This window comes from Nicotiana tabacum, chromosome 1 (genome assembly GCF_000715075.1).
Source record: "Nicotiana tabacum cultivar K326 chromosome 1, ASM71507v2, whole genome shotgun sequence".
NCBI lineage: Eukaryota > Viridiplantae > Streptophyta > Magnoliopsida > Solanales > Solanaceae > Nicotiana > Nicotiana tabacum.
The window spans coordinates 10,998,984-11,071,072 of record NC_134080.1 but is presented as its reverse complement, the minus strand read 5'-3'; the positions used below and the strand labels follow the sequence as shown (position 1 = coordinate 11,071,072).

Genomic DNA, 72,089 nt, shown 5'->3' with positions numbered 1-72,089 from the left:
AAGAGGTGATGTTGAACAAGTAAGTCCTATAGACATGGTTTCTAAATGTAACGTGAATATGCAGAATTGGAGCAATCTTATAGGCATGTTTTCTAAATGCAATTTGAACAAGTAGGGAATGCAGTCCTACAGGCATGTTTCTACCCTTGAGCATGCATAATTTCCCAATCCTTTATTTTTCACTAGCCAACCCCAAATGTTCATTACAAATTATTATAAAACAGGAATAATAAATTACATGAAAAAGAGTACAAAGAAAAGTTACAACCAGAGGAAGCCTAATTCTTGACTTCCTCTCTGAGTTATGAGATAAACCAACTCAAAATACCATTGATCCAAAGCCTTTCTCAGCCTTGAGTGTGTCAGAGTTCCCTAAGGGCCTCAATAGGACCCCGGACAGAATAGGGACAAGTACAATGTGGAAATACCAGCCCTCATATGTCCAAGTTCAGAGGGAGCTCATAGGCCCAAGGCAAGGCTCACATGAGGGGGGCAGAACTTAAGTCTAAGAAGAGAGTGAAAGGTGCAGAAACTGAGTTATAAGAACTAAGGGAATGAAGGAAAGGGAAAGGGTGAGGGGAGTCAGCCATTAACACTTCAAAGAATTGATAACTTCACACAAAGGGGCAGGGGATTAGGAATCCTTTGCAAGGGGGCCTATATACTTAGGCATGGGTTAATTTTGGGCATGCACAGCAATAGGGAGTGATGTCAATGCTTGTAAATCAACACGAACACATAACATATAAGGGTAACATGCAGGTTATGATACATTGATTCAGAACAGGAGAAAGGAAATTACATCATGCTAAATAATGGCATTGAATTAAATACAAGTAGTAGGCAGACAAGAATGCAAAATCAGTAAGTAAGCATGTTGTTGTTGGTGCTGAAAAACTTAATTAGAACATACCAGTCAAACAAGCAAAGTGCAGTAAAGAAAAGTAGCGGGACTTCGAAACATAGCCTTGGCTTTCAGCCGGCTAAACAGGCAGTAGCACAAGTAATAGTAAAGCAAGAGAGAGTGTTTGAATGTAAGTGCGAGTTCAGAACTAAAAGTGTTTGTGTTTTTGAAAGAGAAGAAGTAACGGGTATTTATATTTTTTTGAAAACGAGTAAGAAAGAGGTAATAAGCTACAAATATGGAAACAATCATGATTCAGAATCAATTATACAAGTGATTGCCCTTAATTAAGGGGTCACTTTCTTAACGGGCAGTGACAGGTTCGGAATAAGGAAAGGAATCAATTACAAAGCAGGCTGAAAGTTGCCATAAAAGAAGTAGTAAAATACAAGTAAGCAATTCAAGTCTAGGTACAGAGATACTCTAATTTTGGAAAGGATTCAGTTAGGCAAAACAGGAAAGAAATCAATTAACCTTAATAGGCTAGTGAAATCAGAATCTCACAAAGGAAAAGTTTAAACTTAGTCACGAGTTTGAAAATTAGTCATAGAAGGAGACTCAGCATATAAATAGGGTGCATAAACATAATACATGCGAGGCTAGGCATGTTGGCAAGAAGAAATAGCACACAACATTAGCACAAAGATTCAGTAGATAGCAACGTTCGAAGCCTGACAGTCTAGTAGGTCAAGTAGTGAAGAAAACCTAGAATATAAAAAGTATGCGAAGGTCTCACAGTAGCAGGTGAGGAAAACCCCTTTAGAAAAATTAGGGTTTCGAGCATATTTGAGTTTTAGAGACGATAGAAACCAAACAATCAGAAGAATCACACAATGGGAGCAAAAGATTTCGAAATAAAGAACCTCAAATCGAGTCATGCACTTAAACGAACAGTCTCAGACCCAAAACCCTGGGATTTTCAACAATAGGAGAGTTTTAAAAGAGAATAAGCAAACAAATCGGACAAAACTCAGGCAAACAAGCATTTCTTTAGTAAACAGTTAAAAGACTTTAGGGGTTTTAACATGCAAACTTAGGTAGAAGAACGATATAAGCAAACATAGCCAAACATGTCAAATAATCATAGAAACATTTTGAAATAACTTAACAGAAAGCCTAATCGAAAAGATAAGGGGTTTTGAAAGCAGAGTTTTAAAAGAAAATATGAGAAAAACACTTAGAGGTTCAGAGCACACATAGATCTGAAAAAGATCTAAAAAAGAAATCGAAGGAACCTTAAAGGCTAAGGTTTCAGAAGAACCCCAAATGGTGAGAAAGACTTTGAAAACCAACGATCTAAGCAGGAGAGTCAAGAGTCTGACTCGAATAGCCATGGCTGGCCGGAGAAAAAGTCAGAGACGACCGGAGAATAGCCATGAACTGCAATCGAACAAGCCTGGACCAAGCTCTTTTGAGATCTAGCCTTGAGACCATAATAATAGAGCACGTAGAAGCCATAGAAGGTGGATATAGGTCTCCGATGACTTTGGGAACCATAAATTTTGGGAGGTATTAGGGTTGTAGTTGATGGTGGCGGCTAGGGTTTGAGAGGATTTGAGAGAGAGTTAAGAGAGAAGGGGATTCAGAGGTGGCGGAATTTAGAAATGAGGCTAGGGTTAGGGGTCGTTTGAAGTAAAAAAGGCAAGGATGGTTGTTGCCGTTGATCTGAATGATCAACGGCCTGGATCAAAACGGGCGAGTGGGCGGGTTATGAAGATGGGTTTGGGTCGGATTAAATTGGAATTGGGTCATGGGTTCAAATGGTTTAATTTGAGTTCAATTGGGGTCAGAATAGGGCTATAATCGATATGAAATTGGGCTAACATTTAAATAGCCAATTTTCCCTATTTAATTTATAAAAAATAATAAATTAATTTCTGGAAATAAATTAAAGGTACCAAAATGATTTATATCACATAATTAACTATTTAAAAATATCAGACCTAATTTTTATGAATATAAACGTAATTAATCTTAAAAGAGGTTAATATTATAATTATGTACAATTTAACTTTAAAAATACTAAATGACTTTGTAAAAATATGCAAAAATTATATTACCTATATTTTAGCACAAATATAAGAATCCAATAAATGAATCACCAAAATGATAATTTTGGGAATAATTATTGGGTTTTTATGGATAAAATAGGGCAATAAATCGATTTAAAAATTAAGAAAAAATAATAAAACATTTGGACATACTTATATATGCATACATATGCTATTTTTAAAGTATTTTGCATATTAAAATATACAGGAAAAAATTGGATATCAACAGCTGTCCCTCTTTACCCGGGAAGGATGAAAGAGTTATCGGGTAAAAATATGATGGCCAATTTTCACCGAACGAAATGGTTCGAGGAGGTTTAGGTCGTGCCCTAGCTTTCGAGTTGCCTACATATCCCTGGTCTTATAGGAATCAGGCCATATGTAGTTTCGTATTCGTCGGCGGAGTATGCCGATAGAGACTTTTCAAGAACGGACGCAATATCTAGGGTCGGGTGTGTGGTAGGTTTGTGGAAATGATTAGGTTTGATATGGCTGCAGGAACTAGAGTGGAACCGCTCCTGCCGAGATGGTCGTTGCTTTCCGGTTTACCTGCGAATAAGCAATACAAACATATATTGTGCATAAATTTAAACATGATGCAATTTCCCGTCGGACCGTGAGGATTGTCTTTGGACGGTTAGAATGACGTCCTTAGACCATGATGTCCTGGGCCATGAAGCGTGTAATAAAGAATTCGCAGGCCATGAAATGATGCTCTCGGGCTATGAGGATGATGCCTCCGAACCATGATGCCTTTGAATAATGATATACAAAAGATTAAAAGGGGTCCTCAGGCCATGACATGGCGTTCTCGGGCTATGAAAATGGTGCCTCCGAACAATGACGCCTTTGGATAATTTGGCGATCTTTCATCCCATGAGATGCAGTATGTGGCAATCTTTCAGCCATGCAAATGTAGAGGTCGCGATCTTTCAGCCATGCAAATGTAGAGGTGGCGATCTTTCAGCCATGTAAATGTAGAGGTGGTGATCTTTCAACCATGCAAATGTAGAGGTGGTGATCTTTCAACCATGCGAATGTAGAGGTGACGATCTTTCAGCCATGCAAATGTAGAGGTGGCGATTTTTCAGCCATGCAAATGTAGAGGTGGCGATCTTTCAGCCATGCAAATGTAGAGGTGGCAATCTTTCAGCCATGCAAAATAAAGATAAGGAGGCGATCATTCAGCCATGCAAATGTAGATGGAGACAGTGTTTAGTCTCGGAAGGTAGAATGGTAGCCTTATGCAATGCAGAAAATGCAAATGGAGACGGCGTTTAGTCTCGAAAGGCAGAATGGTAACCTTATGTACGAAATAATGTAGCAAATGGTAACAGAGCTTTCTTAGCTGATAGAAGGTTGCGATATTGTGACTGCTGGGGACATTGTGCCACATGGAATATCACCAGCGCGCGTGGATAGCAAATGTTGTTAAGTTTAATAATTCTGAGAATTGTATTCCTAAACAGTGTTTGTCTCGTGAGTGTATAGCATGTCTGATGCTTTCGTAATCTAAGTGCCTGCATCCAAAGAAAAATCGTGAGTTTTGAAAGGGGGAGGTTAGTTTGTATCCTTGCTGGCTCTGCTTGATCTGCTTGGCTTTGATCTGGTGATACTATATGTATCATTGGGGGAGCATTGCTAAACAGGGCAATTTCAGTATAAACATGCATGATTTTATAAAATATGACATAAGTACATAAATAAGAAACAACTTTTAGATGAACCGATGACTGTGACGTGGTTTAAGACATTACAACCTCTCTTGCTACGGAATTTGGAGGGTCCTTCTCAAAATTCTACCCCAGTTTAATGGGTTGATGTTTCTGACTGTTGCTTGCGATGATTGGCTAAAATCACTTTGAAATTTTGAGGATCCTCCTCAAAATTCTGCCCCAGTTTCCAATTGCGGGGGGAAATGAAAATTTTATTGAATTGTGATCGAACCCATAGGGCTGCCTACGTATCCCCTCTTAAATGGGAATTAGGTCAGGCGTAGTTCAATTTACATCATATAGGAAAGCATAAAGATTACACATAGTAACGTTTGACTGCATCTGAGTTGATAGGCTTTGGCCAGACTTCTCCATCCATTTCTACGAGTATGAGGGCTCCTCCTATCAGAATCCGGTGAACCATGTATAGACCCTGCCAGTTAGGAAAGAACTTCCCTTTTGCTTTATCTTGATGAGTAAAAATTTTCTTTAATACCAGCTGCCCTAGTGTGAACTGTCTCGGCTTGACTCTTTTGCTGAAGGCTTTGGAGATTCTGTTCTGATAGAGTTGACCATGGAAAACTGCATTCATTCTCTTTCCATCTATAATGGCTAGTTGCTCATAACGTGTTTTTACCTATTCTGCGTCGTCGAGCTCAGCTTCTTGTATGATCCTTAGGGAAGGAATTTCACTTCGAAGGGAATGACTACCTCTGTACCATAAACTAGCATATAGGTGGTTGCCCCAGTTGATGTGCGGACTGTGGTGCAATATCCTAATAGAGCGAATGACAACTTCTCGTGCCACTGCTTATGCTTTTCTATCATTTTCCTTAGTATCTTCTTGATATTCTTGTTGGCGGCCTCTACGGCCCCGTTCATCTGAGGGTTGTAGACTGTAGAATTCTTGTGTCGGATCTTGAAGGTTTCACACATAGCTTTCATCAAGTCACTGTTGAGGTTGGAGCCATTATCAGTAATGATTGACTCTGGAATCTCGAATCGGCAAACGATGCGGTTGCGGACAAAATCTGCCATGACTTTCTTGGTTACTGCTCTGAAAGATGCTGCTTCGACCCATTTGGTGAAATAATCGATTGCTACCAAGATAAATCTATGCCCATTGGAAGTGACGGGCTCGATTGGTCTAATAACATCCATCCCCCAAGTGGCAAACGCCATGGTGAGCTTGTTGCATTAAGCTCATTTGGAGGTACCTTTATCATGTCTACATGTATCTGGCAATGATGGCATTTCTGAACATACTGGATGTAGTCCGTCTCCATAGTCATCCAAAAGTAACCAGCTCGGAGTATCTTCTTTGCTAAGATAAAATCGTTCATATGCAGACCACAGGTCCCGGCGTGAATTTCTTCTAGTAGCCCGGATGCTTCCTTTACGTCGACACACCTTAATAGTCCCAAATCAGGAGTCCTCCTATACAGGATTCCTCCACTGTGAAAGAAATTATTGGACAACCTCTGAAGTGTGTGTTTTTGAGTAGGATTTGTAAGTTCTGGGTATTCGCCTTTTGCCAAATATTCTTTGATATCATGAAACCAAGGTTTTCCATCTGCTTCTTCTTCAACATGGGCGTAATAAGCTGGCTGATCATGGAGCTTTACTGGAATGTGATCAATGAAGTTTTTTTCTAGATGTTATATCATGGATGATAGGATAGCCAATGCATCGGCGAACTCATTCTGGACTCTGGGAACATGTTGGAACTCCGTCTTTGCGAACCTCTTTCTTTATTCATGTACATGATGCAGATACGGGAGTATGTTGGAGTTCTTGGTTGCCTATTCTTCTCGTACCTGGTGTATAAGCAAGTCTGAATCTCCAATCACTAGCAACTCTTGAATGTTCATGTCAATAGTCATCTTGAGCCCTAGGATGCAGGCTTCATACTTGGTCATGTTGTTGGTGCACGGGAATCTGAGTTTGGCGGACACCTGATAATGCTGATCGGTTTCCGATACGATGACTGCTCCTATGCCAACTCCCTTGAAGTTTGCTGCTCCATCGAAAAACATTCTCCAACTGTCATAGGATTCTGCAATATCTTCTCCTATGAATGATACCTCTTCGTCAGGAAAATACGTTTTCAGGGGTTCGTATTCTCCATCCACGGGGTTCTCAGCAAGGTGATCTACTAGTGTCTGTCCCTTGATTGCCTTCTGAGTTACGTAGACAATGTCAAATTCACTCAACAAAATTTGCCACTTGGCTAGCTTTCCAGTGGGCATGGGCTTCTGAAAGATGTACTTCAGAGGATCCATCCTTGATATGAGATATGTAGTATAGGCACAGAAGTAGTGCCTCAGCTTCTGAGGTACCCAAGTCAAAGCACAATATGTGCGTTCTAATAGAGATTACCGGGCCTCGTACGGGGTGAACTTCTTGCTGAGATAATAGATGGCCTGCTCCTTCCTCCCCGTTTCATCATGCTTCCCCAAAACGCAACTGAAAGCTCCATCCAATACTGCAAGGTAGAGTAATAAGGGTCTACCTGGCTTAGGCAGGACTAAGACTAGTGGTGTTCACAGGTATTTCTTGATTCTGTCGAAGGCTTTTTGGTAGTCATCAGTCCATTTGGTAGTGGCGTCCTTCTTTAACATCTTAAAGATTGGCTCACAGATAACTGTAGACTATGTTATGAATCGGCTGATATAGTTAAGTCTCCCCAAGAAACTCATTACGTCCTTCTTGTTCTTTGGTGGTGGCAACTCTTGAATAGCTTTGACCTTTAATGGATCCAGTTCTATTCCTCGGTGACTCACAATAAACCCAAGTAGTTTTCCGGCAGGAACCCTAAATGCACACTTTGCGGGATTCAGTTTCAGGTTGTACCTTTGCAATCTATTGAAAAACTTTCTCAAATCTTCCATGTGATCAGTAGCCTTCTTGTACTTGATGATAACATCATCTACGTACACCTCAATCATCTTGTGTATCATATCGTGGAAAATGGTGGTCATGGCCCTCATGTAGGTAGCCCCTGCATTCTTTAACCCAAATGGTATCATCTTGTAACAATACATTCCCCACGGCGTAATGAAAGCCGTTTTCTCAGCATCTTCTTCATCCATCTAGATCTGATAATACCCAGCGAAACAATCTACATATGACTACAACTCATGCTTAGCACAATTGTCGATCAGGATGTGTATATTTGGCAAAGGGAAGTCATCTTTCGGACTAGCCCGGTTGAGATCCCGGTAGTCGACACAGACTCGAACCTTCCCGACCTTCTTTGGTAGAGGCACGATATTGGCTAACCATGTCTGGGTATTCTCCTACCCTGAGAACCTTAGCTTTGACCTACTTGGTGATTTCTTCTTTGATTTTTAGACTCATATCAAGCTTGAATTTTCTGCGCTTTGCTTTACTGGCGGACATGTCGGATCGGTTGGCAATTTGTGAGCCACAATAGACGTACTCAGGCCAGTCATGTCATCATACGACCAGGCAAATATGTCCTCATATTCTCTTAGAAATTCTGTGTATTCCTTATTTTCTGATGGCGATAAGTGGACACTGATTCGTATTTCTTTGACGTTTTCTGCATCTCCCAGGTTGACAATCTCAGTCTCGTCCAGGTTGGACTTAGGTTTGTTCTCAAAATTCTCAACCTCCTTAACAATCTCTTCTAGTATGTCATCTTCCTCTGAATCTATGTCTGTTTGTTGTGTTGTCTCGTTACATGTCACAATTATTGGTTCATCAAGATAAGTAATAGTAACGCTGTGTAAGTAAAGTAATGAGAGAAAAATAATAATGAGTGTTGACTCATAAAAAAAAGTCAAAATACTTTGATAAATTGCATAATCATTTTAAACATTGGAGATCTTATTGCAGGAATTGAAAACATGCGAGAAATAAAAAACTTTTAGTAAATAAGACAATGCTTATTTTAGCCTTGCTACCCCAAGGCTCGTCGGGCTCTAGTCGTCCTAATGATCCAATTATTGAGGCGTGCCCCTCTGCTTACAGCCTGTATGGAAGGGCCTTCCTCCCCCTCCTCCTCGAGAACAATACAACAGTCCATGCTATTGTCTTCTAGGAACAAGTTCTTCACTGCTGCCAGTGCTTCCTCTTCTTCTGACCCATAGATAACATCGGCCGGTTGGAAAGTCTGCTCTAAATGTGGTATTGTTTCCTCTAGCGGATAGTAAGGACCACACCATGGTGGTGACCAGTTGTTGAATTCTTTCCAAGTGTACTCATATCCCAGACCGAAAGTGGTGTTGTGTTTCTTGAGTTTTATGGGCTTAGCGATTCCTTGGAGATTCTTTCCGAGTCCTTTGTCAGGTTCGTACCCACTCCAATTCAGTATACTCTCGATTTTGTTATCCCACTATTTGTCTTTGTCAACAACATTTACCCGTTCGATGTGATGGTAAGTCTCTACACCTAGCTTCCTTCTTCCCTCGATTGATGGAATGGTCTGGCGACTGTATATAGGGTTGCTACCGTCACCATGAATGATCACCTCCTAGTGATTCCATTCAAATTTTACCACCTGATGCAGTGTTGATTCTACGGCTCCAACAGCATAAATCCATGGCCATCCCAACAGCAGATTGTAAGATGTTGGCACGTCTATCACTTGGAAATCAACATCAAATCAAGTTGGCCCCATTTGTAAACAAATACTAATTTCCCCAATAGTGGACCTCTGAGAACCGTCGAAGGCTTTCACATTTATGGCTTCATCCTTTATCTCGTGCAGTCCCCTACCCAACTTCTGGAGTGTTACCAGTGGATAAATAATGAGACTAGAACCCCCGTCGATCAAGATCCTGGTGATAAAGTAGTCCTTGCATTGCACAGTGATGTGCAGTACTTTGTTGTGACCCAACCCTTCAGGTGGCAACTCATCCTCTTGAAAGTAATTTATGACTTTCCAATACCTGTCCTACCATGTTGGCCATTTCCTTGCCAGTGATGGTGCTTGGCATGTACGCTTCACTCAGCACTCTCAACAGAGCGTTCTTGTGTGCCTCAGAATTTTGTAGCAAAGCAAGGATGGAAATTTGCGCCGGTGTTTTGTTCAATTGGTCGATGACCGAGTATTCCTTGGTATGTACTTTCTCCAAAGATCGTCTGGACCTGTCTCAATGATGGGTGACTAGTTAGAGGCATACTTGCTTGACTCAGCTAGGTGTTCCGTGGTATAGACCCTACCAGTTCTCATTATACCCTGTGCAGCAACAGTTTCCTCGAACCTAACCTTGCCTTTCCTCCTTGCCTCGGCTGTATAGTCCCACGGTATAGCCCTTGTATGGAATGGTATCATGGTCGACATCGCCACTAGGATCGGCGTGGGTATCTTTACTCCGAACGGATCCTGTACTTTGGGCGGTAGAACTGCAACTTCGAATGGTGTAGGTGCATTTGCTGGAGACACGAATTCGACCTCAATTGGTGCTGGTGTCTTTGCAGATGACGTTGTTTCAAACTCAAGTAGCACAGACATATTTAGCTCAGTGTCCCCATAGGGCTGCATCTGAACTACAATCAGATTAAGAGTAACTATTGGCTTCTTTGTGTCATCACCCTCTGCGATCAACCCGATTGATCCCTCGGGATCTCAATCATCCTCTATTTCAATCATGTGAACACCTCCACCCTTGTGGTCTGGTAGAGGATTATTGGGGATATTCGAGCAGGTTCCTTCGCCATAATAATCTTGTTGTCAATCAAAGCCTGGATCTTACGACATTCGTTGATGGTGTGTCCTTTCATGCCAGAATGGTATGCACATGATTTGTTTGGGTTAACCCACTGAGAGTAGTTCTCAGGGGTTGCAGCAAGGATGGGGGTGACATAACCAGCAGCTTTGAGTCTCTCGTACAACTGGTCAATAGGTTCAGCAATGTCTGTGTATTGTTTAGGAGGTCTGCGGTCAAAATTTGGTCGAGGTTTAGGGAAGTTTTGGCATGTAGGAGGTGATTAATAATGGGACAGTTGAGCATTGTAGGCTTGGTAAACATGTGCGGGCTGGGAATATCTGGGTGAAGTAGGTTAATATGTGGGCGGTGGAGGTGATTAATAAATAGGTGGTGGAGTTTGGTAGCAGGGTGAGGGTGCTTGGTAGTTCGGAGTAGGCTGATATGTGAGTGGAGGAGTTGGGTAAATTTGGTATTTGACAGGAGATTTGGTTCTTCGTGTAACCATTACGGCTCATACGTCCCTTTTCTTAGACACACCACCAGACTATAAGGCCTTATTGGTAGCTTGCAAGGCCTCGAAGTTCGTAACTATACCGCTTTTGATGCCTTCTTCGATCCTTTTACCCAGCTTCATAATGTCAGAAAATTTATGGCTCTCAATCAACATTAGCCTTTCATAATACTGCGGGTCCTGAGCCCGGACAAAGAATTTGTTCATCTATTCCTCCTCTAAGGTAGGTCTGACCTTAGCAGCTTCGGACCTCCAACGAGTAGCATACTCACGAAATATTTCTGTGGGCTTCTTCTTTAGATTCTGAAGGTAGAACACATCCGGTGCATTCTCCGTGTTGAACCTGAACATGTCCATAAATTTGAATGTCATGCCTACCCAGCTCGACCATTTATTTGGATCTTGGCTAATATACCAGGACAAATCATCTCCTTTCAGGCTCCTCATGAAAAGTTTCATGCGGATTCACTCGTCTTTCCCTACTCCAACCAGCTTGTCACAGTACGTTCTCAAATGGACCCTTTGATCGCCTGTACCATCAAACATTTCGATCTTTGGAGGTTTGTACCCCTCGGGCTGTATGCAAAGATCTTCATAGTTCAGCCCCTCAATCCCCTTGCTTCCTTCAACGCCTTTAATCCGGCTAGTCAATTTCTTAAGTTCATCAGCCAGGTTCATGATGAGCGAGTCTTTTTCATTAGACTCGGGTGTGTTTGAGATGGGTTGGGTGGAATGTGGCATAGTCTCCACATAGATGGGGGTGTTATGGTGGGTGTCGAAGTGGTCATTTATGGAGTTTTGGGGTTCTAGGATGAGCAACAGGGTGTTGTTTGAGGTATGGCAGGTGTTGCAGTAGTGGTGAGGAGCGGGATGATTTTGTTGCTTTGGGATGTTCTGTGGAGGTGTAGGGTTCTGAGCGTTTGGGAAATTAATATCCGGAGTGGTGAGGGAAAATGACAAATTTTGCCAGATTTCGGACCTGATCAAGTTCTTCTTGAAATTTCAGCAGTTTTTGTTCAAGTTGGGATGCATTTTCCTTAGGGACCAGAGTACCATGACCATGAGTGACCTCTATCCATTTAGTTGAGTTTTCTTTTCTGGCATTGTTCAAATCTTCCATCTTCCCTTTGTTCTTATTTTTGACAAGACTAAGAGGAGGAGTGGGTGGAGGGCTCCTGGATCTCGTGGAATAAGATGATGTTTCCAGAGTGCACGAACTAACCTTCGGGGAGGGGAATAATAAAAACAAAGACAAAAATAAAAACAAAAGGTAACCAAGTTAGTGAGGATTATAATAAGGGTTGCAATATTTAAACACATAGTGCAAGAATGTAAATCGTGTCCTAATTTGGGGACCTCTTTGTGCCCGAGGTGGGCCTAGCGACAAATTGATTTGGAGAACTTAGATGCTAAATACCTCATTTTATTGATAAAAAGTAGATGAACCCCAAATCGACACTAAATAACAGGAAATAAAAGTCACTAATGGCCATTGGCCTTATTACATTTCATAAAAAGAAAAACTCCTATCTACTTGGTCCTAGAAGGACCTTCCCCAGATTCGACATCCTTGGCTCCGTCGAACAGCTTTCCCAACTCGCGAAGTCCCAGCAACATGTAGGCTTTGACTAGATGTTCGCCCTCGTTCCCTTCAGCATTTTGGCAGTCTTCGGCCCTCTTGAGAAACTTTCTTTCCAATTCCACTATGCCTCGCTCCAAGTATCCCAGTCGCTTGTTGGCACTGATAGCCATGTCCTTCCATTCCTTAATCAATTTCTGGTTGGCTTCTTGTAACTCACGGTGCTAGTTTTCGCACTCCCGAATCCTCTTGCGCAGTTGGTTGTATTTGACCTGTGCCTCGGCCCTTTCATCTATGATCCGGTGGCCCCTAGTAAACCCTGGCTGGCCCAGACCATCATGATTATCTTCCAACCAGCCTGAATAGTAGGGAGCACAACCAGTGTGGTATCTCTCTGGCTCGATGGTATCTCTCCCTATGACGATCTTGCAGTGCCACATATGCTAAGCTTGGAACTTATAAGGACTATCATCAGCCTGGACGTCAGCCCAGAAATGACTCATCTTATCGACCCTGGGTATAACTTGCTTCGTATCAGCTTGCCTCATAACCCGGAAAGGGACGTAAGGGTATGTTCCTCTCAGACTGATCAATATCAGAAATGGTGCATCCCTGGATCGGGCGATGAATTCCTCGGTCGGAAACCACTCGAACATCCATTGTACCTGACCCTCGGTTAGATTATCAAACAGCTCTACCTATCCCTTGGCATCTTCCGGTTGAGCGAACATGTTGGGCATGTAATTCATCCGCCTTGGATGATGGAAGGCTATATGCTCATCCCAGTCCCTTCTTTGAATCTCTTGTCGCTATTCACCCCTTTGGAGATGCTCCATGAGCCAGAGCTGAAGTAGCAAATTGCAGCCTTCGAAGTGTTTGGCTCCCTGTTGACACTTCTCTAGGGCTCGGTATATTTCCGCAATGGTCATGGGCATAATGCTGAATGGTTGCCTGCCAATTCTTTCCATTAAGGTCTTAGTTACCATAGCCAGTCTGGTGTGGATTCTAGCTTTCTTCATTAGAGACACGATCAATCCCAGGAAACAAAACATGAATACAAAGACCCTTCGGTGAATATGCCCTAATGATGTGATGGCGAACTCATCAGGATAGGTACGGTAGGTTTTGTTGTGATCGTACCTCTTATACAAATAGTCAAAAGGGATATATGATTCTTTTAGACATATCAGTTCTAGATTCTTCTTCAGACCCATCATTTTGAGGAAACCCCTACCCTTGCGGTTCTCAGGCATTAACAAGCTTGGAGTTTCCCATGCTATACCGGTCAATCCTCTTATCTCTTCTAGCAAAGGTGTCATTTCAATGTCCCCGAAGCGGAATACGGACCTCTCACAATCCCAGAACAGAGTAGCAGCTTCTATGATCTTGTTGTTGGGTTGGATTTCTAGGAGAGAATGTAGGTTTCCCAAATATTTTCGGACAAGAGTTTGATCACTAGAGTGAAGATCCTCCCACCAACGTAGCAATTTTGGGTGGATATTGGTGACCATACCGAATCTGGGGACTTCATGCCTCATATTTCTACAAGACAAATAAGGTTAGGCCCTTACCCCCACCAAACTCGGCTATTTAATATCAACAATTAGCATAAAGCATTTGGTTCTCCAAATAAATGCACAGAACGTGGTGACGTCCATTTGGGTTTAGGGAAATCCAGTGGACTTTGGACAAGGCTATCTTAAAGATTCATTATGCGAACAACATAACTGACTCGGCTAGGTTTGACCATGATGCATGCACAGTTTAAACAGAGTAAAGTTTCTATGGGGTTTTAGACTAGTACCCTTGAGCGGTAAACTCAAGCAGAAAAGGCGCGGAACTGTCGACTACACTGTTGATCGACTAGTTTTACTGCAAATATGTCTTTTCTAGATTTAGGGGTAATAATATGGGAAGAGCGCAACCACTCATGATAAGCGTTGCTATGGGATTCGTTTGGCACGAGTGGAATATAATGTTGAGCATGATTATGCAATAATTAAAAGCATGTTGACACGTATTTTTATGTTAAGAAAGTAGTAAATACAGCAGTTTCATAATTTAAAGCAGTAATGAAAGAACGAAACAAAGAAGATAAGTCAGTTTTGCAATTGAAAAGGGAATTGAATGCTTAAAGAAATTAAACAATTAATTGCACATAAAGAGGTATGAATTCACAACAATAGCCTGAAATGTTAAAAGCCTAAAAATCCCTAGCAAAGTCGTCATGCTGTCGCGCCCCCTTTTTCTCGCGAAATCGGGTTTATGACATTTGGAAGGACAACTCATTCCTTTTGGGAACTGGGTTTTTGCATTTGAAGAGTCGCCACCTAATGATTAAGATGCATTAGGAAACCAATAGAGATTCAATTCTAAGTTTGTTTGGGTAACCAGAGATTGGGTAAGGGCTTGAAATTATCCCAAGGGGAAGGTGTTAGGCACCCCCCAGGATCCACTAGTGTGGTTCCCGGCCAGACAGTTATTGTGAATTTGGGGTGCAATTAACATATAAGCATATAAGGCTCAAATAAGAGGGAATTTCAATGCACAATAGTTTGAAAGTAAACAAAGCTTGAAAGAGCAATTAAAAGAGCTGATTTTAAATAAGGAGTTACAATGCTTAAAAAAAGAAGGGGGAAATAAAGAAAGGGGGTCTTAGGTTTACAAAAAATATGGATCACATCAATGCAATACCTGGTAATCACTCCTCAAAAGAGAAGTTACACGTGGCATTAGCGCACCGGTCATCATATCCATATCTACCCTTCCCACCCTATTAAGGTATTACAGCGCGGATTGGTCTCGATTACTACTGCATGCTATTACCCATCCCATTCCTATCAGTCCTGGAGGCACTTATGACTACTATTCCTAAAGGGAGGGGATATTAGGCTGATTGGTTTCAAAGGATAAAAATCTAAGGCGACATACAAAAACAGATAATATGACATATAAAGGGGAAGCATGTAAATAGACAAAAGGCTCATGTATACCTCCTCAAAACAAAAGCACATAACTAGCATGACTTGCACATACTTTTTAGGTCTGATTTAAAGCACATAAAGATAAGGGAAGTTAATTGTTGAGGCAGATTAGTTTATTACATAACTCAGATAAGAAGTCTGAATCAGGCCTGTCTGCTGGTTGTAACAATTAACAAAGGCGGATTCAATTTTACAGTTATTACTCTAAATCTTGCCTAAGTGTTTAGACGGGGTCCTATAGGCATGATATCGACTTAATTCAGAAGGTGGTGAAACAGTGATAACTCAAAATGTACTGCTTGCAATCCTATAGGCATGCTTGCTAAACCTTGTTGAAAATAAGAGAATTATTAAACAGAGGTTCAGAATAGACGAATTAAAATTAGACTAGTTCCAAATTCTGCAGATGATGGTATCTACTATTATTGACTCTAATCCACATGGGCATGATATCTAACATTGAATGTGAATGGAATGACTCAAATTTATTTAAGAACCCCTATAGGCATGATTTCTATGCGTTACTGATTTCAGCATGCTACTGGGTTATAACCAATTGGGCTCTAAAAAAACATGATATCTAAATGGTGATAAATGTGCAAAATTTTAGATAATCCCTATAGGCAAGTTATCTAGATGTGGTGTTGAACAAGTAAGTCCTATAAACATGGTTTCTAAATGTAATATGAATATGCAGAATTGGAGCAGTCCTGTAGGCATGTTTTCTAAATGCAATTTGAACAAGTAGAGAATGCAGTCTTATAGGCATGTTTTCTACCCTTGAGCATGCATATTTTCCCAACCCTTTTTTTTACTAGCCAGCCCCAAATGTTCATTACAAATTATTACAAACCAGGAATAATAAATTATATCAGAAAGAGTACAAAGAAAAGTTACAACTAGAGGAAGCCTGATTCTTGACTTCCTCTCTGAGTTATGAGATAAACCAACTCAAAATACCATTGATCTAAAGCCTTTTTCAGTCTTGAGTGTGTCAGAGTTCCCTAAGGGCCTCAATAGGACCCCCGGGAAGTGCTCACATCCAAGTTTCATAACCAGAATAGGGACAAGTGCAGTGTGGAAATACCAGCCCTCATGTGTCCAAGTTCAGAGAGAGCTCAAGAGTCCCAAGGCAAGGCTCACATGAGGCGGGCAGAATGTAAGTCTAAGAAGAGAGTGAAAGGTGTAGAAACTGAGTTCTAAGAACTGAGGGGATAAAGGAAAGGGAAAGGGTGAGGGGAGTCGGCCATTAACACTTTAAAGAATTGATAACTTCACACAAAGGGGAAGGGGATTGGAAATCCATTGCAAGGGGGCCTATATACTTAGGAATGGGTTAATTTTGGGCATGCACAGCAGTAGGGAGTAGTGTCATGCTTGTAAATCAACCAGAACACATAACATATAAGGGTAACATGGAGGTTATGATCCTAGGAGGATCGAATTTGGGTCATGCTTGGCAATATTCAATGTTGTCATGCCCCAAACTAACCACAAGTATTAATCACATTGGGGTAGGGGTGTGGGATTCATAATATATTGATTTAGAATAGGAGAAAGGAAATTACAGCATGCTAAATAATGGTACTGAATTAAATACAAGCAGTAGGCAGACAAGAATGCAAAATCAGTAAGTAAGCATGTTATTGTTGATGCTGAAAAACTTAAGTAGAACATACCAATCAAAGAAGCAAAGTGCAGTAAAGAAAAGTAGCAGGACTTCGAAATATAGCATTGGCTTTCAGCTGGCTAAACAGGCAGTAGCCAAGTAATAACAAAGCAAGAGAGAGTGTAAGTGTGAGTTCAGAACTAAAAGTGTTCGTGTTTTTGAAAGAGAGGAAGTAACGGGTATTTATAGTTTTTTGAAAACGAGTAAGAAAGAGGTAATAAGCTACAAACATGGAAACAATCATGATTCAGAATCAATTATACAAGTGATTGCCCTTAATTAAAGGGTCACTTGCTTAACGGGCATTGAAAGTTCGAAATAAGGAAAGCAATCAATTAAAAAGCAGGCTGAAAGTTGCCATAAAAGAAGTAGTAAAATAACAAGTAAGCAATTCGAGTCTAGGTACAGAGATACTCTAATTTTGGAAAGGATTCAGTAAGACAAAACAGGAAAGAAATCAATTAACCTTAATAGGCGAGTGAAATCAGAATCTCACAAAGGAAAAGTTTAAACTTAGTCACGAGTTTGAAAATTAGTCAGAGAAGGAGACTCAGCATATAAATAGGGTTCATAAACATTATACATGCGAGGCTAGGTCTGTTGGCAAGAAGAAATAGCACACAACAGTAGCACAAAGATTCAGTAGATAGCAACGTTTGAAGCATGACAGTCCAGTAGGTCAAGTAGTGAAGAAAACATAGAATATCAAAAGCATGTGAAGGTCTCACAGTAGCAGGTGAGGAAAACCCCTTTAGAAAAATTAGGGTTTCGAGCATATTCGAGTTTTAGAGAAGATAGAAACCCAACAATCAGAAGAATCACATAAAGAGAGCAAAAGATTTCGAAATAAAGAACTTTAAATCGAGTCATGCACTTAAACGAACAGTCTCAAACCCAAAACCCTGGGATTTCCAACAATAGGAGAGTTTTAAAAGAGAATAAGCAAACAAATCGGACAAAACTCAGGCAAACAAACATTCGTTTAGTAAACAGTTAAAAGAAATTAGGGGTTTTAACATGCAAACTCAGGTAGAAGAACGATATAAGCAAACATAGCCAAACATGTCAAAGAATCAGAGAAACATTTTGAAATAACTTAACAGAAACCCTAATCGAAAAGATAAGGGGTTTTGAAAGCAGAGTTTTAAAAGAAAATTTGAGAAAAACACTTAGAGGTTCAGATCAAACATAGATCTGAAACAGATCTAAAACAGAAATCGAAGGAACCTTAAAGGCTAAGGTTTCAGAAGAACCCCAAGTGGTGAGAAAGTCTTTGAAAACCAACGATCTAAGCATGAGAGTCAAGAGTCTGACTCGAATAGCCATGGCTGGCCGGAGAAAAAGTCGGAGACGACCGGAGAATAGTCATGAGCTGCAATCGAATAAGCCTGGACCAAACTCTTTTGAGATCTAACCTCGAGACCATAATAGTCGAGCACGTAGAAGCCATGGGAGGTGGATATATGTCTCCGATGACTTTGGGAACCATAGATTTGGGGAGGTATTGGGGTTGTAGTTGATGGCAGCGGCTAGGGTTTGAGAGGATTTGAGAGAGAGTTGAGAGAGAAGGGGATTCAGAGGCGGCGGAATTTGGAAATGATGCTAGAGTTAGGGGTCGTTTTAATTAAAAAAGGCAAGGATGGTTGTTGGTCGTTGATCTGAATGATCAACGGCCTGGATCAAAATGGGCGAGTGGGCGAGTTATGAAGATGGGTTTGGGTCGGATTAAATTGGAATTGGGTCGGGGTTCAAATTGTTTCAATTGGGGTCAGAATTGGGCTATAATCGAAATAAAATGGGCTAACATTTAAATAGCCATTTTTTCTATTTAATTTATAAAAATAATAAATTAATTTCTAAAAATAAATTAAAGGTACTAAAATTATTTATAGAACATAATTAACTATATAAAAATACCAGACCTAATTTTTATAAATATAAACGTAATTAATCTTAAAAGAGGCTAATGTTGTAATTATATACAATTTAAATTTAAAAATACTAAATGACTTTGTAAAAATATGCAAAAATTATATTACCTATATTTTAGAATAAAAATGAGAATCAAATAAATGAATCACCAAAATGATAATTTTGGGAATAATTTTTGGGTTTTTATGGATAAAATAGGGCAATAAATCGATTTAAAAATCTTTAAAAATTAAGGAAAATAATAAAACATTGGACATACTTATATATGCATACATATGCTATTTTGAAAGTATTTTGCATATTAAAATATATAGGAAAAAATTGAGTATCAATAATGCTGATTACACATATGGCAGAATTTAGACATGCTTAATAACAGCAAATAGAGAAACAAATTGAATAACTAATACAGGAACAAGCATAGATGTATAGGCATAGAACACATAAAGTTGAGTTTCAAAATCTAACTGGAGACATACCCGTTAAAGAAAGAAATGCAAAATGTAAAAACAGGTGCAACTCCACTATCTAGCCTTGGCTTTCAACCGGCTAGACCAATAGTCAGCACAAGTAGCAAAGAAAGAAGAGAGAGTTTGAATGTATGTGTGTGTATTCTGAACAGTGTGTTTGTGTTTTAAGAGGCGGAATGAGAATGTGTATATTGTACTTTAGGGAGTGAAACAAATAAGGTAAATAGAGTCACAGTTCAACCAATTAGAAGCAATCAACCAATTATGGAATCAATTCCAATTGAGAAATCTGGAAAAGGGCCCTTTAATTGGGGAGAGACAGTTAACGGTCAGAACTGGGACTTAAATAAGGTAATAAATCAACACCATACCATATATGGAGCCCATCAAATCCCCAAACTACTGATAACTAATTAAGGCAAGTATAATTAGTCACAATAGGGAAACAAGTAAAAATTCCGGAAAATAGTGATTTTAATTAGGAAAGAATTATTCAAATTCCCTAAATAGAAATCAATTAAGCAACAAAATCCCAAAGAATACTGGATTTAATAGGAAAATCACTCAAATCCCTAAATAGAGTCAGTTAATACGACTAGTTCACAGAAATAAACATAATAGAAGAAATCAGTATTACCATCAGAAACATCTAGGGTTCGAGCACACATACGAAAATTAACCAAACACGTAAAGAGATGACTAGATTAAACATTTGAAAGTAGAAAATCCTCTTGAAGAGAAGTCTGGGAAGAACCCTAATTTCAGAAAGAGTGAATAAAATCAAAGCAGTTAACTAAACAAAGGATTTTCAAAGGAAAACACCAGAAAATACTCGAACTGTTTCAGATCTACAAAGATCAGAACGGATTCGAGTAGTTACAAAACTAGGGCTTTCAAAATAGTGGAGATAAAGAAACTCGGTCAAAACCCATAGATTCAAACTAAAGTAGGAGAAAATTTGTACTCACAAACGAGAACGGCCCTAGACAGGCCATTAAACAAGTTTCAGGCAAGAACTAGGTCGAATCTCCATGAGATTCTTCTAAGGATCCATGAAATCAAGCAATCGGGGAGCGTACACGATTGGTAATGGTCGGAGAATACTCAGAATCTCCATAGATAGGAGCTCTCCGCCGATGATGGCGATTAAGGTTAGGGGTAGATCGGGAGAGAATAGGAGATGTCAGGGAGATAAGGATGGCGTGTGAAAGAGTGAATGAGAGGTTTGGGGGGTCGTTCTAGGTTAATTAGGTAAGTTTTAATGTGGACCGTTGATCTAAAGGATCAACGACCACGATTTGATGGGGGTTTAGGTCGGGTAGGTGCATATTAAGCTTAGGGTTAATTGGGCTGGTATTAAGGGGTTTGGGCTGGTATTAAAGGGTTAGGTCCGAAAATTAGAGAAATTAAAAAGGCTATTTGTTAAATACCCAAATAATTGATAAAAAATATTTTATAAAATAATTATCAATAAGAAAAAATAATTTTTATGCATAGAAGTTCTTTAAAATAATTATTCAATATTTTAAAAATATAATGGACCTAATTCTGGTAAAATAATACAGTGATGTATACATGAACTATGATTGCAAAATTAGTGCAATTGTAATCAAAAGGTGTAAATCTCGTCATTTGTAAAATAAATTGAACTTACTATAACTATAAATAGCAATATTAAGTCATGAAATGCTATAAAGCCATTTATGATGCAATTTGTAATTATTTATGTAAATAAAATACTAGGATAAAATTAATTTAAAAATATTGAAATTATGGAAAAAAAAATATCAATTAATGCTAATGCATAGCTTTGAAAGTATATATGTACTTTAAAAATATTATAGGAAAAAATTGGGTATCAACAATGAAAAATGTGCATAATCATGAAGGATAAAGTGAAGTTACCTAATGGAGATAGTACAGATATCACACGGGTTGGTAGTTCTTGGTTATCAGAAGATACTTAGTTAAACTATGTGCTTTATGTCCTTGGTTTTAAGTTCAACTTGATGTCAGTCTCAAAGTTAACTAAAGACTTATCATGTCATGTTATTTTCCTACGTGAAAGTGAAATATGTGTATTTTAGGACCTCTACAATGGGAGAGTGAAGGCGATTGATAAAGAAGATGATGGATTATACTTGCTGAAAGGAAAAGGAATCAGGGAGTTGATAGCCAATGCCAATGTTGTTAAGGAATCTGGCGTCTCAAACAATTTGTGGCACAAGAGGTTAGGACATGTTTCTACACCTGTGATGCAACATATTTCTTTTCTTCAGCATAATATAGATACTTCAATATAGAATAAGTGTCATGTTTACCCATTAGCTAAACAGTCTAGACTATGCTTTCCGAACAGTAAAAAGAAAAGGGGTAAACTTCTCCAATTAGTACATATGGATGTGTTGGGGGCCAACAACGTTGCTGCTCATGATAAGAAACATTATTTTCTTACTATAGTAGATGACTACTCTAGGGAAACTTGGGTCTTTCTGATGCAATTGAAGAATGAAACCATAGTTTTTCTGAAATAGTTCCTTTGTATGGTTAAAACTCAATTTGATATCTCAGTCAAGATACTCAGAACAGATAATGGTTCACAATTCTTTAATAAATAATGGAATAAAGTTCTGCAGGGTAATAGTGTGATTCATCAAAGTAGTTGTGTTTATACTCCACAATAAATGAAATTGTGGAGAGAAAACATAGGCATATTTTAGATATTGCTAGAGCATCAAAGTTTCAGGCACATATTCCTCACAAGTTTTGGGGTGAATGTGTAAAAAATGTTGTGTATATTCTTAACAGGGTGCCATCTAGGATTCTGGGAGGCAAGAGCCCTTTTGAGTTGGTGTATGGGAAAGAACCATCATTGGTTCACATGAGAGTATTTGGTTATTTGTATTTTGCCACAAATATAGTAAAGGAAGATAAATTTGCAGCGAGAGCAAGAAAAGTTGTACTCATGGTATAATCTACAACTCAAAAAGGATACAGGTTATATGATCTTACTACTAAAATATTTTTTGTTAGCAGGGATGTCATTTTTAGGAAATCAGAATTCCCACTCATGCAACCACAACATATCAGCCAATCTATCTCAACTATGGAACAATGCACAGACTTCCTAACCATCCTCATTGCAGCACCTACTCCAATTGTGAGAGGTTCCTTGCCAGAATCTGATGAGCATACTGAACATATAACACCTCCTTTGGAGGCAACACCAGAAGAAGTAGCAGCAGAACCAGTTTCCACCAGTGATGCCGATGATACAGTTCAGGATGTAGCAGCAACTGCAAGATTAGAGACCTCAACTACATTGCCCATGCCAAGTGAATCAGCAGAGCATATATCCATGGATGATCTCACAAAGTCACTATCACTTTGAACTCACAGGCAGTCCACTAGGACAAAGAATTCACCAATTTAGATGCAAGATTACATTGTGAAGGGCCTTAAATCCTCACATTGTGTGAATCCTATATCAAACTACCTATCATATGATGGTGTGACACAACGGTACAAAGACTATGTCTTGGCATTTTCCATCCTTAGGGAACCACAAATTTTTAGAGAAACAGCCCAGGATCCCAACTGGATAGAAGCTATGCAACAAGAAATTTATGCCTTGGAGGAAAACAAAATATGAGAAGTACTAGACTTACCGCCAGGAAAGAACTCTATTGGTTATAAATGGGTTTACAAGAACAAATACAAGGCTAATGGAGAGGTTGAGAGGTTTAAAGCTCGATTAGTGGCTAAGGGATATAACAAACAAGAAGGTTTAGACTACAAAGAAACTTTCTCTCAAGTGACTAAGATGATCACTATGAGATCAGTCATTGCTTAGCTACTTCTAGAGATTGGGGTTTATACCAAATAGGTGTATTCAATGCATTCTTACAGGGAGACTTGTCATAAGAAGTTTACATGGCCTTACCATAAGGTTTCCAAAGACAGGGAGAGCAGAAGGTTGTAGGTTGTTGAAGTCTCTGTATGCCTCAAACAGGCATCCAGACAGTGAAATTTAAAGCTTACTTGAAGGCAGGGTTCAGCCAAAATACGATTGATTATTCCATGTTCATTAAGAGGTCCAATGGTCACATTGTTGTGATCCTAATCTATGTTGATGATCGGCTTCTTACTGGTAGTAGCAAGATTCTTATTGATGAGACAAAGGTTGTTCTACATCAGGAGTTCAAAGTGAAAGATTTAGGCAAATTAAGATACTTTCTTGGAATTGAGGTTATGAGATCCAAGCATGGCATTCTCCTCCATCAGAGGAAGTACACCGTTGAGCTCATTTCTAAATTGGGCCTTAGTGCATCCAAGTCTGCTATCACACCTCTTGAGATTAATCAGAGGCTGACTTCTGTAGAGTTTGACAAAGTTGTGAGGCTTCAGAATTTAGATCCCTTAGTGGATGTTACTAGCTATCAAAAGATAATTGGGAAATTGTTATATTTTACAGTCACACGACCTGAAATTTGTTATGCAGTTCGAAGTCGCGGTCAATCCATGCAGGCTCCAAAGAGGTCTCACATGGATGCTACTACCAGGGTTGCCAGGTATTTTAAGAATGCATCTGGACTTGGTGTTTTACTGAAGAGGGAATCTTCACAGTCTCTACTTCGGTTCTGTGATTTAGATTGGGTGTCAGCCCTTTTACTAGAAGATCAGTTAGTGGCATGGCTGTCCAACAGGATGGGCCGTCCCGGCCCAGCCCACTTCATTTTAAACGGGATGGGCCAATGTTAAACGGGACACGAAATGGAACGGGACGATCATTTCGTCCCGTTTGTCCCGTCCGGTCCTGCCTGTCCCGCGTAAATTTTTTATTTTTTTTTAATTTTAGCCGTTGGACAACGATTTCAATTGCAAAAATAGACGTTCCTAACGGCCAAAAAGTTTAAAAATGGCCTCCACCCCTCCCCCTCCTCCCCCCTCCCCCCTAAAACACCCCTACCCCTCCCCAAATTTTTAATATAACTCCTAAGTTTATTAAATTACACTTTGGCCCTATTTTCTACTATAAATACTCCTCATCCTTCTTCATTATTTTCCACAAAATATCAATCATCATCTCTCAAATCTCTTACATCCTATCTATATTATTCTCTGAATTTTCTTACTATTAACTATCAAGTGATAACTTCAAGTATTTGGGCAAATTTTTGGAGCAACTTTCAAGCTTCAAATTAATTCGTCTAGTATTTGGAGAAATATTTTGGGCAATTTCTTCAAGTTTCAATATTAATCACGGTTCCATCTCCTAATTTTAATATATAATTTTTGCGTATCATTTTAATGCTTAATTTTTGTATTTACTTTACGTGTTCTATTTTCGTATTTTATTTGTGTGTTTAATTTTTGTGTTAACTTTTTAAACTTAATTTCATATTTAAATTATGGAACCTAAAAATGTATTTGGCATGTTTAAAAAAAGTAGTAAAAAATAGTAAAGGTGAAAGTAGTAGTAACATAATCCTAGTCCTAATCCTAACCTTTCTCCTAGAATTAGAAAACATATAGATGAAATGACTCATGTTGATGAAACTTCATTTTCCCAACCCCCCGCATGTTATAATATTAATTTCGGAGAACAACTAGATCATGAAACTTTACAAAGACAATTTGGCAATGATATTTTTTTAGGACGAAGAAATGAGGATGACGAAAATGAGGAAGAAGAATTAGATGAAAGACTCACTAGTCTCGCAACACAAGCTCCAACTCAGAGTCAATCTCGGTCTGGAGCTTTACCCCTTGTATCCCCTATAAGGAGTAAGCCTAAGGCTGAATGTCCCAAAACATCACTTGTATGGAAAAAATTTAAATATGATAAAGTCAATCATCGTGCTATATGTGAAAAATGTAAGCAACAATTTGCACACACAAAAAGTGGTGGGACGGGGGGTTTAACCAGACACTTACTTATGGATCACAAATTTTTATAGATACAAGCTAACATAGAAGCCGGAAAAATTATAGATCCTAGCACCGGTACTAGCACTCCTAGGGGATCTAGCGGGGGTTCTAATTTTGTACAACAACAGCTTGACCCTGCTTCTGGTACTGTTTTACGACCCTATAACAAAGATAGAGATCGTGAGAACTTAGCAAAAATGGTGGTTGTCTGTGGCTTACCTTTTACTTTTCCTTCTCACCCTGCTTTTGTGCATTATATACAAGAAACTTATAACCCTGCTTTTCAAGGTTTTTCTAAGACCACGATTAGAAATGATGTTTTTAAATTTCAAACCGAATATCTTCAGTATATTCGTTGTGTATTTTTTCACTTAGATTGTAAAGTGTCTATCACAACTGATATAGGTCGTAGTCCTAATGGTTGTGATTATTTAACTGTTACATATCAGTGGGTTGATCATTACTGAAACATGCAAAAATGTATTATTGGTTATAAATTTGTTGATTCAAAACACACTGGAGCATATATTGCAACTACTGTTCTATAAATACTTGATTTTTATGGACTCATTGATAAAGTTTTAACTATCACCTTAGATAATTCCTCTACTAACACAACCGCAACAACTAGTTTAAAAATTAGACTTTGTCAAATTAATTCAATAATTTTTCATGTTAGATGTGCATGCCATATTTTTAACTTGATTGTAAAAGATGGTCTTAATTTATTTTATAATGCTTGTAGTAAAATACAACATGCTTGTGCCTATATTTTTTGTGCTAATAAAGCGAGTAGAATTCGCGAATTTGCTCAACAATGTGCTAGTGCTAACCTTCCATTTAGAAAAGTTCCAAAAGATATTTGTACTATGAGGAATTCTACTTATGAAATGCTTAAATATGCGTATGATTATCGGGTGTCTATCCAAAAATTATTTAATATGCATAATGGTATCCCCGCTGATCAAATTGTTGATTCTGATTGGGATAAGATCAAAGAGCTTACTAAATTTTTAGAAAAATTTTATTATGCTACAAAATAATTTTCTGATATATATTATCCTACTGTTACACAAATATTATGGTATATTTATGGAATTTCTGTTGTATTTTGTAAGTATAAAACAAATCCAACCTATGCACCGGCCATTAATGAAATGATTTCAAAATTTAAAAAGTATTCTTTCCCTATTCCCCAAGTTTATTTAATTTCTACTCTACTTAACCCATCTTTAAAACTAAGAGGTGCAAAGGGACTTGTTTGTAAAATTTATGAGAATTTAATAATTCAAGAAAATGAACAACCATCTCTCGAAGATTGCCAAGCTAGCATATATTTTATGCTAGATCAATGTTTGATAAATATAAATCTATGGAAACAGTAGGTTATGAAACTGCTCTTTCTACTTCTAAGTCTATAGCATAAGTTTTATGGGAAGATATGGATGATATAACAGGTTTTGATTCCTCTATTGATGATGAACTTGATTCTTATCTTAATCAAGGATTGGAAAGTATTAAAGACGAAGAAGGCAACGAACAACTTTTGGCATGGTGGAGGGAGCGTGGCAAGGCTTTTCCAAAACTTTCAATAATGGCCCGAGATATCCTGGCTATTCAAGCATCATCAGTAGCATCGGAGAGTACTTTTAGCGCGGCAAGATTTCAAATTGGAGATCATAGACATGCATTAGCGGAGGATAGTCTAGAGATTTTCGTATTATTCAGAGATTGGATTAATTCAGAAAGAAGAAATCTTGGTTTTAAAAAATTAACTACTAGGGAAGAAGAAGAATACAATGAGATGCTTAGCACTGGGAGCGATGACGGCATGGAGCTCATGGAACATCAATCAACATTGCCAATTCCAGAACAATGTCCAAGAGAAATTATTGATAAGTTACAAAGAAGCTATATAGGAGCTTACAAATATTAGTATGATAATTTGTAATTGGCTACTAAGAGGCCTAGTTCAAACAGAACTCTTTCTAGAAGGTGGTTGAGTAGATTAGGTGCTCTTCAAAAGAATTATATTTGTATGTGAGATTTGAAAGTTTTATTAATAAAATAAAAGGCTTTAAGCATTGAATTTTTTTTATGAATTGTCTTAGTTACTTAATACTTTGAAATTATATTAAATAAATTATAACTCTATTATAATTACTAGAATATTTCATTACAAGTCTTTTGTTTTAAAATTTTATAATTCTTTATTTAGTTTTCTAATTTCCATTTTAACATTTAAGTTTATTAATAAATCAAAAAACTAGCCGTTGCAAACTTTAAAAACTTAGTCATTGTCAAAAAACTAGACTTTTTTTTAAAAACGGCACTTAAGGCCCGCGAATCCATCCTGTCCCTTCTCATTCCGTCCCGTCCCATCCTGTTTGTTAACGGGACAGGATGGGCCGACCGTTTCGTCCCGTTTATCCGATCATGTTTCGTCCTGTCCCGCCACCGTCCCGCCTAAATGTCGTCCCGTCTCGTTAATATATTCTGTCCCGTCTCGTTGGACAGACATAATATTTAGTGGTTATTAGGATGACGTTTGGCTTAGCTGATTTAGAGTAGCTGATAAGCATTAGGTGTTGAAAAGCACTTTTAAGTGCTGAAGCTGATTTAAGAAATAAGCAGTTACGTATTTGGATAAAAGTGCTGAAATTAATAATAAGGAGATGAAAGAATTGGGTATACGAAGAGTTTTGTTTTAAAAAGAAGTATTTTAGGGATAGAATAGTAAATATTTTAGTCAAACCTAAAGTGTTTATAAGCTGAAATTTGATAAGTTAGGAAACACCAACTTATGGCTTTTGGCTTATTTTTGGCTTATAAGCACTTAGCTTATAAGCACTTTTAATTTTACCAAACGCATAGATAAGCCAAAAAATGTTTATAAGCTAGTTTGACCAGCTTATAGGCTTAGCCAAACACCCTCTAGACCAAGTTTGGCAGTTCTCTTATCTCCTGGAAGTACAAAAAAAAAAGATATTGTTTTCAGAAGTAGTGCAAAGGCAGAGTAGAGGAGTATGGCCTCAGCAGTCGTTGAAATCACTTGGTTGCTAGGTTTGTTTGTTTGCTGAAATCACTAATTTAAATGTTCTGAAGCGATAAGTTGGGCAGAAAAGTTTGCCTATAATGTCAAAATGTTGCTTTTTCTGTTTAATTATGATTTCCACTTATGTCAAATTGAGTATTTAATTTTCTTTTAAAAATACTTATCTCCGTAAAATTAAAGAAAAATGGAAACTTCGTAGTGCTTTTCATAAATAATTAGTACTTTTCTGAGGGTATCTTTTTTTTAAAATCCTTTTTAAAGAAAAGGTTTACACGTGGACCCTCCACATTTCCACTCCCGCTGTTATCTTAAACTATTCAATTTTTCTTTTAAGTGTTTTGTCAATCAATATAAAGCAGAATATATAATTTTTTGTAATTATGAGTATTAAACCTTTCAAACACTTTCTGCTAAAAGTAAAGTAGTTTCTTTTAGTGATACTGGAAATCATGAAATTATCACATCATCATTCCCACCTCCCAATTATAGCTGCTAACCAAAAGGGGGGAAAATAGAAAAAGAAGAAATTGTACTGGTTGTTATCGGCTTCTTAACCCTTTATATATTTCTTCTTTTGTTATTATTTTTGTTTATTCGATAATCTTACAAGTAATTTTTACATAATATTTGTAAAAACCATTGCCATAGAAAGAAAAGGAGAGCATAACACAAACTCCACCCTCCACTCCCTTTGTTGTTAGGTAGGGGTGTACAAACCGAACTGGAAAATCGCACTAAACCGAAAAGTCAAAACAAATCGACTAAAAATCCGATGAGGTTTGGTTTGATTTGGTTTGGTATTGATTTTAAAAAAATCCGAACTAAACCGACATATAAATATATACTTTTAAGACTTTATATAGAACTTTCTTTAAAAATATCTAGAAATATTTGGGTTCTCTTATGAGATGTAATATTTAATAGAATATGAAGTGCTCTATTTTTATTAACTTTAAATAATGTGTTGTATGATCACTTTCTTATTAAGTATTATTAAAATGCGCCAATCTCTTTGTTCGTTCATATTCATATGTCAAGATCTAATAAATTCTTATATATTTTTTCGAATTTGAAGTGGTATTTCAATAATTGAAAATTAAATAGTACATATCAATATTTAGGTATCATATTGATTTTTATATTTAATTATTAAATTCGGTTAACCTTAAAAGTGTACATCAACAAAAAGTTATTGTTAGACAACTAAAAAAATTATTGTCATATGTTTGTCAATTTTTTAAATATTTATTAAACATATATTTACTAATCAAAAATTTAACAAAGTAAGATTGACATATTATTTATGTAACAAAAAAATCCGAAAAACCCAAAAAATCTGACAAAATTGAACCAATCCAAACCGATATAGTTGATTTGATTTGGTTTTAATAAAAACTGAATTAATCCGGTCCATGTACACCCCTATTGTTAGGTACTTAGGTTGGAGAAAAATGGAAAGAATTGCTATAGATGAATACTTTTAAAGTCTTAATCAAAGGGCCATTAGTATATAATTTCAAGCATGTCTTAATTTATGATGGAGTAACTTGCTACTTTTACCCTTCAAGTATACATATTCTAATATTAATTTATAATTTGATTTGTGTAAATTAGCATTAATTGGTGTAAACATTGTCTGCGGTTAATTTTATCAGTATAAACTAAATTCACTTTTAAATCCATTTGAAAGAAAACTAATGGAGCTGTAAGATTTATTTAATTGTTGAATACTCCAGTTATCCTCATTAAATTACTTTTATATTTAGTTGGGTAGATTTGCCGCTCCTCAAATAATTAGTGGGCTAAATTGCAAATCAATGACCCTCCTCCCTCACCGCCAAAAAGAAAAATAATTTTTAGAAGGCTCTCCATTATATTATTTTATTTTCCATTTTAACAGTTGCAGCAATATTTTATTTTTCGTTGGAAAGATAATATTTACTCATGATGACATAAACAAAGACAGTTTTTCAAAGATATCGCTATTTTTTCAGCAACACGTGCTCTTAATTTTATAGTGAAGAGAGAATCCACCAGTTGAAATCGCTATTTTTTCACCATTTTTTATGACTTGTATCTTCATTTTGGCCTAATCGTAACTTAATAGTTTTGATTCAAACATTATATTTATTTTAAGAAATTTAATTAAAAATATATTAATTATTAATTTAAAACTCAATAATTTAAAAAAATTAGAATTTCGAATATATAAACTTTAAATTTTGGCTACACCTCTAACCTAATAACATGCTAGGTAATTTCTTTCCGCTAATAGTTTCCGTGCTCGCCACAAATTCTAAACAATGAAATAAATGTAGAAATATTTAAAGATTAATTATATTATTAACGTTCGCCACTAATCTTCAACAATTTAACAGGAGAAACTTTATTGGATTGTCATAAAATCAAACTATAATAGTGTTTTAAAAGGCATTTTCGGGGCGAGCCCCTAGACAAGGCGCACCAAAAATCTCCCGAAGCGATAGTGTGTGGGGGGGTTGGAGAGGGGGGGGGGCAAGAGACTTCTTTAAATTAAAATAAAATTTGCTGAATAAGTCTTTAATATAATACCCAAATTCTCAAAGTGAGCTTGTAATTACTCAAAAGTTTTAAAAAGGAATTGAAATATCAAATTTAAAAGTCAAGACCTTTTTTTATTTCTAGAAGCCCTAATTTATAGTCTTTCCAATTCTTTTATGTTGTCCACCAGTTTACTACTATCTTCCAAAAGCAACGAACAATCATTTTTTTTGTAAATATAAAGAACAGTACATTCTACTTTATAGCAGCAAGTTCAAAGTTCAAATTGCAGTATATATATATATATATATATATATATATATATATATATATATATATATATATATATATATATATATATATATATATATATATACTTATTTTTACTTATTTATTGTTTTCTTTAATTTTTATGCAATTTTACCTATTTAAAAATATTTACTGTAATTATATTATTTTATAAAATATTAAAAATTAAATACCCATGAGGCTTATGTCCCATGCCTCGTTGAGCCATATGTAAAACCCTTTTTAAAACACTAGGTATAGCACGGTATCGTGATCTATTTGGTTAGTTAAATCTTAGGGTTTGATTAAGACAAGCAAGTTACGAGTCATCCCTTTTGACCACTAATTTTTAAAATTTCAAAATTCATGTTAAGAGTTTAGACTTCACACCAGGGTTTATATGAGAAATGAATAAAATTTTATTATAGAAAAAAAAAATTCCTTTCTAATGAAGCTACAAACGTCTATAGAGGTTGTCACTGTCACAATTGATTTTCCACTAACCCTAAAAGTCATAATTTGATTTTGCATATGAAAAATTAATGTTTAATGTGTTGTAAGTTGTGAAGACAATTTTTGTTATGTAATATTTTTTTAATCATCAATGTGCTTATTTGACGTAAATTCAGATTAAAAGGATCATGTACATTGAACACTGAATGGTTAAAAAGAATTTGTAACAAGACATATTTTCATTATTATTTGATTGTGATATTATGTATAGTTGTCATCAATATCTTAATTGTTTAATTATACTTTCGTTGTCAGTACCATGTCTATATAGATTTTTAGCATATTGATGAGAAATATCAATTCATGCATTATTAATACAATCTAGAATTATTTTCCGGTTATTGCATAGAATAAAATTAGTGATAGCTACAAAAGAACTACAATTGCTAAAGTGGCAAAATCAACTACTCCTATTTATTTTGAATAATTTTCAATATCTTTAACTGCCAAAATGCTAATTATTGAGTGATAAGTAATAATATTGTTGCCTTGTGTTTTAGATGGGCATAATTTAATTCTCGCCAATTGTTTTTTCCTTTCTTGAGCCTTCTCTACTCCTAAATATATATTTAGGAGAAACGTTGATATTTATTTATCACTTTGTTTGACATGCGCGATGTGTTTTTTCTTTCAAGGCAAAAAGACAAACCAACAAAAAATATTAATTTTTTTTTTTACGCTGATACATTAAACTTTATGAAACATAAATAGTCGTTGAAGAAAAATACAATGTACTAGATAATCTAAAGGGAATATATCCTTTTCTTAAAATATAAAAAATTGTTCAAAATATGTTTTCTTTATTTTGTTTCCTACCCGGTTTCATTTGGCAAGAACCATAAAAGACACGTTTTTTTTTCTTTCTTTTGCAAAGTCCTTTGAATTTAAGAATCAAGAAGAAAAGCAATGAAAAATAGGACAACTATTAAGTTATCTTTTCTTATTAATCAATTTTATCCATAATAAAGTCATAAATTGTCGTGAATTGATTCTTTAACTCCTTCATTTGTTCATTTTCTTCTAAATAATTTTGTCTATTTGTCAGATGTACGTATGAAAAGGGACAAGAGAGTCTTTTGATTCAATAGAAAAATGCAACGACCAAATGCTAAAAATCAATGCCCCAGAGTGAGACAAAAATAAGGGAAAATAAGGAAAACAATACGCCCCTACGCTCACCCATCTAGAAACTCTTGACTTTCTTTTTTTCTCTTTCCATTTTCTTTCCATATTTTATGGCGCATAGTGCTTTACTATTTCCGCTCCCAAATATTAATTGTTTTGACAAATTAGATTTATTAATAATTAACATACTTTCTTGTCTCAAATTATGTGTCACTTTTTATTTCTCGAGACTCAAATTATGTGAACTTTCATTAATATTTGAGAATAGATTTTTTTTTATCATATTGATATAAGAAGAATTACAACTTATAGTACTTTTCGCATATTTTTTTGTATCTATTAATTTAATTTTAAAATATTAAGTTAATTTTGTCCAATTTAACTTCGAAGATTAGTAAAATTGACTTTCAAAAAGCTAAAAGTGGCACTTATTTTGGGATGGAGGAAGTATTAATACTTTTTTCTCAATCTATCCTTAATGTATTAATTAGTGGACTATTAATTAACCAAAACATTACTCCCTCCGGATTACTTTAAATGATTTTTTTGGCTCTTTTTACATATATTAATGAATTCACTTTTTAGCATTAATTAACAATGAAATTGACTATATTAATCTTAATTTGTTCATTAGAAATATAACAAACTACTCCTAAGCTCTTAACTCCAATGGAAACTTTGAAAAGAAGAAGTTTATTCCTTCTTGATATTTGAAAAAATCAAAATGGACCACAAAAAATAGGCCAAAAAATTACTTAAAGTGGACCGAAGAGAGTATAAAAAAAAATAACTTGTAATTTGCACAAATATTTTTATAATTAAGGCAGTTTATGTCTTTTTAAAAGGATACACGTAATCTTAAAAGACAGATAATAAAAATAGGAAGAAATAACATTTATACATGGATAGGATGGATTCAATATGGTAATTTATTGTTTGTATTTTTTCTTTTCCTATAGGATGCCTAACAACATACAAAAGGCAAGGCACAATTAAAAAGGAACTTTCCTATTATTTTGAATGGGAAGTGTGTAATAGACCTAAAAAATAAATACATTTATGACAATGCCATCACTACTTCCTCTTCTTCATACACACATCGCACCACATATTTTTCCTCATTCTTCCCCTCTTTTCCTCTCCCCACAAAAAATACTCCCTTCATCTAATAGCCATGTTTAATCCAAGAAACCAAAAACCCAATGATCATATCCCAATTCTTGATCCTGTTACAACCTCAGATTACAGTTATAACCTTAGAAATTTGCCTAGAAATGAAGTTGAAAGTGTCCGATTTAGAGTTCAAGAAAGTTTAAACCATGTTGATTATGGTGATAAATCTGGTGTTTCTTCACCACCCTTATGGAAAAATAGCCATCAAATTTCGACAAATTATCGGTCAAATTCAACTAGCTCTAGAGCTTTAGCTATAGCTAAAGGCCAATTTGAACTTATGGAAATGGTCAAAAACATGCCTGAATCTTGTTATGAGTTGTCTCTTAAGGATCTTGTTGAGCAAAATAGAGTCTTGGAATCTGATCAAGAAGAATGCTTAATAAATAAAGTGGAGGAAAATTTTACTAGTACAACTAGTCCAGAACAAGAAGTTGTACAACAAAGGGTGAAGAGCATACAAAGGCAAGAGAGTAATAGTAATAAAAATAAGAAAGGGAAGATGATTACAAGTGAGAGTTTTGAAAATCAGAGCCTTTTTCTAAAGATGTTTTTTCCAATTTCTTTGGAGTCAAAGAAGAAGAATTTGAAGAATTCACCAAAAACAACTAATACTAAAGTTTCACCTAAGCCAGAAGGGTCAGTAAAATCTTCAAAAAATGTGGAAAAAGATTGGTGGAAAAGGAGATTTTCTTGTTCAAGTGAGAGTGATAGTAGTAGAACAGGCAGCAGTAATAGTGAAAGTACTGACAGAAGTGGTAGCAGTGGCAGCAGTGGTAGCAGAAAAAGTAAATACAGGTATATTCAATTTATGAATTTCTCTATTGAATTAATTCTTGATCTTTTTTTTAGCATTTGAACAAGAGATTGGACTTAGTAAGATTCTTGAAATTTATTTTGCTGAATAACTTAGTATAATATCAGTAATAAGATCACAATTTAGGGTACTTAGAACTGTGCTTTTCGGATCCTTCAAAAATGCCGACCGTTGTGTATTGGATTCTCCAAAAGTAATGCATTTCAAGGATACGATACGGGTGCAGCCGCATTTTGAAGATCCACATTAGCTTTAGAATTTATCTCTTGATGATCAATGTATGAATCCTTTTATCTTCTCGTCGTGGAAACAACCTCCGGCAGAAATGCAGGGTAAGGTTGTGTATAATAGACCCTTGTGGTCCGGCCCTTCCCCGGACTCCCCGCATAGCGAGAGCTTAGTGCACTGCACTGCCTCTTTTTTTGTGGTTATTTTTTACTTTATGTGTTCCTGATTTCTAGGAAAATTGAACTAGTCATTGACTAGTGAGATTTTGGAGACTTGTGTTTGTATATTAGGACAAACAGAACAGAAAAAAGAATTATTTTTTTTTGGGGATTCAATAAAATTAGCTGTTTCTTTAATGGAAAGCTATTAAATATTTTCCAATGTTTTCACTTAATAATTAGATTTGGATAGTCCAATATTGGAAGTCTAGTAAAGTTTGCAGAATGCAGTAATAGAAAAGAATTTAATGAGAGTGATTACTTAAACAGATTCTGTACATGTTAATGTTTTTTCCTTATGAATTAGATTTCATAAGACCATTGTTGAGAGCCTTGGAAAGTTAGCAGAATGCAGTTTTGAAAAGAATTTAAAAGAATATTAAGGGCAACCCGGTGCACTAAGCTCTCGCTATGCGCGGAGTCCAGGAAAGGACCGGACCATAAAAATCTATTGCATGCAGCCTTACCCTGCATTTCTGCAAGAGGTTGTTTCCACAGCTCGAACCTATAACCTTCTGGTGGACATGACAGTAACTGGTTACGACAAGTCTCCCCTTCTGTTATTTTAAGCTAAAAATTGTGTTTTGGTCTAAGCCTAAGACATGATTGTTGCCCTTCAATGCAGGAAAAAGAAAGGATTATTATCTAGTTGCTGGTCAAGATCATGCTTTAGTAAAAGCAAATCAGCAGAGTGAAGATAACCAAATATGTCTCTCTTGTTTGGTTAATGAGACATGTAAATCATATATACTTACAGTCTTACAGATAAAAATCCTGTAAAGAGCTTTGATAATAATGTTTATTTTATTGTAAATTTATTGTAGCACAGTTTTGCAATGTATCATTGTATAATTCTTGGCTCTGGCTGCTACAGGAATAGGATATCTCTAATTAATTATGCCACAGATGAATGTTGTGCCAAATCGTTCATAGCTACAATATAATGTTTCAATATCTAAGGTGTTCCTTTAGTTCAGTTGTTTTTGGTTTGACATTGTATTGATAGCATTACGCTCAATATGTCTCTCCTTATTCCCGACATACTATGGTACTCCAAGAGTTGACGGGAGCAATTCGATTCACTATTGCTACAGAGTAACGGTCGTGTACGGGTCTGATCTATTTACTCGTCAATTCATCAGATGGCTTTGTTTTTGCTTTTCCTTGTTTGGAAATTTATAGATGGATGCATTTGTTATAACGAAATTGCAGTTAAAAAAAAGGAGAATATTGCACTATTCTACTTCAAAAATTGCAGGAAGAACATATGTCAAACCAAGCAATCAATATACTTTGTTATTTATAACACAAGACATTGAGTTGTAGCATAAACAAAAAGACTAGGACAATCATAAAAGTTAGTGGCTATCTTTTTGTCCCACATTTTATGAAGGGACAATTGTCAAAATCCTGATTTGACTCCTGCAAAACTTTCAACAATCATCTGACATGTTGGACGACTCTCCCTCCATCGAGTCAAGTAATTCGTTATCGGTAATTGATCTGCCACTTATCTCATACCATGTTTCTTCTTTCTCTGAATCAGTTCCTAATGACAGTTAATCAAGATTCGCCGTCAAAAAAGGTAAGAGCCTTGACACTTTGGTTAGGTTGGTCTCATTATTTACGCAATTCCCTCATTCATCGATCGATCACGCAAGTACGCATCTAGTCAGCTAATAGCGAATGAAAAAAACATTCATCTTGAATTCTCTTCCTCAAGAAAAATGCCTATTAAGTGATCCCATCTTCTTGATTACTATGGTAGTTTAAGTGGTTACATTAGCATATTATCACTTTTAGCCCCGCCAGAAATTTTTTATATTTGGTAGCCGAAAAAGTATATAAGCTTCTATATAACATACAAAAAATACATTTTTTCGACTATTACGTTGAGAGCGACTATACAGGGTAATTTATACTAGTTTTTTCGTGCATGCTTAAAGTAAAAGTTTGTTCTTTCTTGAAGAATTTACAACCCTGTCTAAATTGGTCTTGTTTTAGATGAATGCTTCAATACTTATAACTTATGGGTTTTATCTTAAGAATTCACAATCTGATTAGAGCTTGAAAATGAAGAAATCCATAAACAACAACAACAACAAAACAAACAAAAAAAAAAAAAAAAAAAAAACTAAGAATCTACTCAAAAAGATCGTCTAAAACTAGGTTTGGCACCATACATCACAAAATATGCCTAACTGCATGATGGTTAACATTTGGACTATCTCTGACTTTCTGAGTTACCACTCAAACCACCAAACTCCAAAGGATGTGATTACTTCGTTAAAATCTCGGGTGAAATTTAAAAATAGCCAGATTTATAAGCGATAATTGAAAAATAGTCACAATTTCAAAAGTAATAAAAATTTAGTCACTTTTCATATAAAGATAAATTTGAACGAAAACACTATTCAAAATCCGAAAATATTCCAGCATAATATACTGCAATTCCAATATAATATACTGATCCAGCATTATATACTGGAAGTTCATGCACACGTGCTCCAATCTCCAGTATATTATGCTAGAACTTTCCGTGAGTTGAAGTTTCAGCATAATATGCTGAAAGTTCATACACATGTGCTCCAATCTCGAGTATATTATGCTGGAACTTTCCGTGTTGCAGCAAAATAGTAGCTATTTTCCAATAAATCTGCAAACACTTGCTATTTTTCAATTACTAGTCCGAAAACTGGCTAACACGTGCTATTTTCACTAAAATCCCTCTACTTTTAAACAGAGGTCTCATGTTGGCTCGAGCCCAAATTAGTCACACCAATAAACTTTTTATGTCGGAGACCATTACTGTTTAGATATCATATTCATGGTTTACCATAAATAAAAAATCATTAATAAAGGCAACTTGCCTAAATCCTTAACAAAAATGGCAAATCAAATCCTATTTGCTTGAAGTATAGGCTGGACAAATATGGTACATAAAAGGGTGGGAAAATCTGTCTTGATTGGTTAAAATGAAAAGAAGTTACACTAATTTGGCCAAAATTGTTGGAAATTGCAACTTTATGCCACAACAGAATATTACCTGTGGAAACTGTTCATGATTGCAGCAACCTTCACTCTGCTTTCTATAATTTAACCTCTAAAACCTAAGACCTTCAACATCCTTTCTACACAATTTAAACCTCAAAAAACAGAACTTTCTTTTACATTACAGCTGATTTGATTACCTATACTTCTTGGCCTTGGCCAACTTTTTCTTCTTCTTTTTCACAGCTTTTGGTACTTTATGTTTTCGTGCTTCCCTTTTCTCTTCTTTAACTTTCTTCTTATTCTCTTTTCTAGCTGTTTTCTTTTCAGCAGCTGTTTGTTTTTCACCATCGGATGAAAAGCCTTCGCTAGAATCACTTTCATCGTCATCATCTGACTCGGTCTCTAATTCACCATCAGATTCTTTGTCGATTTCAGCTGCAGCCTCTGGTCCCCGTTCACCATTTTGTTCGTGCTGCTGATTTTCTGCCGAAGGGTTTGTCCCTGAGAGAGCCTGCTTCAGACCTGTAATAGTCTTGTAGTACATGTCTCCTGTGTCCTCACCACTAATAATGCGTTGAACATCTGCTTCAGCGTCTTTCACATGATCAAGAGTCTTAGGGATAAATGACTGCAATAGAAAACGATAGTGAGCGAATTACCGGGACTAAAACATAGTACGGGAACGGCGATCTTCAAAATTAAAGAAAATCCATTGAGGTACTTTAACAATTTATCAAAACATTCAAGCCAAGTCCATGGACGAGTGTTTTTAGAATATACTGTTACTGATATGAATACAGCTCCCTAAAACGACCCAATTTCTGGACATCTTATTTAGAAGGGGGATAACACAACACTATTTCTTTAAACATCCCAATTTAGGCACTTCGCTAAAAATTGCAAGCACAAATCTGACTAAGCGTAGCATCGGAAAGTTTGCCTTAACTTTCCACGATTGAAACCGAGATTCATAAATAAGGTGTAGTGACTAGTTAGATATCATACCTGAATAAATACAGAGTCAGCGATTTCTTCTTCTGCAGTCATCTCACCTCTAGCCATAATTTTTTCTTGAACCTAGTATATTGTGGGGAAACAGCAATATTAAGGATCTCAAGTCATTTGAATGTAGACGAATTGAATTGTCATTCGACACGCATTTGATAATCCAATGCATGTATAAGCCATACCTTTTCCAAATAGCTATCCACTGAATCATCATCAATAGTAGGATCAACTATAAAATCAAACAACTCCCGAATTGTCATCACGGCCACACCATGTTTTTTAAAAAAGTCCTGCATGCCACCAGCTTAATTAATATACGCATTTAGCGTGTGCCTAGCTATAAGTTAGCTTTAACATGAAAGTCATATAAACTTTACACCTCTTCCCCCAAACCTTTTCCCTATAAATTTTTAAAAATAAGGCGAAATAGTGAAAGAAAAGAGAATGAGGCAAAAGAACTCACAGAAACATGGACACAATCCTCTCGGAGGAAATCAAGTGCATGAGGATGATCAAGATCAACTGATTGTGAAACATCAATAACATACAAGTGACCCTGCAAAGTGCGGAGCAATTACAAGTTAGTGCTTTCAACTACAAGTATAGCTATAAATATAGGGATAAAGGCTTACCTCGTAATATAGGATATTATACTCGCTCAAGTCACCATGCACTAGCTTGCACTTCTGATATAGAGTTCGCATTGCCATAATGATCTGGCAAATACCAAGTAATTAATGTATCAAATTCAGGTAGAATCGTCCACTCCAAAAGCCTCATGTCAAAATGTTCACCTTACATCACTAAGCAGTTGTTTGTAGTGGCAGAAAGTTTCTAAATCAGTGAATCTAGAGTTTTATAATCAGGATAAATGTGCTTACTGACACTTGGGCAGCACTACCTACCAAATATTAAAGTCAATCAAAGACCTCTATTTGATGATGAATGGCCCTGAGCACCTAAAGATCGAATAAGTGAAAGGATATTCTTATTCTGTTACACATTTCATTATTTATCCGTCTTAGGGAGCTCAAATTACTTTTAGACTTAGCCTATATAAATGTCAATTATTATTCTCAATAGATCAAAGAAGTTGCCAGGAGAGTCCCAAGTTTCATATTGACGTTGATGATATAAATATTAAGAGATGAAAACAAACCTCCACATAACATTCACGTAACTTGTCAAGAGATAAAGCAGCATCCTTTAGTCGAGGTGCAGCCCAGCCTCCTTTCCCTATCATACAAAAATTTTACCGTTCGTTGAACCACGGAGAATAATGAATAAACAGAAGCACACACCAAGAAAAAGTTTGACACACTTTGTATTTGTTAATCTTATAAGTGACTCAGATATCAATATCCTGCTGTTAGGATAAGGTTTAGGGCTTTAATGTTTATGGAAAAGACATGTGAACGACTTGGTTATTTAGTTTGACGACTTTCTAGTGATTATACACTGTATACACAACAGCACAAATAACCAATTGAAGTAATGTTCTCTTGGTAGCATAATCATAAGAACTCAAAAGCATTTTTTTTTTCATTCCTGAGGAAAGTTGGTCACTAGTGATGCAGTTGTTCACTTCCCAAGGAGCAATTTTGTTTGTTCACTTCCCAAGGAGCAATTTTGTTTGATCAACACATATATACAGATAGGCAGCAAATTGCAGTACAGAATTACAGTTGTAAACTTATAATTTCATATTTCATAACAACAACTACTACTCAAACTCAAACAAGTTGGAGTCGGCTATATGAATCCTTACTGACCATGTTACTCCATTTAAATCACCTCGTGCCTATATATTTATATTTAATATTTCACTGAAAACTTTTTTTTAATAAAAGCAAGATAATGATAAAATTTTCATTTAACATAAAAAAAGGGTATCTTTTCTCTCAAACTGCTTTCTGCATTATATTGGGGCACAACAACAGATTTCAAGTTGACCATTTTGGAGACACAGAAGGAATATATATATGGCTCATTCTATGGTTTCAGCAGTTTGAACTTGTTTTTCCTAACTGATGGATTCCAGCCAGGGCCCAGACCTAATACTCTATTTCTTTGAGCTTGTTGGGGCGTCAAATTTGGCTCAAAAGTCGGTTCAACATAATTCCTTCCAGATGGATCATTAGATGCTGAGAGGCAAAAGCCCCTGGGGTTATTTGTAGCAGGTCTCTAAAACAAAGACCGAAGATTAGCAATTCTACAAGAGGCACTTTCTTCCTTTAACAAAGTGACCCTTCTCGAACATGTTGACACTTAGACACTCAGCCTTTTTGGTTAGAATTTTCATTTTTGTGACCCATAAAAAAATACATAGACGAGTTGAAGACATATACAGTAATTATTTCTTTTATCTTCTATATAACTAAGCATATAGAGTACTTATCAAAAGAAAAATATCAAGACGCGCATGTCGTGGACATTACCTATGAATTCCATAACAAGAACATGAAGCCTCAACAGAAGTGGAGCTGGACACCTGATTCCAGCTGCCCTCAGCCTGCAGTTCCAGAACCACTTTAGAATATGAATAACAAAACAAATATAAGTTCCTCAGCTCAAGTGACGTTTTGATATACAACCCAGTTTCCACGCATGAGATAAACTAGAAGGTTAACCACAACTGGAAATGAAAAATTTCTGTATTATATGTAATTGCTTCTTCAAAATAGATCAAAAGGAGCACACAGTTCTCCTGAACAAACAAAAGCACGAATATCGATAAATTAACACATGTTCAGAAACAAGGACAAGCGTAGAGCGAAATTCAAGGAGAAATTGCTCTCCCTTTTTTTTTCTTTTCAACTAAAAGGATGCACTCAGAAATCATATAATGAAACTACTTTAGCAAGCAAAGATAGCTGCTTAACATCTTGGCAATTACACTATAATACTTCTACTTTTATGTGTCTCCTATTTATAGTATGGTTCTCATGGGGGTTTTCGCTTCCACCACGAAGCCAAAAAACAGAAACGACAAAATTAATGGAAAAGGAGGAGATAAAAGGGCAGGAGGAGAAAGAGAGAGTAGCCTGTAAAGGCAAAGACGACAAGATCAAAGATTTGGGATTGAGAATTCACATACCTCATTAGATTTCTCATTTCTTTCTCAGCCCATGTTTTAACCATTTTCCGAGGATTGTGCTTGCAGTATCCATATCTGAAGCGATAGTCACCCTGTACATAGCGATCTCTATCCCTGAAGTTGCATGGAACAAGTGCAGTGGTGAGCCAAGATCAAAAAGCTAAACGATATGTATCATTCTCATACTACAAACCTTTTCACCTTAAATTGCATGTGACTAACAGAAAGTTATAAATAGAAAAGAGAAGGCCACAGGGCATACTTGAATACAAGGACTGAAGTTTTGTATACTTTGATTGCCAGTTCCTGACCATCAGCTTTTGTTGCATGATAAACATTGGCCTGTTAAGAATAAAAAGTTCAAATGCAGCATTATTAGTGAAAGAGAGAAAACAAATAAACATCCCAAGAGAAACAGGTAGCAAAGTTATCGTTTACCTCTTTCCCAGTTGAAATACAGCCATTGATATCATGAAAGACACCGCGGTTCAGCATTTTAAACAAAACCATTCTTGTTCTTGGATCAATTGCCTGGAGAAAAAAGATAGAACTTTCCAAGAATTAATATTGTGAAGCCCATCTATAGGCATATAGCAATTGATTGCATCAGCATGTGATATGGCGAACACAAAAACTACCTGAGAGAACAAGTGCACAAAACAAGTCACACTCAAGTTATTGGCTACGGAAGTCTTATGTGGGGCAAAAATCAAGTTTAGAGTCAACATTTGAAGTTTCCAGAGGAAAAAGGAAGGGCAGTATCCAGAGGATGAGATAATTTTAGATGGTATACAGAAGGGAAGTTATCAATCACTTCAACTGGTATACAGGAGGAACTGGCTGAATTCAGTGATTATTTTCTTAAGGTGCATTCAGCAACTCAACAGTTGAGACAAAAATATTTAGACAGATAACTACAAGACGGGTGATCATAAGATCAATAAAAGATGTTGACAGCAAAATACACAAAATCAATACAGATTCGGTACTTTGTCGAGAATGTCTGGTCCCTCTTAACATGAGGAAAATATAAGCTCACAAAATACTGAAAGCTCTCACAAAGAATGATAGCTCACTTTTGAATGCCAATCAGTAGGCTGAGGAAACAGGACAAATAGCCCAACAGTGAATTTCAGATAAAGTTAACAGTTGTGTAGTTATCACTTCTGAAATTAATGGATCAGCAGAAAAATAGTCGATTCTAATCAATTTTCCTTTCAGAAGTCAGCAAAAAGGAACTTTAACCTTCAGATATTTCAAAAGAGTTGTCAGTCTTACCTGTTCAACAGTGGCACGGTCTGCCTTCTCCGTTGTTTTAGTTTTACCAATAGCCATATCCCGAACACTTCCACGAATTGCCGTAGTCACAGAGTTTGACATACCAACTTTGATCCTCCCTTCCCATTCCTGCAAAATGTCAATTCACTCTAGAAGCTATATAAAAATTACTCAAGCCTGATCATATCTTAATGTGATATTTTTGCTTTCTCAACTGCCCCAACTGCATAATAAAACTTTTTTTTTGATAGTTAAAGATTTTATTTACCAAGGGAAAAGATATGTACAAGTAAAACTAAAAAACCCCTAAAATCGGACATACTCCAACTTTAGTAAACTGCCTAGCATCTAATCTCCACCTCCCTTATTACAAATTATCAAGTTATATCACCTAAGGGTAATAGTTCATCTTGCTCAGTTGTCCAGCAATCTTCTTGTTGCAGCTCACTTGGCAATGCACATCTTGGACTATCAGCTTTCTAATAATCTTAAAATCAATATAATCTATTACCCCAAATGCATAAAAAAAACTTTAATATAATCTTAAAATCAATGAGTCTCATTTTACACGACACGCTCTCCTTAAAGAAACTATACTCCATAAGCTTCCACTTTTACTAGGGGCATCCGACATCTCCTAACAAAAGTCTAAAATTTTGGGAAATTTTGGATTTTTCATCTGTTCTACGACATTAGCTTATCATTTAAGAACATTTGTTGATAAAATGGCGATTCTGGTTGCATGTGTTTAAAGTCTTCTTTTTGTATCTTAACCTGCTTATTTATTCAAACTTATGGGACAAAGGGATCCAAATTTTTGCCTCATTGAACAAAACTAACAGATAGATATACATGCTTTCTTTGTTTGACTATGTTTTAGTTATGATGCTCTGATATGATTAAGCTTAACTCACCAACAATCTTACATTTGAATTCAAAGAAAACAGAAAAAATATTCGCTTTATTATCGTTTAACTAAGCTTCAAAATTACCTCTAAAGGTGAATCTCTGATCACTTAAGCTTAACACACCAACAATATACCATAAAAATTTCAGATGAAACAAAAGTGTAAACTAAAAAAATCAAACTTTTTTTGTCTAACTCAAATACAGTATTAGTACATTAGAATTCAAAACAAAAATAAAAAAGACTCAAACTTTAAAAACAAACAAATAGTAAAAAAGATCAAAACTTTCTTATTTAAACAAAAGATTACCTCTAATGGTGAAGCTCTAATATGATTAGAAAATTTCTGGGTACGATTAGAAAGAGGTTGTAAAGCAGAAGAATTGGGCCGAGAATGAAGTCCTCCATGAGCATTTGGGCGTCTAGTTTGGAGACTAAAAGCACCATTTATGGATTCAGAATCATCTTTTGTGTCCAAATAATCTAAAGCTTCACCAATTTCTGAGTCTGAAGACCATGATAATTCTCCCTCTTCGTCTTCTTCTTCTTCTTCCTCTTCTAATTCTTCATCTACTACTGCTGCTTCTTTTTCGTTTTCAGCATTTTGGGGTTTCTCTAATTTGTCAGCAGGTTCGGCCATTCTTGTTTTCTTGAAGATTTTCGGGCGGCTGTGAGAAGGGTGCTTTCAGTTGGTGGCGCTGCAATAGAGGCAACGAGAGGGGTTTACCTTGAAGGTCTAGACTAAAAAAAATTCTCTCTCACGGTTTAACCGGGTCGAATTGGCTTGTTTTGGATTATATCATTTTTGGGCCGGGCATATTTTGAAGGTTAAATAGCACTGGCTAGCCAGTTTTCGGACCGGTCATTCAAAAATAACCAATATTTGCAAAGTCATTGAAAAATAGCTATTATTTTGCTGCAATAGGGACCGGTCCAGCATAATATACTGGAGATCGGTGCACCTGTATATGAACTTCCAGCATATTATGCTGGAACTCCAACACGCGGAAAGTTCCAGCATAATATATTGGAGATTGGAGCAGTTGTGTATAAACTTCCAGCATATTATACTGGACCGGTATATTATACTGGAACTCCATGATAATATGCTGGAGTTCCAGTATACTTACGTTGGAACTCCAGTAGATTATGCTATAGTATTTTCCTGCTTTTGAACAGTGTTTTCGTTCAGATTTATTTTTACATAAAAAGTGGCTAAATTTTGATTACTTTTGAAACTGTGGTTATTTTTGAATGACCATTTGTAAATTTAGCTATTTTTTAATTTCTCCCATTTTGAAGAATTAACTCATTTTGGCTATTTGTGTAAAGATTCCTAACTTTTGGAAAAGGGATTTTGAAAAAAATAATAATAATTTTGTGCAAAAGAAAAAGATGTGTGGAATGTACTGGTAGTGCAGTACCCTTTTTTTTAGATTTGTCAATGCATTGTTTGTAGAAGAAGAATTTGTCTTTGATAGAATAACATTCGAACCTTAAAAAAGATAATTGCAGAAAGTTCTTTAAAGTTATTATAACAAACATATTTGAATTTTCTATAAATAGGCACTAACTTTTTGTGTTAGTTGTGGTAGAATTAGGGGAAAATTAATTCATTCCCATTTGTTTTTTACCAAGGTTAAAATGTTTGAATCTTAATACATATCAAATTTTCAAATATTATTCTTAAATATGAACACCAAAGAATTAACACTATTTATCTTTATTCAAAATAAATAAATATAGAGTTTTAAAATATTAATAATTTAATATTGCATTCACAATATTCTAGAAAACATTATGTTACTACATGACTTTTTTAAAATCCTTTTTTTTTATGAACAGATGAATCCAATTTTAAAAGCTAACAGTCTGGGTGATCAGGATCGGTAGTTGTGAGGTAGTGGCTTGCAATGGTCATGGTTACTAGAGAAGGTTAGCCGTCAGTGACGTACACAGAACTCTTCCCGAGCGGTATCATATTTAAATAATGAACATATAAACAAATCATTGAAATATTGTACAAATAAAAAGTAATTTAAATACATTGATGTAATTATCATTTTAATGTTCAAAAAAGAAAGACAAAAAATTGAAAAAATATTTCAGAGAAAAGGCTAAAAAAAGCTCCTTTTTTATCACAAATAAGTAAAGACGAACGTAACTTAGCAACATATGTTTCTTTTCAGGTTGGGGTAGTATATTGCAGAGGGGTGACAACTCCAGTCATTTTTAAATTGATTTGCTAAAATAATAAATAATTGAACTATACAGAATGAAGGATCGAACATGCGACCTTGTTGGATTAAGGTCACAGTCTTGACCAATGCGCTTGAAACTGCCTATTTGTCAGTGGTGTCACTCAATATTATTTGACCGTTCAAATGTTCAGAGATCATTTTGACACATATATATTTAGTTAATTTTTTCGACGAAGCGGTGTCACATGACACCGCTTCACCCAATTTAAATCTGCCCCTGCTAGCCGTGGTGATTGTGCATTGGTAGATAAGGGTGGTTGAGTGTTGTGTGAGGTGACGACTATTGACCAACGATGTTGGCGGTTGATGGTGGTAGACTAGTGTTGTGCATGGATCGGATCGGATTTAACACATTTCGGGTCGGATTTCAGATTCTAGAAAATGCAATCCGCATCTGATCCGAATATCGAATTTTCGGATTTCAGATCGGTTTATTATGCCTCAAAGTTGCAAACTCATATGTATATTTTCTTTGTAAAAGAGACAATACAATAAGAAAAAATCATGTTTCTGCAATTATAAGAGTATTATGGTGTCAATATAGCTAAATCCAACAATTGTAAAGGTAATAACTTGGAGGAAAATGTAAAGGAAGTACTAACTATCCGAAATTAAAGTTTAGTATTTATACATGCCCTGATAATTTCGGATTTCAGATAGAATCGGATCGTATTAAAATTATACCAATCCGAATGCGATCCAAAATCCAAAATTTTAATAAACACAATCCGAAATCCAATCCAATCCGAAATCCAATCCAATCCGAAATCTAAAAGTGAATGGATCTGTTCGGATTTCGGATATCCGATCCAAATTAACGGCCCTAATGGTAGTTGTGTTGTGGAGATGACTAGTGATGGTAAACGTGTGGTGATGACTAGGTGACATGACCAGTAAATGCCTCTATACGCCTTTGGAGTAATGTTACTACTACAATTAAATTTTACTGAGCAAACATTTACATTTTCAAGTTAGACATTACCAATAATTTTCACTTGAAATTCTCCTCGTATTTTAAAATTTCTTTGCCTCTTAATTACTTTTGTCCTACATAGTTTACCTTTAATGCATGAATGCAATGCTTGATGATAAAATCAGAATACTTCTCCTATCGTGTTTCACTAGAGAAGAATTTTCCTGTCAACTACAAAAGTTGTCCTTTTGATTGGTTTAGTTATTTTCTTTGGACGAAGTAGTTAGCTTCAACCATTATGTCATTCTATTTAGCTGATTTAAATTTAAGCCCCAATTGAATGACACAAAAGAGTTATGTCATATCCTCGGAATTTTAATACCCCATGTTTTTTTTTTATTTACACGAAATGGCCCTTCGACCCAAACATATTATATCTAATAGCCCAAAATTCTATTTTGTATAGTAACAGTTTATTTTGTATGTTTTTTGTATAGTAACAATCTATTTTGTATAGTAACAGTCTGTTTAGTATATATTTTATATAGTAAAAGTCTATTTTGTATATATTTTGTATAATGACAGTCTAGTGTATATAAATTGTATAGTGGCAGTCTATTTAGTATATTTTGTATAGTGACAGTCTATTTAGTATATTTTTATATAGTGACAGTCTATTTTGTATAGTGACAGTCTATTTTGTATATATTTTGTATAGTAACAGACTATTGTATATAAATTGTATAGTAACAGTCTATTTTAGTATATTTTTTGTATAGTAACAGTCTATTAAGTATATAGATTGCATAAAATTTGTATTAGCATGAATAGGACACTCCTCTAACCATATTACCCACGTCTTCTGGAAAAAAAAAGGTCGGAGCAACAACAATAACGAAAAGGAAAGGAAAGGGAAGAAACAACCCAACTCTTGTAATATTGAAACGTTGTGTTTGGCAAGAGCAAAACCAACTTCTTCAAAGAAAAAGAAGATGGAAAAGGGAAGTTTTCATAGTATTCGAAAATGGAAAAATCTCAGCTCTTTCCTAAGGTATTCACAAATCAATGGCTGGTTTTAAACCTTCTAAGCTCTTTCCTACAATTAATTACTCAATAGGCCATGAATTAACACCAGAGAGGGAAAAAATTGAAGAAGCTAAAATCGGAGATTAAAAAGAGACGAGAAGGTAAATTAGCCTAATTAACATCAGAACGTTTCTTTGCTTGTTGATAGGGAAGTTTCGAAATTGGAAACTATAATTGATGGGTTGAAACTAAGGCTGCTTGGTGGGCCGGGCCTGAACCGGACCGGACCGGGCCCGTAGTCCTAACGGGCCTGGTGGGCCGGGCCTGGTGGTCCTGAGAAGCCCGTGACGGGCCGGTCCTGTACTATTAGCCCACGAGCCCGGGACCGTCAAACGGGCCTGGGCCGGTCCTGGCGGGCCTAACGGGCCCAATGACTATTTTAAAAAAAAATTAAAATTCTCCAACGGCCATATTTAAAATCTAGCCGTTTGGGCTGAAAATATGACCGTTTTTAAGTTTAAAAAATGGCCATTTGGCCCCCAAACTTTATATAATTACACTTTTCTCCATTTCTCAACTATAAATACCCCCTCCCCCCATTCTTTCATTTTTATTTACCAATTCATCAATATCTCTCAATCTCTCTACTACAATTGCTTAATTTATTGTTGAAATTTCGTGAAAATTTATGAAGTTGTTGAATTGAAGTTTTCAAGTGTTCAACGATTTTCAATTTTCAAGAAGTTGTTCGGCAATCCGGTAAACTCGTTTCAACTCTTACGTTTTAAGAATATATTTTTGTGTGGTTTAGTTTGCATAATTATAATTAATATGACATTTACTTTGAAAAAAATGTTTGGTAAAGGAAAAGATAAAACCGGTGAAAGTAGTGGCCAACCAACTACCCTTCCCCGGCTCCCCGACCTAGAAAAGATAAGCAAGTTGAAAGTAGTCGCCAACCTAGACGTCCTCCTCCTTCCGTAATTCTTGATAGTGATCACCCTTGTTTTCAATTTACCTATAGTGAATTTTACCATAATGTTGCACCAGGTGAAATATTAGATGATAAAATTATGAATGCTCTTTATCCTAATGAAACCATCTTAGAAAATAATGAGGAAAATGAGGATGATGATGAAACCCAAGCACCGGATTTAGATGATACACCTACTAGTCCTCTTAATAACCCAACTGATGCACCGGTCGACCCACCTGTAGAAACTCCTACTTTTAATAGAGAACCTGCTAAACGCCTAGAAACATCATTAGTTTGGAATTTTTTTACTCAAGTAAGAGAACAAAATAAGGCTAAGTGTAAAACTTGTGGGAAATTAATGTCGCATAAATATACTGGAGACCGTAGCGGCACGGGTAGTTTGACTAGGCACATAAAAACACACCCTAGAGATAAAGCTAGATTTTTTCAAATGAAAGCGCAGCTAGAAGGGACAAGTGTAGATTCTGCGGTTAACCCTAGTACAGGTTCAAATCTAGTTCAACCAGGAATTAACACTGTCACCGGAGGTATTTTATATTACGATCCAAATAGAGATCGTAAAGAATTAGCAAAGATGATTATTGTTATGTGTTTAGCTTATACTTTTGCTTCTAATCCTAATTGAGTTCATTATATTAGAAGAGTTTTTAATCCTACTTATAAAGGTTGGCCTCGCGCAACAGTTAAGAGTGATATTTATAAATTCAAACATGAATATGAATAATATTTGCGGTATTTATTTACTCATATACCTAATCGGATTTCTATTACTACTGATATTGGTAGAAGTGGTAATGATTGTGATTATCTAACTGTTACAAGTCATTGGATAGATGAGGAATGGATAATGCAAAAACGCATAATTGCATATAGAATAATTAATTCGCGTCACACAGGTAAGTTTATAGCTAACACTGTTGCAGATATTTGTAGATATTTTTGCTTTAGCGATAAAATAATGGCAATTTCTATGGATAATGCTTCTAGTAACACTAGTGCTATAGGCATGCTTACAACAACACTAAATCCTGCATTTACTAATATTTTCCATGTTAGATGTATTTGTCATATTTATCATTTAATTGTCGGTGATGGTATGCGAATTTTAAACATAGAAATTGAAAAGGTTAGAATGGCTCTTAATTGGCTTTTTTATTCAAACCGTAGAAGTAGACTTAGAGAGTATTTTAAAAAATGTGATGAATATGGCCTTAGAGAAAGAAAGGTTCCTAAACCTTGCCCGACTAGATGGAATTGTATGTACGAAAGTTTAGTAGTTGCATATGAATATAGAAACCCAATTAATGCAACGTTTAATTCTCGGGTAGGTGGTGAGGATGATGATGAAATGCGTACTACTCAAGATTGGACGAATGTTAAAATTCTTTTAGATTTTTTAGAATATTTTCAAATTGCTACAAATGCATTTTCTGGGCAATATTATCCTACTATTTCAAACTGTTTAGTTTATATTGCAGCACTATCTGATTTGTTTGTTGAATTTGGTGAGGGTGGGGACATTTATGAACTTGTTATAAATGAAATGAAACAAAAGTTTAAAAAATATTTTTTTGAGCGCTTTCAGTCAAGCAAGACTGCAAATAGGTGATCATAGAGCGTCTATGAGGGATAGCTTGGAAAAATCAGTACTGTTTAGAGATTGGATCCGCTCGGAAAGAAGAAACTTTGGAATTGCAGAAGCACAACCGGCGATAGATGAAGCTTATGAAGAAATGATAGCGGAACTTGCGGAGGATTCGGCTTCGCCCGGAAGTGGTGATGAACAAGCTTCTTTTCCACCACCACCAACGCAACCTCCTCCGAACCTTGAAGGATTTATGAGATTTGTTAGAGATAATACATAGACTAATATGTAACTTGTATTTTGGCACATCTTCCTTAGTTTTTTTCCTTCTAATGGTGGTATTAGTACCTTGTTGTGCTCATTCCATTGGGGGAAGGATGACTAAGAAAGATATGCCATTTTTGGCAAGACAATATATTATGCGAATATATATACATAAGATACAATATATATACTACAAGAAAATATATAAGAGAATATATATACATAAGATACAATATATATACTACAAGAAAATATATAAGAGAATATATATACATAAGATACAATATATATACTACAAGAAAATATATAAGAGAATATATATACATAAGATACAATATATATACTACAAGACAATATATTATGCGAATATATATACATAAGATACAATATATATACTACAAGAAAATATATAAGAGAATATATATACATAAGATACAATATATATACTACAAGACAATATATTATGCGAATATATATACATAAGATACAATATATATACTACAAGAAAATATATAAGAGAATATATATACATAAGATACAATATATATACTACAAGAAAATATATAAGAGAATATATATACATAAGATACAATATATATACTACAAGAAAATATATAAGAGAATATATATACATAAGATACAATATATATACTACAAGAAAATATATAAGAGAATATATATACATAAGATACAATATATATACTACAAGACAATATATTATGCGAATATATATACATAAGATACAATATATATACTACAAGAAAATATATAAGAGAATATATATACATAAGATACAATATATATACTACAAGACAATATATTATGCGAATATATATACATAAGATACAATATATATACTACAAGAAAATATATAAGAGAATATATATACATAAGATACAATATATATACTACAAGACAATATATTATGCGAATATATATACATAAGATACAATATATATACTACAAGAAAATATATAAGATAATATATATACATAAGATACAATATATATACTACAAGACAATATATTATGCATGACAATTTAGTGTTTTACTATTGTTTTGTTATTTTTCTTTTTCGTCAAGCACTTTAATAATTAGATCTACATATATACTACATATATATTTTTAATATAGCCATGATACTACAAGAAATTGCCTTTAAAAAAAACCGCTAGGCCCGCGAAGCCCACGAGCCCGGCCCGTTAAGCCCAGGACCATGTGGGCTTAGGCCCGTCACGGGCCGGTTCTACCCATTGAGCCCACGAAGCTCGGGACCGTCAGGCCCGGGACCGCCAAAGCCCAGGCCCACGAAGCCTGGTCCGTTTGGCCCACGAAGGCCCGGGCCCGACCCAGAATACAGCACTAGTTGAAACAGTCGATGGCGGTGATTGAAGCGGCGGAGCATCTACGAGGATCGGCGGTGAGATTTGTCTTTGCAGCCATGGCGTGGTCGCCTCTCTTTCCGCATCTATATTTGCAGATTTGAGCCTCTTAGTTAAATACTTTTGGTCTAGCCACGAACTACTTTTGGACTATAAAATGTATATTGCAATTTTTGGGCTACCCGATAATATATGTTTGGGTCAATGGGCTATAAATGAATTCTGTTCAACAATAAAAACGTTCAATGGGGTTTATTCACATATTAGGTGGTGCTGGCCCATACCAGCATGGGCCTAATATGATAAAAGCTGATTTTTTTTTTTTTTAACTCTATTTTGATATGAAATGGCAGAAAAAAGGATCAGATGCATGTAAAAATTTATCAAATATAGACAATATCGCTGGATATAAGTAGATATAATTTGAAACAATTATCCACTCACGAATATAGTATGATCCCCAAATGATACACTTTTTACATCTATGAGAGCGCAACGACAGTACACAAATGACAGTTTTCTTCAATCATAATCAGCCACAATATTCCCTTGCTCAAAGTTTAAGCTTGATGATCTTGACATTTTTGCAGGTGAATTATATGTTACCTTCATTGTTCTTGGGAAGCTCCCGCTCCTCATCATTCTTTCTCTTTCATGCTCTTTCCATTTGTATCTTATTATCCTTATTTTATTCTTGACATCCTCCTTCTAGATAAATAGAGAAGAATCACTGGAGTAAGACAATCATCAACAAAAATTTACATGGATAATGATATTGTACAAAAGTCACCCAGATTCAAAAAAAAAAAAAAAAGATTATAAACTAAAGCAATATTTGAAAGAACCAATATTTAAATGACAGTACATGATCCACACATGGATCAGTGAATAAAGAATTCAAATGCTTTTTGAGTTTCTGGCAAATTTAAATGCAAGCTTATTATGATATCATATCTATGGAACAAATACATATCTATGTGCTTGTATTTAGTGCGCGAGAAGTTCCTATTCTTCCCATGTTATTATAATATTGAGCACTCCTTTTTTAAGAATAATATTTCTTTGACTATGAAGAATTTTCGCAATACAATTTATGGGGAAAAGGATTAATCCTTACATTGGCATAGTGCCACTAATACTTCCGTCACAATAACCAGAGATAGATTACAACCTGATTTCAACTAATAAGATGGAGTAGTTGGTAAGACAGTCCTGTTAAATTTGATACAGAATTTCTTATTGGAGTGTTCCTTGCTCAAGAACAACCTCATATTTCCAAGTTAAAAGGCCACCAAGTGCACTTGATACAAACTGGGATTCATGGTATAAACTTACGAGGAGCAACATAAACAATAAGGTAAAATGAGAGTCTAAACCGTCAGGACTGAATCCTTCTAACTCAGCCAAGCTACTTGATTCACCAAAACCCAAGAACATTGCCACAAAATACCTGTAGAAACTCATTAACTCATAAGCATCCAAAGAACTAATCTTATCCCTTATCATGTCGCTCCGGCCTACTACCAAGCTGTCCTATTCATCCAAGTTACTCTAAATTTCCTTCAAATTGATATTTTCCATTGTCATAATACCGCAATCCTCAACCTAGACTCACCACAGAAGACCCAAGCATAAAACCACACCGCCTAAGGCTTATAAGCCACTGAATACTCTATTAAATATACCCAAAAGCTCCACATTTAGAATACTTACCCTAAGGAGACTTCCTGCAAATCTAAAGTCATTACTTTCACCTTCCTGATACTGATATGTAGAATCCATAATGATATAAAAGTGCCACAAGTCTTGACACCCTCCGAGGTAAACCACAGTTTCAAGCCAAATACATATCCTGAAGATCCCCATTATTACATGTAATCTTGAATCCGTTAAAACCATTCTCAGGTTTCAATTAAACTAACCTCAATTAGACTAATCAAACGGACCGGACAACATGTGCTCCATTAGCACTCCTACACAGCAGAAAGTGACCCCACCTTAATGTAATAAAGCAACTTCCTGTTCTATGCACAGTACCTTCTTTACCAATACAACTCAAGTCGTCCCGTGATTCTCATACATCCATAAAGCAGAACATAACCTTTATTGAAATTTCCTTTACTCAAGTCATCCTCGATCTCAACTTCTGCAAGCCACAACTGACTCACTAGCATACCTCAACTAGAACCAATACAACACATAACTGTGCCATCAGCTAATCAATAGCGGACTTCCCCACTTGGCTCAAAGTCATAGTTCAAGACACACAATAACTCATAATGCCTATACTCTATCACTGCCATAATACCATAGTGAGATTAAACTCAATCCTTCATAAGCTCGTACAACACAGACCATCTAGTACCTCAAATCTTCTGCAAGTCTCGCATTCACCCTCGTAGCAATCAAGTCCACTCTCATACACGATCCAAACTCAAATCGCATCGCACGTATTTTTACTAGTAAAAAAGGACTCCCAACCAATTACATAAGGATCACACAAATCTCAGAATACTCCGCAGGAGATAACCCACCTGCTTCGCCTCAAACTAACATCTCTTTATACCCTTCCACCATCATAAACATTACACGGTCACTTAATCTTCCTGAGTCTGAACTCATATTACAACGAGAAATCTACTACACTTCCCAACTAGGCAACATGAAAAGGTCCTTCAACACGCCCACAACTCGGCCTATACATCAAATCTCGATGGAAATCAAACACCGAATAGTTCTTACTACCCCCAAACAGACCCTTCCTGTCTTGTTCAAATCATATGCACACATCTTGCGGTCACACCATACTCATCATATAGCTATCCAGTCATCACTCCCACTAATAGGGACACTATTTGACATACAAATCCAAAAGCGCGTGCTCACACAATCAATGGCTCAGTGCTCAAGCTACAGAAAAAACCCGGCCTCAAGTCCTCCAGACTGGCCCAACATCAACACACAAATATCACACCTTGCCCCTCGATCAGGGAATCACAAGCCGTCGACGCACAGCCGATACCGAGTGCTCATGCGTGCATACGAACACATGGAAGGAATTCAAAGAGTTATTTTTCAAGCTGAAACAAGGACGCACGATAAAAATTCAAGAATGTGAAGTTTTTCATAAAGGTTCTGCAGCCTCCCGAGGGTAGGTACAGACATCTCCGTATCGATTCATGAGACTCTACTAAACCTGCTCATGACTCGTGAGACCTGTGTAACCTAGGCTCTAATACCAACTTATTATGACCCAAAACCCAACCCGTCGTGATGGCGCCTATTATGGAACTAGGCCAGCCTCAAACCAACGCAATCCAATACCATAGTGTAAATATTAAAATCATTTGCGGAAAACTTTCATCATTTTTAAAACATATCATTAAATACATAAGAGAAAGACTTATATTACAATACATTCGTCCCAAAACCACGATGTCACTGATATCATGAGCATCTAAGGTAAATACATAATCTATCAAAGTGTCTAAGAACCAACAGGAAAGTACAACTGGAAATGAGAAGGAGAGCCAAGGCCTGCGAATGCCGTGCAGGTACGTCAATAATCTTCTAAGTCAGAAGCCTCGATCAAACATCCGCCATTGTATCCAAAGTGCTTGAATCTATACACGAGGTACAGGGGGTAACGTGAGTATACCAACTCAGTAAGTAACAAGTCCAAACTATGGACTGAGAGGTAGTGACGAACTCAACCTCTTCATAGGATAAACAGGAATATCGTACAGAAATGTAGGCATGCTTTCAGTTAATTAAACAACTCATAACAGGGAAATAGAGCATGTATGAACATGATAAAGGAGTTTAAGCTCCGCTACATCTACATGCCAATGCACATACTAAATGAAATGCACTATGCCAAGTACCTCATGTGCCCAATAACTCGATGCTCGTCCACTCAGTACTATATATGGCTTGTACGGCCTAGGGAATATCCATCCCGTATATATATACGTCTCTGACAGCAGTCACTCAGTACTGAGGAAGGACAATCCAGCCTACGGAAAAGATCTATCTCCTGGTAATAATAATGACAACTCACAACCACTCGGTACCGCATATGGCTCACAAGGCCCAGGGAAGATCCATCCCGGAATATATATATACATCATAGACAATCAGTCTCCGATACCGAGGAACAAGCCAATCTAGCCTCATAGAGAAGATCCATCTCCATACCAATACTTCGGACAAGATCCATGTCCAGGGAAGATCCATCCCTCAATATCATCAACTACTGCGCTCACTGGGGGTGTAAAGACTCCGTAGGGGCTTCTCTGAGCCCAAGTGCTATATCAATGCCAGCGAACGAATGATCAATATCATTGCTGCGACGTGCAGCCCGATCCCATACTATCAATCAATATTTGGCTCTCGGCCTCACTCAGTCAAAACTCTCCAGTCTCACACACATAGGCTAAGATGTCATAATACAAGCTCTAACAATGATATGATATGTCAAATAGCAATAATCGAGACTGGGGCATAATACATTATGCATGAACATGACTGAGTATAGAATATACATGAATCTAATGACATGACAGCAAGAAACGACCTCTCGGGTCTTAACAATATTGGCATGAAGCCTTAATATGATATTTAGCATGATTTGCAGCTTATCAACTTAATCACATGATTACAACACAGATATCAACATAAAAGAGTATCTAAGCGGTGCCATGGAATGATCTAGGCCGCATTTCTCATGGTGCACGCTCACACACCCGTCACTTGGCATTGCGTCACCTCAACATTAATCATAGAACACATAGTTTGGGGTTTCGAACCCTCAGAACCAAGTTTAGAAGCGTTACTTACCTCAAGTCAAGCCAAACTCTAGCTCGCGACGCCTTTCCATCTCGATTCAGCCTCCAAACGCCTCTAATCTAACCAAAATCAGTATATAACCATCAAAATATGCTAAGGGAACAAAGCCCACTCGAAAATAATCAAATTACATCAAAATCTCGAAATTGGTCAAAACCCGACCCCTGGGCCCACGCCTCGGATTCTGATAAATATTACAAAACTAGAATCCTCAGACTCTCACGAGTTCATACATACCAAGAATTCCAAAATCCGACCACAAATAATCCCTCAAATCCCTAATTTTTATTCTCCAATTTTTCAAGCCCTAGCCCCCAATTTGCAACTGATTTTCCTATAGATTTCATGCTTACAACCTTAAAAATCATCATAAAAGCGAGTTTAGGGACCAAGGACCTTACCTCAATGAATCCCTCTAAAACTCTCCCTTGAAATTGCTCCCAAAAGCTTCACCTCGAATGAAATATTGAGAAAAATGGCCAAAAATTGCGAAGGGTGGAATTTATAGTTTCTGAGCCAGCAAAACCGCACCTACGGTTGAAAGGTCGCACCTACGGACTTTACTTAAAACTCCAGGCCCGCTTCTGTGCAAAGAAATCCGCACCTATGCAACCACATGTGCGACCAGGACCTCGCTTCTGTAGTCCCAGCCTACCCCTCTCCTGCGGCTCCAAAATCTGCTTCCACGAGTCCGCACCTGCGGTCCCCTAGCCGCAGGTGCGGTTATGACAGCAACAGAAAACTTCAGCTGCCAAACCCAACTCAAAATCACCCGTTAACCACCCGAAATCACCCCGAGGCCCCCCGGGACCTTAACCAAAAGCACGCACAAGTCATATGCCACTATCCAAACTTATGCCAATCTTCAAAACACCTCAAACAACATCGAATTAACCAAATAACATCGGATTCAAGCCTAAAGTTCCAAGAATCTTCCAAATTTCGCTTTTGATCAAAAGGTCTATCAAACCTCGTTCGAATGACCTGAAATTTTGCACACACATTACATTTGACACAACGAACCTATTGCAACTTCCGAAATTCCATTCCGACCTCTATATCAAAATCTCCCCTATCAATCGAAAAATACCAAAATTTTAATTTCGCTAATTCAAGCCTAAATCTACTTCGGACCTTCAAAACGCATTCCGATCACGCTTCTAAGTCCCAAATCACCTAACGGATCTAACCAAATCATAAAAATTTAAATCCTAGATCATATACTAACAAGTCAAAACTTGGTCAAACCTTTCACATTTAAGCTTCAAACTGAAAACTATTCTTCCAAATCCATTCTGATTACCCTGAAAACTAAAACCGACGATTTACATAAGTCATAATACATCACACGGGGCTAGTCATGTCTGAGAACTGGCGAGCGAAGTGCAAAAGCTCAAAACAATCGGTCGGGTCGTTACATGTTGACTCATCCAGGTTTGCTAAAAATTCGATCCTTTTGATGCCATGTTTAGCTATTGGATTTTAAATCAAATTATATTTCAAAAATATGTTATTTTCATTCAGTACTTTGGATTAAGATTGACTAGAATATTCATGTGATTAGAGCTGAATAAAGAAGAGAGACTTTGCCTCCTCTAATTCTTTTTTTTTTCGAACGAATAGATAATCTATCTCAAATTATAGTCAACATAATCTCGCTCTTATTAGGAATTTGAGATATAGTAGTTCTTGCACAAATTGCATAAGATGGATGAATCTTATATGTACTAGCTTTTAATTAAAAGAAATTAGAGTTAAACATTTGAATGACTTTGAAGAAAAGACAATAAGTATATTATAGAAATTCTATTCAAAGCATTCATGCGGTCGTGGATTCCTAAGTACTAAAACGTTGTATATCACAAACGTGCTTACAAACTATTGTATTTCAAATGTGCATATATTACCAATGCCGAAGGATCTAATAGAAGAAAGCAACATATCAATGTTACGAACATCTCTATTAGATATTGTTCCATTGTATAATACAGTTACATCGCAATATCAGAACTTATTCAAAACATCTTTATGTTGGAACTAATCGGATCATTGCTACAGTAAGTTGTGAATTATATCTATTTATCTTTTATTAAACATGAAGCAATTCTACCATCTATTTTAGATCTGAGACTTATTGGTTCTTCGAGAACATATGATATTTCAAACTATTTTGCTTTAGAAGCTTTTGTTAGGGATCAATAGTCAAGACCTTAGAGGATACCTGTTTTCTTCGAAACTGATTACCCCAATATGTGTTCATTTTTTTATCATGTCGAACATTTAAATATTGTAATTGATGCTCATTTGTGCTACTTAAGCATTGATATTTTTGTATTGATTTAACATAATTATTTAACAATTTTTTTCTATTTTATACAGGAAAAAACTAAAAAATTCACACTCTGGGAAGATTTTATTGATCATGATGGGAACAAACTACTCAAACTTCTTAAAGAAGAATACCCAATCATCCTTGCTAGAAAAATTGGAAGACCAAAGTCGTCGTCACGTAAAGCAACTCAAATGCATGCAAGACGGACTAACAAATTCAATACAGGTAAAGTATATACGCAATTATATTTTAGTTTTTCATATACCAGACGACCAAATTAGAACTGAATGTTCAAATGCATGCAGGATTGACTAACATATTCAGTACAACAATCGAAATCAATCCTCCATACCCACAAGCAAATATGCTGAGAACATGGTATTGTAGATTTATTTCTCTATCAATACATTATTGGTCATATATGTGCTTGAACGTATACAAGAACTAATTTTGAAATGTTAACATATTTGAAGGGCCCAACAAAATGAGCAAATGCTTATTACGAACACAATGAAGAGCACAAGCCCAACATGCTCTCTTTTATTTGTCCCTTTCGAAGAAGAGATAGTACCAATTGTAGAAATCCGACATCAAGATCCAGTAGGTACACTAAATGTTTATATATGTACTGTTACAAATTTTTACCTTTATTCTGTAATAACAAAAATTAATATGCGGCATTCTTTCGTTTTCCAGGGCCAAATATTCTACATACAGGCTGAAGTCACATTACAAAATGAGAACCAATGATTCTGTATCCTAGCTTGTTCAGACTGCAAACAACACTTCACCCGAGCTATCTCAAGGAGAAAGTTCTACTGTACTAATTGTGGCCGATCTACCCAGTTGGTTCCCAGGTATACATGCAACAACATTCTTCCACATAACCATTTATATTTAATATTATATATTTACCATCTATTAAACTAAGCAATTATTTTATCTTACAACTAGGTGCCAATTTGAAGTGACGCTCACAGACCAAAGCGGTTCTACAACAACAACTATTTCCGATGAGCATGCAGAAAAAATATTGCTTCTCACTTCGGAAGAGATTTATGATATCTGTAATGTCAAGGTACATTGTTAACTTTAAAAAAGCACAGACAAGTATCTTTTCCAAGTTGAGCCTTCTCTCACACATAAATAACCAATTTTGTCTTTTCAGAAAGGACTGTTGCCTCTTGTGAACGCGCAAAAGCTACTGACTGACAAGATCTTCAAGATTCAAATAAAAAAGTTGTTTACAAGAAACAATGAGGCAGTGCAAGGAAAGTTAGTTATTTTATCTTTCATGGACAAAACTAATTTGGTCATCTAACAAATGTCAGCCACCATAAAGGAAGTTGGAGAAGGAAGTAAACGAAAAATTGAACATGTTGCCATAGAGAAACAAGAGCACCCACACACAACAACCAAAAGCAACGGTTCCTACAACATATGTAAGGCGGAAATGAAAATCTCCCCTCGGAAAAACTGCTGAGAGGTATTTGAAATTTTTATTCCTTCTAAGTTTAATATGAGATTCAACTTTGTAGAAAAAATAAACAACTTAAACGACTATCATTTGTTAGCACTTTTGCCAGTGAAACATCTTTTGCTACTATTTTGGGATGCATGTGAAGCCACATCTTGTTGTTGCTTTTGAATGCGGTTAAGCTCATTTTGTGACTGCTTTCTGAATGTTCCTCTACTCGAAATATGTCGCGGCGATACGAGGTTAGTGTCCTTGATTACAAATCTACTAATAAGATCAGTATTATAGAATGCATGGTCCACTTCAGATTACTTTGAAAGCCCGCCCCTTTCTATGCTATTTTAGACCCAATTATGGAGCTTTGAGTCCTTCTGGTGTGGCGACTGCTTATACAACTTTGACTAGAAGGCTTAATAGAAATTCTATGAGTTAAGGTTTCGAGCTTTTTCTAAAGATGGCACAAGTAGAGATAAGAGTATCTAAAAAAATAAGATAAGAGTGGATAAAGTAATATAACACTACACTGCCAGATAAAACTTTGGCAACAAGACAAGCACATATGAGAGTGGAAAATGTAAGAAAATATGAATAAATACTTTTTTTGCAGTTTATTTCTTGAGTTTAGAACTGAAATCCACCACAATCATTGTCAAATTGCTAAGAATTCCCTTGGCTATGTTGACCTCTTTGTCTTCTTTTGTTGACAAGCATGTTAACACCCTCCATGACATTCACTTGGCGAGGATTTTGAACTTGTTGCAACTGTGCCTTTGCTAGTTGGTTCATGGTAGTTGTCAACTCAGCTATAGCCTGCCCATGATCATGTAACTCCTTGTGCAAATGAGTGACTATAGGGTCACCCTAGGGTACGTTGACTCTACTTTGCCACGCAAAAGAAGTGTCAGTCATCTCGTCAAGAATATCACAAGCCTCATCATATGACAGCTTCATAAAGTTGCCCCCAACAAGTTGGTTCACTATGCATTGGTTTGTTGTATTAATGCCCCGGTAGAAGGTTTGTTGGATCATCGCCTCAGTAATATCATTGTTGGGGCATTCCTTCACCATTGTTCTATAACACTCCCAAATCTCATGCAAAGGTTCTGTGGGCTCTTGCTTGAACACCAAGAACTCATCTCTCAATGCAGCCATATGCTCAGTGAGAAAAATTTCGCAATGAACTTATCCGCCAACTCATCCCAAGTAGTGATGGAATGGTTGGGAAGTCGCTCAAGCCAATCAAGTGCTTTCCCTTTAAGTAAAAATGGGAAGAGTCTCAACCTGAGAGCATCCTCAGACACGTTAGTTTGCTTGCTCCCCCAACATGTATCCACGAACCCCTTGAGATATTTGTAAGAATTTTGATTTGCAGCACCCATGAAATATCCATGCTGCTCTAGCAAAGTCAACATCACATTGGTTATTTGAAAATTGCCCGCCCGGATTCGGGGTGGCACAATAGCACTTGCATAGCCCTGGTTCAGAAGCACTTTAGGAGCCACTCTTGGAGGTAGCAGGGGAGGGTTTGGAATATTATCATTGGTCTGGCGGCCTCTCCTTTGTCCGTGAGGCACGACATGGACCTCATCTTCAACATTATAATCTACTTCCTCCCCCGGCAGAAGATCTCCAAGAGGTGCATTGTTTAAGTTCACTAGCATTTTGTACCTGAAGTTGTGACACAAACAAATTAGTAACAAAGAAGGAAAGAAGAACAATACACAAATATATCTATCTAGATAGACAAAACCATTAGCTCCCCGGCAACGATGCCAAAAAGTGATCGTGGCCAACCCTGCACTACTATTGAGTAGCGAGAGAGGTCGAAGCAGCTTTTACCCGATTAAGGTCGGGATCGATTTCTATAAGGAGCTAGAAGTTGGAGTCGGGTGTCTATCTAAAGCGGAGTTGTGTATATGCTCCAAATTGCACTTCTAAATATTTTTGGGTTTTTGTTTTACTTCTAATAATATAAAACTACAATGCTCAATTAAACTAAAATAAGCTAAGATTAAACTATTGCGAGTTGTTCAAATAGTTAAAAGGCACTAGGGTAGTGACTTTCACCTAGGTGGTCAATTGATAGATACTTGGGTCTAAAGCTAAATTGTCTCATTTGGGGAGTATGATATAACCATTGCACGATTCTACTCACTCTACACCTCTCGGTAGTTCGAGTGATTTTGCCCGAATTGACTTTCTCAAGATGAATTGGGTATGCAAATTTGCACAAGCAATCAAGGTTTAAGTCGGGTATTACTATCTCTAGGTTTAACCCTTTAATTGGTATCAATCTCTTGAGTACGCCCCAATTCCTTGTTGGACCAATTTCAGAGACTTAGGCTCTCTTTCTCAAGAAGAGCCAAAGTCAACTAAATACAAACTAGTGTTTGCAACCACTAATTCAGCAATTAAACATGAAATTAGTTCAAATATCAAACACCCATAGACAATCAAGCATCAAAACACAAGACTCATCAATTACCCGCACTAGGGTTGAGCCACAACCCTAGCTTATGGGTCTAGCTACACATAAATAGAGAAGAAACAAAGAAATAGATGAAGAAAAACTCATATTAATTAATTGCTAAATTAAACTTGAAGATTCAATATTGAAAACGAAGCTAAAATTACTCAAAATAGCTAAAACATTCGAAGTCACGAGCGCAACCAGTGTACAAAACTATTTGATGACCTAAAAATGGGAAAAAAAGCTATTTATACTAAGCTGAAAAATCTGGACAAAAATACCCCTACGGGGTTAGTGCGGACAACACAAAATCACGTGCGGCCGCACTAGGGCTCTAAACTTGAATAAACGGTTCTCTGAACTTGGGCAATGCGGACCGCACAGAATCGAGTGCGGTCGCGATAGCTTCTAGTAAGGTCCGCATGAAATGGAGCGTGGACCGTATTGAGCTTCAAATTTGGAATTGGCAACTCTCTGAACCTTGGCTCTGCGGACCGCACTAAATCGAGTGCGGCCGCATTGATCCCAGTGCGGACCGTACAAAATCTCGTGCGACCGCATTGCCTTTTTGCCTAAATAGCATCCTCTCTGAACCTCACTTGTGCGGACCGCACAAAATGGTGTGCGGCTGCACTGGCCTTACTTTGCCCGAGCTTTGTCTTGTCTTGATACTTGTGCAAGTTTCACTACTTTTTGAGATGATCTTTGACATCTTGTCACCTTATTGATCAAACCTGCAATTAAGCACAACTTGTGAGCCTTTTTGGGATTATTTTGTACACATTTCTAATCAAAACTTTAGCATGAAGGAGTTTAAAATGTATCAAAATCCCTAGTTATCAACAGTCTTGGCATGACAATCCAAGATTGCATGGTACGATAATAACCAGCCCATCCCCAATATGACATCAAAATCAACCATGTCCAGGAGTAATAAATCCACAGGAGACTCAAGACCCCCGATCATAACTATACACGAGTGACAGACTCGATCTACCACGATAGAATCACCCACCGGTGTAGACACATATACAAGGACACTCAAGGAATCACTAGGCATGACCAGGTACAGTGCAAAATAAGATGACACATAGGAGTATGTAGACCCTGGATCAAATAAAACTGAAGCATCTCTGCCACAAACTAGAACAGTACATGTGATAACTGCATCGGAAGCCTCAGCCTCAGGACTGACTAGAAGAGCATAACATCGGGGATGGGCCCCACCACCCTGGACTACATCTCTGGGACGGCCTGCAGCTGGCTGGCCTCCACCTCTAGCGGTCTGACCTCCACCTATAACACCTCCACCTCTAGCACCTCTACCCCCACCCCTAGTTGGCAGAGCGGGCGGTGGAGCACCTGGTGCCTGAACCATAGAACGGAAACCATGCTTTGACTGAGTACCCACCAATCTCGGACAAGCCCTCCGGATATGACCATACTCACCACACTCAAAGCATCCACCTAAGTGTTGCAGCTGAGGAAACTGAGACTGACCCTGGCGACCTGAATGACCATCCCGAAAACTCTGGAGCGGCGGTTCACTGATAGTAGATGGTGGTGCACCGTAGGGCTGCTGATCAGAATACTGCATGTGAGAGCCACGACCACCTAAAGAACCGTGAGAAACCTAAAGGGCTGACTGAAAATGCCTAGGAGGATGGCCTCTACCATATGAATCTCTGCCTCCAGACAATGTACCACTGAATCGGCCTGAATGGTGAGGCCTCTTGTCAGACCCCTGACCACCTCCCTGCGATAGAACCATCTCAACTCTCCTGGCCACATTGGCCGCCTCCTAGAAAGAAATCTCACCCCAGTCTCCTTGGCCATCTGAAGTCGAATAGGCTGGATAAGTCCCTCAATGAACCTCATTACCCTCTCTATCTCGGTGGGAAGTATGATAAAAGCATGACAGTCCAAGTCGATGAATATGGTCTTATACTGAGTAACAGTCATAGAACCCTACTGGAGACTCTCAAACTGCCTCCGATAGATCTCTCTCTAAGTAATGGGGAGAAACTTCTCCAGGAATAACTGAGTAAACTGCTCCTAAGTCAAAGCTGGTGATCCGGCTCGTCTAGCCAAACAGTAATCTCTCCACCAAGTATTGGCGGATCCAGATAAGCAAAAAGTAGCAAAATCGACCCCATTGGTCTCCACTATCCCTATGTTCCTAAGAACCTCATGACAACTGTCTAGAAAATCCTGGGGATCCTTAGAAGATGCACCGCTGAAAGTAGTAGGGAAGAGCTTGGTGAACCTGTCCAATCTCTACAAAGCATCGGCAGACATAACTGCTCCCCCACCGGTGTGAGCTACCACACCTAGCTGAACTGCTCCAACTGGCTGAGCTACTGGAGCCTGGAACTGGGGAGCCATCTGCTCCGGAGTGCGAGTAGCATGAGTCTAGGCTCCTCCTCCAGCCTAAGAGACGGCTGGTGCTACAGGAAGCAAGCCTGCCCGGGTGACACTCTCCATAAGGCCAACTAGACGGACCAGAGCATCCTAGAGTACTGGAGTAGCAATAAACCCCTCTGGAACCTGAGCTGGGCCCATCAGAACTGTCTGGGTCGGAACCTCATCATCAAAGTCAACCTGAGGCTCCGCCGCTGGTGTTGCTGCTCTGGGCTGAGCTCTGCCCCTACCTCGGCCTCTAGCACGGCATCGGCCTCACCCACTGCCCCTCGTGGGAGCTGCTACTGGGGGCTTGGGCTGCTGATCGATGGATGAGGAAGTGCATGTTCTCACCATCTGCGAAAGAACAAAGTAGAAATTCAATTAGCATTGAGAAACCAAACTACACAACAAGAAAGAATAAATGTGAAGTTTTTCCTACCTCTGTAGCCTCTGGGGAATAAATACAGATATCTCCGTACCGATCCCTCAGACTCTACTAATCTTGTCCGTGAATCGTGAGACCTATGTAACCTAGAGATCTAATACCAACTTGTCACGACCTAGATTTTCCACCCTCGGGAGTTGTGATGGAGCCTACTCGTGAAAGCTAGGCAAGCCGCGTAATATAGAATCACTAACCCTTTTATTTAGCCCTTTTAACAATTTAAGTTAACAATGAAATTACAGTGAAATATTAATGATAAATAGATACAAGCGGAAGACTTAATCTGATAAATTAACCATAAACAGTACGCCAATGCCAACATACATCTCTATCCGGAATCCAGTGTCACAATATCACGGACTGTCTATAAATGCTACATACAAATGTCTAAAAAGAAAGTAAAATCTGTCTTGGAAGCAAATGAAAACAGAATACACATAAAGATAGAAGAGAACACCGGGCCTGCGAACGCCTGCTGGACTACCTCGGGATCTCTAACTGAACTGAAGGCAACCACCCAATCCTACTGTCCAAAAGCTGCCGCTCCGGGATATGCACATAGTGCAGAGTGTAGTATCAGCACAACCGACCCCATGTGCTGGTAAGTGCCTGGCCTAACCCCGGCGAAGTAATGACAAGGCTAGGACCAGACTACCAAATAAACCTGTGCAGTTATAAAATATGCAACGGAAATATAAAATAGGAATAACAAGTAAAGATGGGAGGGGATACATGTTGTGGGGGAATATCAGTACCAATAGTAAATTAAGAGAAAAGCATAAGAACAATTTAGAATTTACAGTAAAATAATAAGGAACTCGTAACCAATCTATAACACTTCGTATTATCAATTGTTGCGGCGCGCAACCCGATTCCAAAACATAATAACTCTGTTGCGGCGTGCAACCCGATCTATATCATTTATCACTGTTGCGGCATGCAACCCGATACAATTATATTATTGTTGCGGCATGCAACCCAATCCAAATATAATATTATTGCGGCGTGAATCCCGATCTAAATATAATATTGTTGCCGCGTGCAACCCGATCCAAATATAATATTGTTACGGCGCGCAATCCGATTCACATATACAGTTCAACACCAATCACAACAAGAGTCCCGACAAGGGATCAATAAAGAAGCAACACTATCCCGGCAAGGTAATCGACAGTATAAGTAAATACGTCCCGGCAAGGGAAAATCAGCTATAACCAAACTTGTTCCAACATCTAACTACCTCAACTAGCACCAACACTCATTCATAAGTAATTTCCACGAGGATAATCATAATCCTTATTCAACTCAGAGAATCCACAACTTAGGCATTCGTAGTATTTATTGAGAACACAATAATTTCAATTTAAGATTCACGGTCATGCTTGACACCAACGTATAGATACTCGTCATCATGCCTATACGTCGTATTCAACAAGTAACATGTAGCAAATAGGATTCAACTCCTAGTCCCTCAAGCTAAGGTTAGACCAAACACTTACCTCGATGCCACGAACACAATTCAAGCCTCTACTATCGCTTTACCTCTTGACTCTACCACCAATTCGCTCGTATCTAGCCACAAGTTACTCAATTATATCAATAAATGCTAAATGAATCAATTCTAATGCATGAAAATGAGTTTTCTGAAGTTTTACCCAAAAAGTCAAAAATTGACCCCGGGCCCACATGATCAAAACCCGAGGTTCGAACCAAAACGCGATCACTCATTCCCCCACAAACCCAAATATATAATTTGTTTTGAAATCAGACCTCAAATCGAGGTCCAAATCTCCAATTTTTGAAAAACCTAGGTTCTACCCAAAACCCCCAATTTCCCCATGAAAATCATTGATTTTGAGTTGAAATCATGTGAAAAGGTGTTAATGATTGAGGGAAACCTGTTAAAATTAACTTACAATCGATTTGGAAGAAGAGTTGTCTTTGAAAAATCGCCCAAGAGTGTTTTGGTTTTGAAAGAGTGTGAAACATGAAAGATTTTCGACTAAGTTATAAAATTGCAGGTTGCAGATGTCGCATTTGCGACCAAGGTTTGCAACTGCGAACCCTGACTTCTGCTGAGTTCGCATTTGTGAAGAAGTTCTCGTATTTGCGAGTTGAGAATTGCGAACAACTTGTCGCATTTGCGACTACTGGCTAAAGCTGGGGGATCGCATTTGCGATTGAATCCTCGCAATTGCGAGGTAGGCTGGCCTGGGCTACATTTCGCATGTGCGACATGACCCTCACATTTGCGAATTCGCATTTGCGAACCAGGCTTCGGAAATGCGAAGCCTGCAGGCCTGCATTGAAACAACTGAAAATCTGCAACTCTCCAAGTCCAAAATCCACCCCGTGGCCTATCCAAAACTCACCCGAACCCTCGGGGCTCCAAACTAAATATGCACACCAACCTAAAAACATCATACGGATTCGCTCGTGCATTCAAATCACTAAAATAACATCAACAACTATGAATTTAGCACCAAAATCATGAAATTTCTTAAGAACTTCAATTTTTCCCATTTTCTCAAAAATGATCTGATTCACGTCATTTCAAATCCGTTTCTTACCAAATTTCACAGACTTACCTTAAATCACATATAGACCTGTACCGGGTGCCGGAACTAAAATACGAGCCCGATACCATCAAGTTTTAAACTCATTTCATTTCCAAAACTTATAAATAATTCCAGAAAATAATTTTCTTTAAAAATTCATTTCTCGGGCTTGGGACCTCGGAATTCGATTCCGGGCATATGCTCAAGTCCCATATTTTCCTATGGACCCTCCGGGACCGTCAAATTATGGGTCCCGGTCCGTTTACCCAAAATATTGATCGAAGTCAAATTAAATCCATTTTAAAGGCAAAATTCATCATTTTTCGCAGATTTTCACAAAATGGCTTTCCGGCTACGCGCCCGGACTGCGCACACAAAATCGAGGTGATACCGAAAGATATTTTTAAGGCCTTGGAATATGGAATTCATTTTAAAACAAGTGATGACCTTTTGGGTAATTACAAATTTAGTGTTGAATTAAACTATTCTACCAAAAATCTGACATATGAAAATTGATGTCGGAAGGTTAGGTCTCTTCATATATATGAAGTTATATGATATATTCCATGATGAATGTTCCTAGGGTCACAACCATCAAGCATTTATCTCTTCCTAGAGAGGACATCGTTGGTTAACTTAAAGAAATAGTTACTATGCGTTCTCACGAAAAAGCTTCTTGGACTAAATTTTTGATATTATGTAATGAACGTTACTGTCATTACATTATCTTTCTACCACCTTTGACTCTGTCTTGTAATATTTACCAACTAATTTTCAAGAGTAAAATTATGAGATTAAAAAATAAAAATCATTCAGGTCATTTAGAAGTAGTCGAAGATTGGACACCACTCAAGATAACCCACCACCATAAAAGGAGAATAAATAGACATAAACGAATTGACAAAAGGTTACTACATAACTGAACTTCAATATCAAAAACTCATGTTGTATTCCACTCCAAACACACACAAAGAAAAAACATATTTTTATCCATAAGAGGTAAATAACCATAAATATCAAAATCCCATGTTTTATTTACACAACAGTGTCTGTTAAAAAAAACATTCCCCCAATTTCATCCATCAAAACCCTAACTCAGAAATTTCCAAATCTTGTATGGGTTGAAACAAATTAGAACAAAAAAGAAGAAACAACACATAGAAAACAACAAAATTGATATTAAAGAGTAAGAAATTTACTTGAAAGTTCAAGATATTTGAGAGAGAAAGTAGGAAAATTTAGCACAAATCACAGGTACAAACACAACTCATAGGCCAACAAATGCCAAAACCAAAGAGAATGGATTAAAAGCTAGAAACGAAGGAGTAAAGCTGATACAGAGCAGTAATCGAGCAAAATAACACTACTAGAATTCCAGTAAAAAGCGACCAAAAATAGCGACCAAATTTGGTCTATGGGAAAAAGCGACCAAAGTTGGTCGCTAAACTAGCAAAAATAATAAAATAAATTGTGGAAACCAAATAGCGACCAAGGTTGGTCGCTAAAGTAGTCAAAATGTTAACTGGATTGGTCAGACTTGCTTGGTCAAACGTTTACTGAGATTAGCGACCAATATTGGTCGCTAAAGTGGGACCCGCTTATAAAATTTTAATAATTATATTATTATTTTGAAAAAACTATAAAATATAAATATATATAATATAAAATTGGCGACCAACGTTGGTCGCTACATAAAGGCAAGAAAGGTAGCGACCAATTTTGGTCGCTTAACTGGGTCCCAGTTATTCAATTTTAATAATTATATTATTAATTTAATTATTATATGAAATATAATTAAATCTGATTTAAATTTAGCGACCAACTTTGGTCGCTAAACTAAATTCATGAATAAATAGCGACCATAATTGGTCACTATTCTGGTCAACAATGGTCAAAATTAAAAATCACTTTTGTATTTACTATGTAAATAATATAAATGTAAGTCGTTAATACTTTTGTAATACAAGGGATGAATAGTACTACGAAGCGGGCGTGTGTGTCTATATATACAATATATGTACTTACGCTATACTATGCACTAAGTATAAGTGTATGAGGTAATACCGTATCGAATACAGCTTATATATATACATAATATGTACTTACGCTATATTATGCACTAAGTATTAGTGTATTAGATATTACCGTATCGAATACAGCTTATATATATATATATAATATATGTACTTACGCTATACTATGCACTAAGTATAAGTGTATGAGGCAATACCGTATCGAATACAGCTATATATATATATATATATATATATATATATATATATATATATATATATATATATATATATATAATATGTACTTACGCTATACTATGCACTAAGTATAAGTATATGAGGTAATACCGTATCGAATACAGCTTATATATATATAATATATATGTACTTACGCTATACTATGCATTAAGTATAAGTGTATTAGGTATTACCGTATCGAATACAGCTTATATATATATAATATATGTACTT

The 72,089-nt window shown here is 36.7% G+C and overlaps 2 protein-coding genes across 2 annotated transcripts; one reads left to right on the top strand and one right to left on the bottom strand.

The window, feature by feature from the left end:
• Positions 1-33,978: 33,978 nt before the first annotated feature.
• Positions 33,979-36,337, top strand: LOC107801301 (uncharacterized). The gene is made up of 2 exons (XM_016624607.2): positions 33,979-34,896; positions 35,987-36,337. Exons 1-2 carry the CDS (start codon positions 34,100-34,102, stop codon positions 36,054-36,056), a joined length of 867 nt encoding a protein of 288 aa, XP_016480093.1. The 5' UTR covers positions 33,979-34,099; the 3' UTR covers positions 36,057-36,337.
• Positions 36,338-38,185: 1,848 nt separating this feature from the next.
• On the bottom strand, positions 38,186-45,359 carry LOC107801300 (serine/threonine-protein kinase RIO1-like). The gene is given in 12 exon segments (NM_001325695.1): positions 38,186-38,983; positions 39,361-39,432; positions 39,546-39,653; positions 39,827-39,919; positions 39,996-40,079; positions 40,523-40,599; positions 41,802-41,875; positions 42,461-42,574; positions 42,723-42,802; positions 42,899-42,991; positions 43,739-43,867; positions 44,956-45,359. Coding segments are annotated over 12 exon segments (1,689 nt in total). The 5' UTR covers positions 45,286-45,359; the 3' UTR covers positions 38,186-38,548.
• Positions 45,360-72,089: the final 26,730 nt, after the last annotated feature.

Coding starts and splice junctions, on each gene's coding strand:
- LOC107801301 (XM_016624607.2), top strand. CDS start 34,100: ATGTTTAATCCAAGAAACCAAAAACCCAATGATCATATCCCAATTCTT. Junction 34,897..35,986: donor AGCAGAAAAAGTAAATACAG/GTATATTCAATT, acceptor CCTTCAATGCAG/GAAAAAGAAAGGATTATTAT.